The following is a 72,089-nucleotide window of genomic DNA, read 5'->3' on the forward strand; positions in this document are numbered from 1 at the left end:
CTATCTTAGACCAATACATAACTGATAGTTCTATTTGAGACCACCAAATACAATGTGAAGGGTGAATTATTAGACGGACCAAGATTGGAGGTGCGAATATGAAGTGATTTAGATTTGTAAGTGATTTCTCACATTCTTCTGTCCACTGAAAACTTGTTGACTTCTTGATAGTAGTGAATAAGTGAATTGACTTATTGCCGCACACGATAGGAATCGGGACAAGGCGACCAGCCTCCCAGTTAATTGTTCAACCTATTTTACCAAGGTCGGGTTTCTCATGTTGATGCTCACCTGACATTTATGTGGATTCTCCTCTATTCCCAGATGTGTCAGCATGAAACCCAGGAACTTGCCAGCTTGCACTATGGAAGTGCATTTATCCGGGTTGAGCCTCGTGTCAAATTTCCTTATTGATTTGAATGTTTCCTCTATGTCTCTCACATGAGATTTTTCCTCTGGGGTCTTAATCACCATGTCATAAACATATACTTCCAAATTTCTCCTTATCTGTGATGTAAACATCATATCCATCAACCTCTGATAAGTAGCCCTAACTATTTTAAGGCCGAATGGCATAACTTCATAATTATAATTGCTTTTGTTGCTCATGAATGTTGTTTTGGGGGCATCCACGGGTTCATTCGTATTTGGTTGTAACTTGAATATGCATCCATGAAATTGAGTAAACGGAAACTGGTTGCCCCATCGATGATCCTGTCGATGTGTGGCAATGAATAAGGGTCCTTCGGGCAAGCTTTGTAGAGATCAATGAAATCTACGCACATGCGCCACTTTCCATATTTCATTTTTACCATGAAGATATTAGACATCCAAGTAGGATATTATATTTCTTAGATGAACCTGACCTTCAAAAGTTTTCCCGCCTCTTCTGTGACATCCTTTCATTTTTCTTCTCAGTCTTTCCATTTCCTCTGCGCTACAGCTTTTGATGAAGGATCAATAGAAAGTTGATAGAATATGATACTAGGGTCAATTTCAAGCATATCTGAGGATTTCCAAGTGAAGAGGTCGACATTGTCTCTTAATACTTTCATGATGTCTGTCTCCTCTTCATGAGTTAGTCCTGAACCTATCTGCGTGAATTGAAAATTTTCAGCATCGATCTACACCTTTTTTAATTCTCCAATGGGGGTTAAGTTATCATTCGCCAGATCCTCCTAAGGATTGAGGTCTACCAGATTCACCTTCAAAGGAATTTCAGTCATGGGATGATCTAGTTGAACCTTTTTGTTCAACTTTAGGCTATCCTTATAACATTTCCTGGCTAAGCCCTGGTCGCCCTTAATTACACCCCACACGCCCGTCGTCTAGAGGGTACTTCATGGTGAGATAAAGAATGGACAATGCAGCTTCCAAAGTGTTGAATGTCGACCTTCCGATGATGATGTTATATGGTAAAGATGCATTTACTATCAGGTATCTTACTTTGATACCTTTCGCATTGTCTCCGCTTCTTAAAACTGTCATGATAGGAAACTGCCCTAAAACCTGGACATGTTCCCCCAAAGAAACCAACCAGTGTACTTTTAAAAGGTAACAACTCAAATGTATCCATGTTCATGCCCTTGAAAGCCTCCCAATATAATATATCAGCAAAAATTCCCAGATCGATTATCACCTGCTTGACGCTTCAATCATGGATTTGCACGTTTATGAATTGCGTCTTGAAAATTTGATAACAACGAGTTTTTTTTTCTCTTATGGAAACAATTTCTGGGAGACGTGCATTACTAACCAGGCATACCTATTTATGGTCGAGCTCGTTTCATCTCCACCAGCAAAAACCCCTGAGATGTGATTGAGTGTGTGACTTGCTACTCTGGTTTTGCACTTTTCCTCAATACTCTTCCCCTTCTTAGTGGATAGATTCTCCGAGTTCGGTTCTCTATGGGAAGGCTCTCTCTTACCTACTACTCATTTTTTCTCTTTCATGTATGATAGTAACCAACTTCTTTGGATGATGATCTCAATTTCTTTTTTTAGCTTATGACAATCTTCTGTATGATGGCCTCTCAATCGATAATAAGCACACCAAGCATTCTTGTCTCTTCCCATTATGGAGTTGGCCCTCTTGGGTCTATTGGGTTCAGGTATTAACTTGATATGGTACACTTTGTGTATGAGATCTACGCATTTTAATTTGAGTGGGGTGAAGTTCTTGATGAAGTTGTCGTATGACCTCCGAGAAGGCTTCATTGTCGATTTTTCCTTGACTCATGCATGTGGTGGTCCTTTCTGGGCCCATGTCCATCATGCCTAGGTTGTAACTTCTCCTTAGCATCTCGAGATCTCTTTTCCATGTTTCTTTCTTCATCCTTAATGTAACACTCTACTCTATTCATTACCTCATCCATGTTGGTGGCCGACTTTTAAGCCAAAGACTCGATGAAAATTTCCAGCCTTTAAGTCGTTATGGGAGGCTCCTACAAACATATTTTGATTTGGATGAGAGACCTTTATTTTCTCTTTATTGAATCATGCCATATATTCTCTGAGAGATTCAGAGGGCCCATGACGGATGTTGAACAGGCTGGTGGTGGATACTTTTCTATGCTTGCTGATGGAAAAATGTTGCACCATTTTTCTGGTCATATCCTAGTACCCATTGATGGATATCCTAGAAAACTCATTTACTAGCGTAAGGATATATATTTGAATGTTCCTGCCATGAGCTTTCACGTTAAGGAGTCGGAAGCACCGACTATTGCCATTATATGCTCCTGTGGATTGCTTTTGCCATCAAAGGACGACAAAGGTGGGGGTTTAAAAACCTGGTCCCCCAAAATTTCTTCAGAAAGAGGTTAAGGATCCAAGAGTTCCTCTTTTTCCTCCTTTTCCCTAGTACTCTACTAAAATGTGTGAACACTTTCCTGCAGAGATTCATTATGTTTGCGTAGATTCCCCATAATCGTCAACAATTAAGCCATGTCTAGAGGATTGCAGGGTTCACTCATACTAAGAGATGGTCTAGACATTGACTTGGTGAGGTACAAGTAATGGTTTTTGTGCGGCTTGGGAAAATTTTACCGAGGCCCCATGGTCGATGCCAAATGTTCAATATAAACACTTTTTATGGATAGAATCTCCTTGATGCGAGCCAGGTGAGACAAAAAAATGTATTGTAATTTAGGTGATACTTGTTGCTTGTCCTTTTCCTTCTGAGTGAAGCCTCTTTTTTATACTCATCTCACTCTCTAGGATCATTAAGAAGTGTCTCCTCTAATTATATGTTAAATGATAGCTATAACATTCATCACTTTTATTATTGTCAGGTAACGTCTACTTGATTGCCTTATGTAACTCTCATGAAACCTCAGAACTACGCCCTAGCCGTTACACCGATCCATACATGTCGTCCAATATTATTCCTATAATAACGCTAAAGCTGGTTTTTAACCTATTTTATCAATAACAACTCAGCATTTCAAATACTCTGCATATTCCCCCTCCTAAATCGGTCGTTGTGACTTACAAACTGACTTTGAGAATTTCGAAGATGAAGTTTCTCATCCAAGTTTCTATGCTTTGGATTATGCTACTAAGACATTTAAATATGGATAAGGAATGAACTAACATAACCTACATCAAAGGGTGCATAAATTAATCTTTAACTCATGTGTTAATATATATATATATATATATATATATATATATATATATATATATATATATATATATATATATATATATATATATATATATATATATATATTAACACATGAGTTAAAGATTAAATTTTGCGCCCTTTGATTTAGGTTATGTTAGTTCATTGCTTATCCATATTTAAATGTACTAGTAGCATAATCCAAAGCATAGAAACTTGGATGAGAAACTTCATATGGAACAGTGACTTGGATAAGAAGAAAGTGGCTACAGTGGCATGGATAAATGCTGCAAGAGCTCCAAAGAAGGAAATCTTGGATTAAGATCCTTATTTATGTTAAATGAAGCATATAACATTTACCTTTGTTGGTCTATGTATCAAGATAAGAAAATTTGGGATGTGCTTCTTGCTTCTAGAGTTCTTAGAAGGAATAGAGTCATTACCAATCATATTCATTCCTCTTTATGGAGAAACTAAAAATCCTTCTTCCATATTGTGAAAGACAATACCCATTGCATGCTTGGAAATGATAATCTTATGAATTTATGGTTAGAGAACTAATCTGATGTTCCTTTTATTCAAAATCTTAACAATTCTAAGATTTATCACAAAATGCTTTCACATTTTGTTAGTGATTTCTTGGTCAACAAGGCTTGGTTTATTCCTTCTAATATTTAAGTTGCTTCCTGAATATTCTCTCTTATGTATAAAAGTGTTTCATTCCTATGGAGGGCATTAGGACAATCTTGTTTTGGAAGGATCTGATGATGGTCTCCTTAGTCTGAAGTATGCTTATGACTACTTTGATAATCCTAAGACCTGTGACTTATGGTCTAAGTTTCCTTAGAACTACAACATCCCTTCTTAAAAATCCCTTATGGCTTGGAGATTTAGGATGATAGTTTAGCCAGAAGAGGGTTTTTAATGCCTTCTATGTGTTCACTTTGCAATTGTCAATCTAAAAATACAAATCATATATTTTTAATGTCGATTTGCCTAGAACATCTAGAGATGGTTCTATGATTCCTTCAATCTCTACATATCCATATGCAGCTTCTTGGATTGCAAGAATATTTTAAACCTGGATCAATCTCCCCATGCACAAATTGTCATCAATTCTTGCATGATAAATGTATTTTTTGTTGTTGGATTGCAAGAAACAAGTTGAGATTTGAAGGCAAGATAACACATGTGAAATCTTGAGAAAATTCTACATCATTAAGAAATTCAGTATTACCATTCTGCATCTTGAATGTTTAGAGATCCCGTGGTAACCTTCTCTTTCAGGTTGGATGAAATGCAACATCGATGAAATTACTATAGGAGTTCAGTCTTTATGTTTTTATGGCGGGATTTATAGAAATTAGGCAGAATGTCATGTTGGAAGCTTTGCATCTTTGTTGGGAAAAGGAAATTCTTTGGTTGCTAAATCAAATGCAGGTGATGGAAATCGAACTTGCTTTCGAGAAATTGGAAGTGGTTGGCTTTGGATTGAGTCAGACTCTAATCTTGTTGTAAAAGCTATCTCCAATTCTATTTTTGTTCCTTGGAGTATTAGAACAAGATGGTTTAATTGGTTCACTATCTCTCCTTCTCATGGTTTTATTGTCTCTCACAACTTTAGGGAAGACACTGCTTGTGCGGATACTCCAATTAACATTGGTTTTCATTCTAGATCTTTTTCTTGGTTAAAATTTGTACAAAAGGATGTTGCAAAATATTTATTGTTATACAAGCTTGGTACCCCAAAGCTTAGCTTGTGTTTTAAAGGGGTTTTGGTTTCCTCCCCCCTTGTGTTCTTGTTATTTTGCCTTCTTTTTATGGACTTTTGGTTTATAAAAATAGTAAAAAAATATGGTGTCGACCATTACACCTCTTTTTTCTTTATTTAGTAGCTTAATCATCAGAACTTAACTTATTAAAGGTGAATAAATAAGACGTCGAAGGTTTCAAATTTATATTGTTGCACTCAGATGTCCCATGACAATTACCAATTAAGCAAGTTTAACGGGACTCTTGTATACAAATAATTATTATGATATTTTTATAATTAAAATTTTTATCTTGTTAAAAAACAATAATTTAAAATAACTTGTTGAAAAAACTAAAAATTAAAAAATTATTATTTAAGTCTTTTAAATACAACTTAGTTGCTAGATATGAGAATATATGCGGAAGCGGTGTGTGTTTTTTCGATAGATTTTTGGATAGGTTATTTGACACAAACCATATATATTTTCTAAACTTTATGTAATTTATAATAAATAATAAATATTAAATATTAAATAATATTATCATTGAATATATATATATATATATATATATATATATATATATATATATATATATATATATATATATATATATATATATATATATATATATTATAAATCTTTATGAATTCATTAAACATAATAAAGAGTATACACCACAAATGGAAGGCAAGGTGGAATACATAAAAAAAATTATTGTAAAGTTTTACTTTAAAACATCTATAATGTAAACATATTTAAATAATTAAATCTTGTATTTAATAAAAGTCATATATTGGATATCATAATAAAAAAAATGATTCTGACTCTCATTCCAACCATATGTGTCTCAAATATTTCTTTATAAATAGCATAACTGGAGTAACAAGAAATACATAACAAACAAATTACAAAATTTTCTTCTTGCTCATTTCTTTTTGTTGTTTTGATCATCACTGATCATGAGTAGAAAGAAGGTGAAACTTCAATACATAATCAATCAATCTAGTAGGAAGGCATCCTACAACAAAAGGAAAACATGTTAGAGATTAACAATTTCTTATTTTCAATAAAGCTTGTGTTAGTCTTTCTTAGTTATATATAATTTATATCCTCTAACTATATTTGTTTTTTAATAGGTTTATTGAAAAAGGTTAAGGAAATCAGCATCCTTTGTGGGATAGAAGCATGTGTCATAATCTATGGTGAAAACAGTGTTGAACCAGAGGTTTGCCCACCTAGTCCTGGAACACTAAATGTGGTACTCAAGTTCCGCAGTGTTCCTGAATTCGAACGATACAAAAAGACTATGGATTTGGAAGGTTTCTTGAGGCAAAGCATAGAGAAATCCCAGGAGCAGTTGAGAAAACAAATTTTGGAGAACAAGAAGAAAAGATTTATCAATTTAATTGATATAGCCCTTTTCAATAAACATAACAATACTGATCTTGTGAACATAAATGAAGTCAATGATCTTGTGAACATGAGTGAACTCAATGATCTGACGGAATTTATTGATAGCAATATCAAGGAAGTTGAAAAAAAGTTGAATTCAGTGAATGTTGAAGCCGATGAGTATGTTGGTAATGGAATTGAAGCTATGACTGGAATAGAGCAGCAATATAATATTGGAAATGCACAAGGTGTGATGAATGGAGGAAATATGCAAGCTGATGTCCATGGTTTGGATACGAACATGGGTTTTGGGATCCAAAGTGATTATCAATATCTTTCATGGGACTACTCCATCATACCATATCATGATTATAATATGGACAGAGATGATGTTTGATCTAGCTAGTTCATATCTTTCTTGTTTTGTGTGTCTTTCAGTGTCTTTGTATGGTGTTTTTTTTCAATTAATGTCTCTTTTATTTGTGTTTGTTTGTTTGAGTCAATGTGTGATCGTGTCTTATGTTAGCTTTCACAGTGATCATGATTAAAACATGATCATCAATAGAATAATAGTGGTTTAATTTGTGTTTTTTTTTATGATTTAGTTTTTGTCTTTATTTAAATAAATAAAATTAAAGGGAAATTATGGAATATTGATTACTTGAATTTTACTCTCGTCTCCCATTTTATTATGTGTATTTTTCATTAGCAATATGGATATTTATTTAGTTAATAAATTAAGGAGTTCTTAGATTTTATGAAATTTTAGAACCTAATATCCGTTTCTTGTTTAGATTTAATTCAAATTTTAAACTTTAATATTCTTTTAAACATCTCCCAATACAAATTCACAACTTAATATCACAGGCAACAACCACTATCAGAGTTGTCCGCAAGATTAACTAAAAGAAAAAACGGTAGTCTCCAAGCTCAAATATATAATTTTAAAATATTTTTAATGTATAGGATAAGAGACAGAATCATGGGCACAAGCACATGCAAGGACATGCATGCGCCAACACCCTGGACGCCCCCATTTCATGCTTCAAAAGCATGCGCCAGTGGTGCTGGCGCCTCCTCTTGTTTGCAAATGGATACGCCATTTCATCTAACGCATCCGTTTGCAAATGTGGTTATTTTGTATTTTTTTTTGAAATATTGGTTATTTTGGAATTTTTTATTTAAATAGTGGTTATTTAAAAAAAATCATATTATATATCATTTTAATCCTTTCTTTGGTGGAATAACAAGATATGAAAATTTAATCATGGTATTTGTCTCATCGAGTCTCTAGTTGAATTTTTTTTCTTGATATTCAAATGAGTTAGAAATCAATAGAATTTGATAAGAAAATAGTTTATTAATTTATCTCTATAAAATATATTTTAAATATAAAATATTAAAATTGTATATTACATAAATAAAAAGAAATTAAAACATTAATACATTTTAGATGGAAATTAGAATATTTTAAAAAAGAGTTTTTTTTTTTATAAAAAAATTCAAAATATATAATATTTTTTAGATTTACAGGTTTTTCCATTTTCATTTAATAAATATTTTATCTTTATTATCTTTTCTGACTATATTATTTAGTAACGTTTTCTTAGTTATAATTTCTATTTAGTTGTGATAAGTATTTTTTTTTTTATAAAAGTTATCCATACTTATTTTATTAAACTTAAAGTTATTAAAGTTATTCAATTTTTTTATTAAATTTAAAAAATATTCAAAAAATATATATGTAACTTATCACACTTGTAATTTAACAATTTATAATATAAAGTATATTTTTTATTGAATGTATATTTTATATTGCCACTCGCTAATTGTGTAAAGGTCGTTTGAGGGGTGACATTGCGAACCTTCTTCAAAACCTCTTGTATCAGCAGTTTCTTCAGGTTCTCAGACTTTAGAAGACTTACCAGATTGACCAACATATTTCAAGGTAAGAGACTTGGATTTCTTTGCACGTTCGTCTACTATGAGCTTAATCTCATGACTGTGAAGATTGCTTATCGAACTTGCAAGACTTATTTTGTTCAAGTCCTTTGCTTCTTGGATGGTTGTCTCCTTTGGTCTATATTTGGCAGGATGACTCCTAAGAATCTTCTTGAAATGATCAGAAGTTGTATAGCTCTTGTTCAGAACTTGAAGTCTAGATAGCAAAACTTGAAACCTTGAGAATATGTTTTCAATATCTTCATAATGGTTTTTGCAGTAGACTTGTTGATTATTTTGAGATACTCAGAATGAGGTAGAGTATCATATACAACAAACGTTTTTTTCTCTTAGGATCTTTTGTGTACCATTATTTAGTGTTTAGAGCATAAACCTTACTCTGATGCCAACTAAAGGTGAGAAAAACACGAGAAAGGGGGGCTTAAATTGTGTAACTTTTTATTTCTTTGCTAAAAATCTCTTATCAGATTCTGAATTCAAAGTCTAAAATCTAATACAAAGTTAAGTGTTTGCCGCCGATAAAAATAAGTTCAAAGTTAGAGAGTGAAATAAAGAGAGACACAAGCAAATTTATCCTGGTTCCTCCCACAAAGCGAGAATAGTCCAGTCCCCTTGCACTTCTAAGTGATTTCACTATAATCAGAACTGATTACAAATGCTCAAGCACACAAGAAAGAAACTTCAAATGCTCAAACACGCAAGTAAGAGACTTCCAATGCTTAAGCACACAAGCAAGATTCTTCTTACAATCTAAATTATAAGTTTTTTTAAATATTACACTTGATATATGTCGTGCCGTGAAAAATACCTGAGTGCATCGCACGTTCAAAGATACAATAGAGTCGCCACTGAACTTTATTTATTCCAAAAGGAAAGGGAAAATATTGATAAAACCTAGGGGAAGAAAAAAATAGGTAAGGAAGTTGGTTATGCAAGGGGAAAGTATTAACACCCCTCATATTCATTGTACTCAACGAGAACCATTTTGATTGTTGTTTGCTCGAATGGATGTTATTGTCTAAAGGTTACTTGCAAAAGAGAAAAAAGTTTAATAATTAGTGTGCTCTGAAAGGATTCAAACCATTGTGCCTACGTATCCTCATAGTGTAATACGGAAATTAGAGCTCCGTAGTTTGTGGTAGAAAATATGGGTTTGTTGGTTGATTTTAGGGAACAATTATAATCATATCCTAGAAGTGTGTAGACGCTAGCTAACTTGATCCTAGTTCGAATGCTTCAAACTTTTAGTCTGACTGCTAAGGAACGTATTATAGAAGTTCTTTTTGGTGAATAAAAGAGTTGTTTTGCAAAGCGTTTAAATGTCAAAAGGAAAAGAAAAAGTTTATTGAATAAGAAAAGAAAGAGTATGGATAGCAAAGACCTGTGAAGTGAAATAAAGGTGAAAGTATTGTTTAAACCAAATGATGTGTTGTTGGATCCATATGGTAGGTGTGTCTGAACCAAAAGGTGTGGCAGTAACCAATGAAAGGTGTGGCAGTAACCAATGAACGGTGTGACCAACAAAAGAAAAGAGTATGGCGGTAACCAATAAATGATGTGGCCAAAGAGGAGAAAGGAGAGGTGCGGTAACCAATAAGTGGTGTGGCCCTAGAGAAAAAAAAGTGGCAGTAACCAATAAGTGGTGTGGCCCTAGAGAAAAAGATTGTGGCAGTAACCAATAGATGGTGTGACCAAAGAAAGAAAAAGTATGACGATAACCAATAGAAGGTGTGGTTAACATATTGTGGTTCAAAGCCGGGTGTCTTTATCATGCGATGGTTAACCCTAAGAATGTATATATGCCAAAGAAAGTTGTGTTTGGTCCAAAGAGAGAAGTGTTGTTGATTGTCAAAGTGTTAAGGGTGTTAAGGTTTGAATGTTGCCTATGGAGGAAAAATTAATTAGATTGTGTATGATTGATTTTAAGTGGGAGACAAGTATCAGACCACAAGCTAAGTACGACCCATAATCTGAGTACTCAGGAGCTGAAAGGACAAGTGTGTCCTAACCTCTCTTTTTCATCCCAAAGGTTTTGTTTATGAAATTTGTGAGGCGAGTTTAATCGTTGGTACTTAGAGGGAGATAAGTATCTAACCACATGCTAAGTACGACCGGCAATCATAATACCCAAGAGCTGAGAGGACAATTCATCATAACCTCTCTTTTTCGCCCTAAGAGGACCAAATTAAACTCGTTTATTGTTAAGTGTTTTTGAATGGACGACAAGCATTGAGCCATAAGCTAAATACGGTCGAAAATCCAAATATTTAAAAAATGGTGTATACAAATAAGTACACCCGATCCTTGAATGCTTGAGAAATGGCCGAAAACACAAGAAAGTATCTAACCAATGCTTGTACAAGCAAGTACTTCACATTAGAATTAATTCAAAGTACTAAACTATGATTAACTTTTTTTCAAGGCATTTCATTAACAAAATAAAATCTATTTTATGTGTTAAAACTAACTAACAAAAATAGAAAACAAAATAACTAAAGATCAACAAAATATAAAATGAAAAAGAGAAAATAGCATGGACGCAGTATGTAAACAGAGGTTCAGAACACAAAAGGGGCGCAGGGCCCAATATCAGGAGGCCTATGGTAAAAATATTGTTGCACGCCCAGGAGGGGGTGCAAGGGCCATTGTAGGGTAAAATTGGTGATTTGTGTGCGCTTGAGGCCCACCGAACCCAAGTGAGACCACATGAGAGGGAGAAGGGTCAGATACCTCAATTCACACTCTCATTCCAAACTCCAAACGCGCAACCTCTCTTTCTAACCAGTTACGCCGGAGAACAACCTCCACCGCCCCGGAAATCGTCTCCGACGGCGACGGAGCTCCAATCAGCCTCAACCAAACGTCATGGTCCCCTATCTCTTATTCTACTATCTATTTCTCTCAAAACCTAACCAAAATCCCTAACCGAGCTGAAAATACCATGAACCCTAACCTCATAAATCAGAAATTAAACGCAAGGAGGGAGGAATCAAATCCTAATTCCTCAGGGCTTTGATTCATCGACCATCAATCTACATTGTGGTAGCTGAATCTAGGCGAGAATGGAGTTAGAATCCTACCTACGAGGACGAGATTCTCCCGGGTGAAGGTTGAAATCGAAGTAGCTGAAGACGAAGAAATTGCACTCAGGTAACCTTCGATCTCAGTATTCCTTTCACCTTTAATTCTTTCTTCTTCTTCTTCTTCAACTCTTTAGCCTATATGAATTGTGATGATTTGTTGTGATTGATGTTGCTTGGTGTTGTATTGTGTTGTTCTTGTTGAACTGATGCGTGAGTGTGAGCAAAGAGAGTTGAGAGTTCGTCATGAGAGTGATGTGAGGTTGATGAGAGGTTGTGATTATTTTGTTCAATGATTGAATTTGAACTGATTTGAACAGTAATGTTAGTGAGTTAGAAAAGAGCTAGGTTCTGTTAACTTGCTGTTAGGTTCTGTTAGGACTAATTCAGTTAGTGAAGATGTTCAGTTAGTATAATTTTGAAGAGGTTAGTTAACCCTATGTTAAAACAGTTAGTATCAGCTATGTGTTCTATTAAGTTGAGTTAATCTGAGTTTTGAATTCAGTTATCGCAGTTAGAGTTAGTCTTCTATTATGTGTTAGCTTGTACTTGTGAAGAATGAGTTGTAGTTATTTATGTCGCAATTGTTAGGGTAATATGTGAAGTAGGGACTGTTAGGACAATTGTTAGGGTAATATGTGAAGTAGGGACTGTTATGTGTTATCTTGTACTTGTGAAGAATGAGTTGTAGTTATAGTGAAGTTTTAGTTAGTTGAATTGACGCATGACTGTTAGGTGATAGAATTAGTTATGAAAATGGATTGAGTTCTATGTAGCTGTTAATGGAATTAGCTTAAAGCAAGTGAACTTGGATCGTGTTTTGTTATCATTCTGTTATGTGACGTGTTTGAATTCAGTTATTTGCATTGTTGAAACTGTCAGGTTCATTGCAGCTTGGATTTGGATTAAGAAGCATGGAAATGGAAACATTTTGCACCTTTCAAATTTATGTTTCATGTATGGGATGAATGTAGGTCGTGTTGATTATGTAAGTAATGTAGTGTATAGCATGTACCCTTGGTTCAATTTTTTTTATTTTCAATTTTCAATAGTGGTATGTGAGGTATGTATGAGTGATGCAGAGATGATGGGATGTGTGGTGTAAGGATTTGATGATGATGTAATGTAATTGTAACCCAGTTTCAATTGAAATGAAATGGTTTTATTTCCCCTTCAATTTTTATGCCATGGCAATGTAAACTACAAGAAAAAATCAATTTCGCGACACTTGGTTTACGGCAGTTCTAAAAAATCTGCCTCCAAAGTATATTAGTAATGGTTCCTACCTACGGCTGTATAATGCAAGTGTCGCGAATCATTATGATGATTTTTAAAAATTAACACAATAATTAATGGTCCTTTAACAACAACATAAAAACAATGGTCTGCGGCGGTGGATTTTAGAACTGCCTCCGTTTTTCTTCTCAACTACAGCTCAAACTCCAACTAGCGCCCCGTTTTTTCACTAGTCACCCATTTAATTTTTATTCACCCGCTTTCTCCATCCCTTCACATTTCTGCACTACACATTCTCCCTAGAAACCCTATCTTTTCCCCCAAATCATAATCCCTCAATCTCAATATTTGAAATCGATTTCTGAAAGTAATATCTCTTCCCCAAATTGCATTGTGTCAAGTCTTTCAATTCCCTATTCCTCTATTGGACAAACAATGGCAAACAATCAGCTTCGATTTGACATTACAAGATGATAGATCCCCTGTTACTTTTGATTTTCATTAGGTTTGTCAATTTTCTTCAATTTTCTTTTTGATTCTCAATGTTTTTTTTATTCATTTGCCCTAAAAACTTAGTTTTGGTGATGCATAATTTAGTAGTTTATTTGTTCAATCGGTTGTCAAGTAGCTGGAATCGATAACTCTGCTTGTCAAGTAGCTGAAATCGATAACTTTGTTTGTCAAGTAGCTTATGTTAAGTTATGGATGTCGAGACCTTGTAGTCAACTTTTTTCTTCAATCTTTCATGCTTAATCATAATTTATATATCTTTGAAGGCTATTTGTATGGTGCAAGGTTTTAAATAACGGTCACAGTCGCGTAAATGCTTTTACAATTTTGATCCGTATAGGTGTTACGATACTGATTGTGGTTGTTGCGGTATGAATTAAACACAATTTATTATTTAACAATAAAAGGATGGACAATTATATAGGTATTGACAGCTTTCAATACTGTTTTGTCGCGACCGTATTTGCGGTCCCGAACCTTTTTTTAAAACCTTGGTATGGTGTATGGTATGCGTGTTAGGTATATGATATATATATATGGCAAGTTGCATAGGAGGACACGTAAGAAGAGAGAGATGAGGAATAATGATACTCCCACTCAAAACTAATTCTGTTAGCAGCACATGAGAGAGCACATGGGAGAGGTGCCAGGTGGTAGGAAGAGAGAGAATCCATATCTGAGGGATTATATGCAGAGGGAATGTTCCTTTGTCAGTATGCATGATTTGAGTCTCAATTTCCTAAGAGAGATAAGGCCTCTCGAAGAGCTTGACCATTTTCTTCATCTTTTCTTTCCATTTTCATGCTAATTTACTGTACTATGCTAGATCCTATATGAACTCTAGCCTTATTCCATCAATAATATTCACCCCTTTACTTATTTGTGTCACTATTTCATTATTATTGTTGCTATACTACTGATTTGATCCTATTAATTTGACATCTAGAGCCTTGCTTTCGTTTTTCCTGTGGATGGTCGTTACGAGAAGCGTTATGGAAAATCATGTTGAACTGATAGAACAGTGGAATGGTAACATTGAAGCGTCCATGGAACAGATTTGTCAACTTCTTTTAGATCAACAATCACGACCTAAATTCACCGTTGATCAAATACGTCAACTCATTCAAGAACACGTAGAGATCAGAGACACAACAACGGCGAGGGAAGTGCTATCAACTCAGAATCAGGGGAATCGTGACCACGACACCGTTATCATAACGATAACCAGAGAGGCAGAATTTTTGGAGGAAGGAGACGATTGGAGATTTTGATATTCAAGGGAGAGGATGTGTATGGGTGGTTGGAGCTGGTGGAACATTATTTTCGACTCTACGAAATTCATACACAAGATAAGGTGGACACGGTGGTGTTAGCGATGGAGGATAGGGCATTAAACTGGTTTCAATGGTGGGAAGAATAAACACTGTTGAGGAACTGGGAGGAGTTCAAAATAGTTGTGATTAGAAGGTTTCAACCTGGGTTGCTACATAACCCATTAGGACCATTGTTGAGCTTGAAACATAAGACAACAATCATGGAATATATAGACAAGTTTGAACTCTTGGTAGCTCCGTTACGCAGGGAAGAAAGAGGTATGCTGGGGTCTATTTTCCTGAATGGTTTAAGGAAGAAATTCAAGCGGAGTTGAAACTCTATGACAATCACGATCTGGCAGATGTGATGGATCGTGCGTTGTTAAATGAAGAAAAAAATGAAGTAATGGAGAGAAGGAGTACTTGGTGGAAGGATAAGGGAGGGACTTATAAATTCAAAGACCCTGGAGAAATGTGTAGTGCTAAAACAGAAAGTGGAAAAAAAGGAGCTGAACCCACTGACATATACAGGGGAAGAAGATTAGACCCTGCAGAATTGGAAGAAAGAAGTAAAAAAGGGTTATGTTTCAAGTGTGGAGACAAGTGGAATAGGGACCATACTTGTAAGCTCAAACACATGAGTTTGAGGCTATGTGAAAGTAGTAGTGAGGAAGAAGAAGGAGTGAAGGAGTCATTGGAGGAAACAAAAAAGGAGAGTGAAGTGATAGCTGAACTGAAGACTTTGCAATTGTCCCTGCAGAGTAGGGAAGGATTTACTTCTAACAAATTCTTCAAGGTGTGGGTCACTGCGAATGAAAGAAAGGTGTTAACATTGATTTATTCAGGGGCTACCAGCAATTTCATTGGTTCCAAGTTAGTAACAGAATTGAATTTGAAGGTGGTAGAGACACCAATCTATGTGATTGAAGTTAGAAATGGTGAAAGGGTAAGGATTCAAGGGGTGTGTGAGGGGTTACAGTTTCAGGTGCAAGGGGTGGAATTTAGTCAACATTTTTTTCTAATGGAGTTAGGAGGGTTTGATATGGTACTAGGAATGGATTGGTTGGCCAACTTAGGTAATATTGAGGAAATTTTTGGAGAGTTATGCCTGAAATGGAAGCAGGGAGGATAGAAATACAGTATATAAGGTGACCCTGCTTTGTGTACCCGACAAGCTTCATGGAAATCTATGCTTAAAGCCTTGATAAATGAAGGGGTGGGGTTTTATATGCACTCCATGGAGGCCAAACAGGCTAGGAATAACACCAAGATACCAAAATAGGAGAGAATCTTAGAACTATTTGAAGAAGTATTTAATCTCCCATCAGGGTTACCCCCTCCCCAGGAACATGACCATGCTATCCTACTCAAACATGATGCTGCTATTCCAAATCTCAGACCATATAGGTACCCTTTTTATTAGAAAAATGAGATTGAAAAGATAGTAAAAGATATGTTGCAGGCTGGAATCATAACGCATATCACTAGCCCTTTCTCAAGTCCAGTTTTATTGGTGAAAAAGAAAGATGGAGGATGAAGATTTTACATTAATTATAGGGCTCTGAATAAGGTCATAATACCTAAAAAAATTCCTATACCAGTTATTGAGGAGCTACTAGATGAATTGAGGGGTGTAGTGATATTCTCTATGTTAGATTTAAAATCTGGCTATCATCAAATCAGGATGAAGGAAGATGATGTAGCCAAGACAAAATTTAGGACTCATTAAGGCCACTGTGAGTATTTGGTTATGCCTTTTGGGCTAACAAATGCTCCTTCCATATTTCAAGCACTCATGAATGAAGTGTTGAGGCATTTTCTGAGGAAATTTTGCCTAGTCTTTTTTGATGATATACTGATCTATAGTAAGGGTAGGGAGGAACACCAACAACATTTGACTAAGATTTTACAAGTGCTGAAAAGCAACAGACTATTTGCTAACAAGAAAAAGTGTTCATTTGTACAGGAGGAGATTGAGTATCTTGGACACACCGTTTCTGGAAAGGGTGTATCAGCTGACCCTAAGAAAATAGAAGACATGTTAAAATGACCCAAGCCTAAAGAGTTGAAAGGATTGAGATGTTTTTTTGGGATTAACTGGGTACTATAGGAAATTTGTAAAAAAATTATGGAAGGGTTGCTTGGCCTTTAGCCCAGTTACTAAAGAAGGTTAGTTTTTCTTGGAGTAATGAGGCTTAAGAGGCTTTTGAGAAGCTTAAGGAGGCCATGACCACCATACCAGTGCTAGCTATGCCGAATTTTGGAAGGGAGTTCATCCTAGAAACAGATGCCTCAGGAAAAGGAATATGGGTTGTTTTAATGCAAGAAGGGAGGCCTATTTCATACATGAGTCAGACCTTGTCTGACATGGCTCATAAAAGTATGTATATGAGAGAGAGCTCATGGCAATTGTGATTGCTATTCAAAAGTGGAGACCCTATTTGCTAGGGAGACATTTCAAAGTTCACACTGACCAGAAGAGCCTGGAGTTTATTACTGAGCAAAAAATAATGGGGGAGGAACAACGGAAATGGATTTCAAAATTGTTGGGATTTGACTTCGAGGTTAAACGCAAACCAGGGAAGGGAAACAATGCAGTTGATTCCTTATCAAGACAGATGCAATATGCTCATATCATAACGGTTCAGTGTGAAGCTTGGGAAGGATTGGAAGAAGAAGTCCAAGGTGAGGGAAAATTAAAGGCTATAGTGTAGGGCTTGTTAGAAGATTCTAGTAGCCAAATTGGTTTTCAGCTCAAAGGTGGTAGGTTGTATCATGAAGGCAGAATAGTGGTTCCTAAGAAATCACCCAGAATTACTTGGTTCTTACATGAGTTCCATGATACCGCTGTGGGAGGGTACTCAGGATACCTAAGGACTTACAAAAAAATTGCTAGTGTGGTGTATTGGGAGGGTATGAGAAAGAGGATACATGAGTATGTACAGGCTTGTGAAGTGTGTCAAAGGAATACATAGCAAACCTTGAGTCCTGGAGGATTGTTACAGCCTTTGCCTATACCAACACAGACATGGAGTGACCTTTCCATGGACTTCATAGAAGGGTTGCCTAAGGTGCATGAAGTGGATACTGTGATGGTAGTGGTGGATAGATTGACAAAATATGCTCATTTTCTTCCTGTGAGCCATCCTTATACTACTAAGAACATTGCTGATTTATTCATAAAAGAAATGGTTAGGCTGCACGGTTTCCCTAGCTCAATAGTCTCTGATAGAGATAAGGTTTTTTAAAGTAATTTCTGGTTTGAGTTGTTTAAATAGGAAGGTACGAGATTGAAATACAACAATGCTTACCATCCTCAGTCCGATGGGAAAACTGAGGTGGTCAATAGGTGTTTAGAGACTTATTTGAGATGTGTGACTGGGCTGAAACCAAAACAGTGGCCGAAATGGTTGACTTGGACAGAGTATTGGTACAATACCAATTACCATGCATCCTTGAAAGCCACTCCTTTTGAAGCCTTATATTGAAGAACCCCACCAGTGTTAGTAAAAGGGGATACTCCATTTTCAGCAGTGGATGAAGTCCACAAACTAACTACTGAGAGGAATGTTATGCTCAAAGACTTGCAAGAGCAGTTGCTGAATGCTCAAGATTTGATGAGAAATAAAGCCAACAAGCATAGGATAGAGGTTGAACATGAGGTATGAGATATGGTGTTTCTAAAGATTCAACCTTATAAGCTAAAGAAGTTGGCCAAAAGACTTAACCAAAAGTTAAGTCCCAGGTTTTATGGGCCTTATGAAGTGATTTAGAAGATAGGGGCAGTGACCTATAAATTGAAATTTCCTGATGACACGAGGGTGCATCCAGTGTTTCATGTGTCATTGTTGAAAAAGGTTGTCAAACCTAATGAAGAACCTCAACCCCTACCAGCTTGTATGAATGCGGATTTGCACTTAGAACCCACTCCTGAGAGGGTTGTGAAAACAAGGAGAACTGAACAAGGGGTATTGGAGGTGTTGATTAAGTGGAAGAATTTACGTGAATTTGAAAATTCTTGGGAATTAGTTAAAAAGACGAGACAAGAGTTTCCTGAATTTCTCCTTGAGGTCAAAGAGAGTTTTGAAGGGGGAGGAATTGATAGATATGGCAATGTAGAGAGTTTTGAAGGGGGAGGAATTGATAGATATGGCAATGTGTATAGGAGGACACGTAAGAAGAGAAAGATGAGGAATAATGCTACTCCCACTCAAAACTAATTTTGTTAGTAGCACATGGGAAAGGTGCCAGGTGGCAGGAAGAGAGAGATCCAGATATGAGGGATTATATGTAGAGGGAATGTTCCTTTGTCAGTATGCATGATTTGAGTCTCAATTTCTTAGGAGAGATAAGGCCTCTCAAAGAACTTGACCCTTTTCTTCATCTTTTCTTTCCATTTTCATGCTAATTTACTATACTCTACTAGATTTAATATGAGCTCTAGCCTTATTCCATCAATAATATTCATCCCTTTACTTATTTGTGTCACTGTTTCATTCTTATTGTTGCTAGACTACTGATTTGATCCTATCGGTATATTAATTAAAGTAGCTTTTTGGTAAATTATATAAGTTGCACTGATAAAATATTGTATCCATTGCTGCTTAAATGAAAATAATCTCCCTAGTATAACTTTTCTCGATGGAATTTCATGGCCAATGCATGTAAAAAGCTTGTTTTGAATTGGCTCCCCTTTTTAATAACAAAGAGAAATATTATGTGTTCTAATGTGCTACTATCCTCATGACCCGGCTCATGAAATCAATGTATAATAAACAAATAAGGAAAATCTTGAAGGTACATTGATCAGTTTAATGTGTAAATTAAAGATGGAGTTATTTTCACCACTTTGGATATTTTGACACAGGCATGATAGTTTCATACTTTCATATTCTATTGATTAACCGAAAGCACCTACCTTGTGTTGGATAATAAATTGATAATCCTGGATAATCTTCGAAGAATCGTGTTCGTTCACTTTCCGAACAAAGTATTTCGACCCTATTTATGCCTGGGTTCACGAAATCTTTGTGGGGATAATTCTTGAAGAAAGAATGTTTCTGGCAAAAGAAAGATTCTGGAACGTAGAATGGTTTTTATGTGTAACCCTAAACCGAGGCCAGATTTCCCCCTTTTATAGGAGAACTAAAACTGAAAACGAAAAGTCATACCTTTTCAAGAAAAACGGTAATAACGGCTGGGAAGGTTCAAACGTTCAATAACAGTGGGACCCCAGCCAGGGGCTCTGCCCCTTGGACCCCGGCAGGGCGCTGCCCCGCACCCCGCCAAGGGCTTCGCCCCTTGGAACCCCAGCGGGGCGCTGCCCCGCACCCCGCCAGGGGCTACGCCCCTTGGAACCCCGTTTTCAATTACTTGCAGTCAATTACACGTTGGCTCTACGAGCGTGCACTCCGCACTACTCCTAACTCGTTTCCAAGCTTTAACGCATAATTGCATCGGCCTATAGTAAATCTCATTACTACTAAAATCATGGGTGATACTAAAATCACCAACACCTTGAACTCCAATGGCATTTACAACATGTTCTATGTTTCTTGGCCTTACCTATTAATGTTTTTTATGATCATTTCAAGATTTATGTGTCAAAGATCCAGATGTTTCTGTAATTAGTGTGACTTGGAGTTGTGACAGAGTTGTGCTCAGTAAGTTTAGTGTTTTTTTAATCCATGAAGTCAACTTAACAATTAGCCAGCTTAACAAATTAGCTTATTCAAGGCACATAAGATCACACGGCAGATCACAAATTAACAAATTAGCTTATTCAAGGCACATAAGAGGAGGTTCTATGTATTCGGTTGACTATGCACTTTTGGTTCTTCTAGTATAACTTATCTTGTTAATACAATTCACTTTGAAGTGTGTTAAATGCACTCCAGGTAGTTGTGGTATTGGATGCAATTCACTTTCAAGGATGTGCTGGCAAAGTGGAAAAAAATATCACCAAAATCGAAGTTGCATACTCAAAATTCATCAAAATGAATAAAGAATTCATTGATAAAATAGTACATGTATATTTGAAATTGAGAAATGAAATATGAATTACATCATTTATAAATTTTGTTCATGTTCATAGGTTTAGGTAAAATAGTACTTGTGGATTTAAAAATTCTTGTAGATATTCTTGCAGTTTTACATGCGGATTTCAAGTAAAAACAAAATTTCAAGTAAATTTAATGAGGATTAAAACTGTCGCAATTATTTTGTAGAGGCATTTTCAAAACATTCACAACCAATAAAGGTGGTTAGGGCTCGTAAAACATGTTGGCGGCACACGTTTTTGCGACATAACCAAAATTGTCGCGACTTGCAATTTTTGGTGGTTTGAACCGCTGTAATCTATCAAAATTAACCGTCACAATTTGCCAATTTTCTTGTCAATTGATGACAATGTATGCTTAATCATTTTCCTTTTTTTGTGTGTTTGTTTCCAATTTCTTATGTTGTGATGAACATATGCATTGTGATGATGATGGTGGATGTAATGTATGATTTTTTTAATGGGCACATTTTATTTCATTTTGAAATTGACTTAGTTATGATGAAGATGATGAGATAATATAATGAAATGAGGATGAAATCCATAACTCTGTGTAGAACCAAGCCTGCTTTCACTTTGAACTCCCACTCCTCCTTTATCCCTTACTCAAAATTGGAGATGTTATGAATGCTTATGAAATGTATAATGTGGGTATGCATGGGATACATAGGATTCTAATTTATTTGCTCACTCTTGATTCCAGTTATTTTGCTTTTATGGCCATGATAAGGCAATATGATGATGATATGATGTGCATTGGAATGGACCTTTGAACCACTTGATTGAGGAGATGCCCCTTGACCAGATGAAACACAATATTTTAGGATTATCATAAGCCACATAAAAATAAAGAAGGGTAGGAAAATTTTTGAGGTATGAAAATATACAATAGGAGGTGTATTACAAATACAAACTAAAAAGAATCTTAATACTTACGAATTTCTAATATATACAGATGATAAGAAATTATAAGTTAAAGTTGCATTTTTTTATTTCACAGAGTAACAATTCTTTTTATTGTCAAGTATTAATTCGCTTTCTTCAAGTCTTCAGCTCCTTATATAAAGAGACAAAAAAGATTCATTGAAGAGAAGGATAACACAAGTGAGTTTTGGAAAGCTTGATCATAGACGTTGGAATGTTAGTTTATATGGTTAATTCCATTGAAAAAATATATTTGAAATCATTTTGCTTCAAGAGGAATTATCCATTACATCCCAATTGTCTGTGTAGAATTTTTGTTTGGATCTTCATGTGATCAGAAGAAGACAAATTGCTCTCTAAGTCTAATAGTGACCTATTAGAGTCTTCTCGATTATTGCATTGAATGGCCTCAAAGTCTAATAGTGATCCATCAGAGTCTTCTTGATCCTTGTGTTGACTGACTTGAGAGTCTGATAGTGAGCTATTAGAGTCTTATTGATCCATGCGATGACTGACTTTAAAGTCTGAGAACTTCAGAGGAAGTTGACCTCCTCTAGAGTCTGAGCCTTAAGAGGTTGACTTTCTTAAGAGTCTAGTCTTTAGAAGTTGACCTATCTGAGTCTTTAGAATCTGTTTCTCAGGTTCTAATCCTTCCGATTTTGGATATTTTAGCTTCTCTTTAAATGTTCATATTCAGTACCGATACTAAGTTTATATCATAAATTTTAGTCTATGATGTTCCACACTAGAACATAGATTAGTATACTCAATTGTTCTTTAAATACTTTATTATTATCAATGTAACACCCTAATCTATGACTTGACATTTAATAAAATAATTCAAATAAAAATCCACAATTAGAGTGTCATGCATGCCTCACCATAGCATAAAAACATCAATCACGAAGTGGTTATGTGAAAATAAGCAGCGAAAATAAAAAGTCCAAAATTCTCAATATCATAACTCCAACATAAGTAAAGCATAACACAAATAAGGAATGACATCCCATCTCAGTGCTACATATCAAAACAAATCTTGTAAGACCCAATGATAAAAGCTAATGAGGCATCGACATCATCCTCTAACTCAAGTATCTACTCATGTACCTCATTTTCTGTACTCCCGAAGAGCACGGGTCACAACAACAAACAAGGGGTGATAATACATCTAACAAATGTTAACGGCGAAATCCCTCAAAATAGGATAGTAATAACAAATTATAAGGTATCACAATCACACTAAAAAATAAAATCAAGTAGATAATAATGAAAATGCAATATCAATGTCACCAACTCCTTCTCAAAATGTATGTGGTACCAAAATCATTGGGACCAGAGGTATGTTACTAATATTGCCATGCCTTTGGTTCCTCTATGAGGCGTATCCCTCTCTGGACGTTAGATCACCATAGTTCCTCTTTGAACCAGACCATCATTGGACCGAAGTCCTACCTATCTCCTAAATAAATGAATGCATGATTATAAACAACACAAACATGCAATAAAATTAATATCAAAAATAAAAAAAATAAAAAAATCACAAGTCTCAAAACATCCTAAAAAAGGTTCCACTCTGTCGCACCTCGAAAAAATGAGAACACGACTTAACGAAGCGTAAACGCACACTCGCAGGATGGACTAAATAGAGTCGCCACCGAACTTTATTTATTCCTAAAAAGGAAATGAGAAATATCGATAAAAACCAAGAAAGAATGATGATATTGGTCTTCGCTGAAGGAAAATTGTGATCCAAAATGCAGCGGAAATTAAAATTCTCCTTTACTGATCCTTACGAATGGGCATGATCAGTGATAGAAATTGTTACCTCTTTTGGCGATTGAAACCTTTGACGCAAATCTAAGGAATGATCACGAGCGTTGAATGGTGACAACACCTCTACTCAGTCCATACGAACGGATTCCTTCAGTCTCAGTGCTAGCTGCTACGAATGGAGGCTTTGAGAGAGAGAGAGAGAGAGAGAGAGAGAGAGAGAGAGAGAGAGAGAGAGAGAGAGAGAGAGATTGGGTCGATATCCAACAATGCCTACTTGAGTCTTCTTGGAAGAAGTCCTAGTCGAAAACAGCTTTGGTGTGAGAAAGTATCTCCATATTTCGATGGATTCAGCTTGATGAGCAGTGTTACGGGCAGGAAATTATCTCTTGAACCACACAGGCCCATGACGCCTACCCAGAAAATGGGTCATATGTTCAGTAAAGTTGTATCTTTTTGAAAACATCATATAATACTCTATGAAGCTTTCTTGTGTCGAAAGTCCTTTTTCAGCAGGCGTAAGTAGGGTTAGTCGTCTCCCTTCAATAGGCCAGTCCATATGTCCTTCAACATGGTGATAAGTTTGGTTAGCTTTCAAAAAGGGATCAAATGTGGCATTCATCCAGAGTTGAAGAAGCCAGAAGGGGCCTTCCAACAGAAGTGTTCCCATGGGATTTTTGGTCGGCCTAAATGTTTTCATGGCATGGGATGCTAAGCTTAAACACTCATAGAGTGAAGCCAAAATTAATTGGTCAAGGCAAACATTTCCTTCTAGCATGAAGTTGATTGGCAAGAGTGACAAAGGACTTTTCCACTTGTAGAGAGCTTGAATAAAAAATAAAATGTGATAGCCATAAAGACAAGAAGGCCACATTCTCTTCGCAAGAAACTTCAAGGGTGGCTTCGTCGAAGTGATCAATAATGAAATTGGTGAAGCTATCCCGTTTTGAATTGAACCCAATAATATTGTTTGTGTTGTAAAAAAGGTCAAACATCTCACCTGTTGGTTCAAGACTAGTGATGGAAGTTATGTCGAATAGTGTTGGTGTGAGCATGCCACAACACAATTTGAAGGTGCTCGTTGAACCCTCCCAAAAGTGGAGTGCAGCTAGCAACATGTTTTGGTTATATGTGGGGCCTACTCTAGATTACTGAATCAGATCGAATAGACCTTGATCCTTTCAAAATTTTCCTTTTTGCGACTCTACCTTATCCAACCAATTAATGTAATTCGCCTACTTGGTATAAGGCGCAAAACAAAAAATGTGATCGTAACAAGAGAAAAATTCACTAACCTTAGCCATATTGGTGTTTATATCAGGAAACGGAACAGAGAAAGCATGAGTAATCTCACCAATGGTAAAAGGAATCAATACCTGTGACTTCCAAATAACTGCTTTTTCCTCTTGAAGAGCAGGCTCGGGAACATAAAGTTGGTTCCCAGTGAGAGTGGGTGTGATGATGGATGCAACCATAAGGACTTTTGGTTATGAGGATGATTTACGAGTCATTTTGTGTGAAAGGAAGTTGAGTTTTTGCAAGAAGAAGAGTTGAAAGCTTTGTGGAAGAATGAAGAAAGTTGAAGTAAAAATATTAGAAGAATTAGAAAATATTTATAGTTTCAGAGAGAAGAAATAATTCAATTTTAATTTTTTTTTGTAAAAGAAATCAAAATAAACTTTTTGACAAGTGTACCACTAAAACGTGATGGAGTGGGAAGTTGAATCTCTAGCACGACCCACGTTCTCCTAGAAACTCGGAGCCATGATAACTTGTCTGAACCTACACGTCTCGAAGAGACGTTATAGGGAGTAGCCATGATGATGATGACGTCATGGCACGACTTCAAACAATGTCGAAACTTCAAAAATGCCACCCGTCTCTTTTAAAAAAAACCGAAAGTGGCAATTTTTAGGGGAAATTTATTAGCCAAGAAATTGCAAAAGGGATTCTACTAGGAAGCCAGTTGGAATTTCTCCAAACATAGGGAGAGGTCAAGTTGTTTTTCGACAAAAATACTTGCCACGAGAACAATAATATTCGGAGTCAAAGAGTCTGGCTGATGACTTAGAAAAATTCAAAGAAGTTCAGTGTTGCGTCAAATTTGACAGGTCAAAGAGGCTTGACTAGGAGCAAATTCAAATTTTAAATTGGAGTAATTGCTTCTTGGTCTTACCCAAATTAGCAAGGACACATGGAAATCAAATCAAGCGTCACTTAGCATGCAGAAATGACGTGTCGGATGGAGGAACATTCGAACGTTGGAAAATCGTTAGTTCATAGCATTTTAATTAGAGGTTCTAGTGATAGGACCAGGGATGGCAAAAAACACCATAAACTTTGATTACACTCAAAGTACCCGCACACAAGAGAGAAATGAGTTTTGTTTTCTTTAACTTTCAAAAGCTAATTCCGACCGTGTCGATATCAGTTTGCGAGTTCATTTTTACAACATATTTATTTTATTAAAGAACATTCATCATTCATTACAAATAATTCAAAAATATCGAATATACACTTTCTTTTTTCAAAAAGTTAGCACAAACTAATCTTTTGATTTACTAATTTGGTCATTCAAGTAATTAACTCAAAACTAAATGATTTTTAAAAAAAACTATGAACACCTTTCATAACCCAACATAAATAACACCAAAAAAAATTTTGTTTTCATTCTTTTGATGAGCAGGTACATTATTATCTGAAGCATTACATAAGAAATAAAGAGTAACTGTTTGAAACAAATAAGCATTGACAAATAATAAAAATTAAACATAAGTGACTCAACCTAGAAAAAAAATCAAGGATAAATTTTCAAGAGAAGTACAAACTTGAAAGATCAAATCCATACTATCCTTATTATCTGCTCCATTGGTCTCCACACTTGGATACAAATATTACCCATACTATCCTTCATATCTGCTCCATTGGTAATTCAGCTCAATTTCCAACCTCTTTTTTCCCTTGGATTTCCATTGAATCAATCCTCTTCTCTATTTCCTTCAAATTCTTATCAATATAAGATGTTACATCATTCAAGTTCACATTTCCTATATTATATTCACCGGTATGAATAAATTGGTCGATAAGAATTGCTATTTCCTTCTTTTGATTATCTTCCATTTGCTTCTTCAACAACTCTTGAGCTTTCTCAATGGTTTGCATCAAGTAGGTCTCTAAATTAAGCATCTTTTTGCTCCGTTCAAGTTCAGACAAACTCATGTACCTGGATAACACACTTCTTACTTGTGTGGTGGATGGCCAAACCTCTGGTTCAGGATAGTTTTCGTCAAAGATTATTGCACAAGCATCTATGCCACAAAGGGTGCTGAGTTCATTAATTTTCTTCATCATGCCTAATGAAAAAAAAACATTATAATGATATACATATTTGCGAGGGAAACACACTTCTAAACACCAATTTATGATTATAAAATTGATTATAAGAGTTTTATTTAATATAATTATATTAAAAGTAATAAAACAAAACAAAACAAAATTCCAAACAATGCAATTATAATTTTTATTATACAACTATGGAAGTTATGAGAGTCACATATGATTTACTCTTTTTTTTAGTCCAATTTTTAATGGATAAAATTTTAGGATAGATGAATAAATAAGATATCACAAACTCGATATCGCACTCCTGCATTTGAATGTCATGCATAACTATCCATAGTAGTTTATAAAAATAATCAATATAAAAAAATAAAAAAAGGCAAAAAGGTAGGTTGATGGTCAACCCGAACCCACGTCGACTTAATAACAAAGCTATATTTGTGTTAGGATGCGTCTTCGGACAAATCTTCTTAAATTTTTAGTGCGTCAATTTAAGTTAGTCACAATTTAATAAGGAGAGACTCTCTTTAATTATGATTTAAATTGACAAATATTTTATAAGGTCATTTAAGTATAGTTTAACTCTAAAAAATTTGAATTCATATGTGATATTCCGTCTTACACGCTTTTAAAGACGATCATATTCTCGGATTTGATTGGATCCCCAACCACATTGACTCAATAGTAAGGCTATATTTGAGTTAGGACGCGTCTTCGGATTAGATTAGATTTTGCGCACTCCAAAAAAAAATTGATATAATAAATTCCCCAGAAAAAATTTACATGAAGTATATTCCTAAACCATGAAAAATAAATAAAGAAGTAAATAAGTACTAATGATATGAAGCGATAATATATATTTTAATTGAACTAAAGAAAGACTGATCCCTAACCCTTTGTCCTTTTTCTGAATGTTGCCCTTCTTCTAGACTGGTTGGTTATGTATGCAAGTTTCACCTTCCTTCTGACCATGATAGTGATGATAAGACAACAAGGAAATTTTGAAAATGATTCTTTTATTACAATTTGGCGATGATGTTTGTTGTACCTTTCTTTATTTCTTGAGTTATTATGTTTATATAGAGCAGTGAATACTAATTCATTAAAATATTTAATACATTTCTTTTACTTAAAAATATAATACTCATAGTATTATTTAACAATTTAGAGTCTAGAGATCTTTAAATTTAGTTTATTCAATAAAATGATTATTTTTATCGCTATTAAATAACATATACGCATTGTGTTTCTAATTATAAGACTCTTTTGCATATTATTTTATTTCTTAATATAATAATTTTTACAAACTTCCATATACATTAGATTTTTTTTATAAAATACTATATTAGTTTTACAGTTGGCAATTTTACTTTTTCGTGATCTTACAATAATATTAATTTTTGGAATGATTAGGGCAAGAAACATACTTTAAAAATTTATTACCACAACTACATTTTTAAATATAAGTAAATTTTGTTAGTACATCTCATAATAAAATGGGTAGGAACAATTCCTTCCTAACAATGCAGTTGGACTTAATCTATTAATGAACTTCAGTTAATTTCAAATAATTTAGTAGAATCTATGTTGTTACTTGTTAGTATTTTTAGTGACAATGTCTCATGCATAATTTCAAATTCAACTTCATATAATCTTATCTCTTTCTCTTTATAAGTGTTTATTTGTTCGTATTTCAGCCACTAATTCAATAGCAAAATAATAGTTAAAATTCAAAAAATTCAAAAATTCAAAAAAAAAATATTAACTAAAGTTTTTGCATTCAAGGATTAAAACATCTTTCCTTAAAAGTTAAAGACAAAAAATACTATTGCCAACTCATATATATATATATATATATATATATATATATATATATATATATATATATATATATATATATATATATATATATATATATATATATATATATATATATATATATATATTTATTTATTTTTAATTCCAAGAATAAATTTAAAAGTCTTATTCCCAATCATAACCCTTTCTTTTCATTAATTTAATAGTTTTGATTGATCATTTAATATAATTATTTTTAGAATATTTTTTTATATAAATAATCAATTAAAACCGTTAGACTAATAAACACCGAAATTCAATATTCAAAATAAATATTTAAACCTATTATTGGAATAAAAATATTCTCTCTCTCTCTCTCTCTCTCTCTCTCTCTCTCTCTCTCTCTCTCTCTCTCTCTCTCTCTCTCTCTCTCTCTCTCTCTCTCTCTCTCTCTCTCTCTCTCTCTCTCTCTCTCTCTCTCTCTCTCTCTCTCTCTCTATATATATATATATATAGATATATTATATATATATATATATATATATATATATATATATATATATATATATATATATGTATATATATATATATATATATATATATATATATATATATATATATATATATATATATATATATATATATATATATATATATATATATTAGTCAATGTTTGTTTTGAATTATCATTTTATAAAAGAAATTTAAAATTTAGGATTCCATGATATAATATTTGGAAAATGAACTTTGAAATTTTTATTCTAATTATTAATATAGTATCAGGAAAAGACGAAACTAACATGCATATTTAGCATTTTTTTTTAGAATTTGGTTTTTATATTTTTATTAAAAATAAAATGAATAAAAAGAGAAAACAAAAAGGACGCAAAGGCATAAAATTTAACTCATCAAAAAGATAGTGGAACATGTTCAACTTATCCTAAAGAAATTTTTAGGAAGTTAATTCCTTCAAGTGTCATAATCAACACAATAAAAATAAATAATGTGTAATATATTCTTTCATTTACTTAAAATATGTCAAAGAACAATATTCACTTTATAAAATGCATGAATGATCAACATTGCGTTATTTTCACGCCAAGGATTTCACCAATTTCTTTTGTTTACATATTCGATATCAAGCACGATTCCATATAATTTAGCTTGAAAGAAGGTGGAAACACCAATCTTAACTGATAAAGCCATAGGCACCGCAAAAAAGATAGAACATGGTCAAATCAGGCGCCCCCCACCCCGAATCTAACGAGTAAAAATCGATTTAGCTAGGGGAGGGGAAGGGTGTGGGGAAACCGAGCTTTAAATCACAGAGGTGGGAAAGACAAGTATCTGCCTAGCACCTAACCCACCCAGCCCCAACTCATTAAATTTATTTTATTATCCTTATTTTTAATAATTTTTTTACTCATTTACTCTTCTTAATCTTAAAATAGCAAGTTTATTAGAATTTTTTTTTGAAAAAATAGATTAAATGAAAATGTCCACGTATTTAGTTTATTTATTGATTTTTGTTGCTTTGGAAAAATTATACATTGAAAAAAATATATAGTTTATACGGGTGGGTGCGGGACAGGACATGGAAACTCGCTCCCCATTTGGGGCGAGGGATGGGCGGTCAATTGTTACTCTGACTAATTTTGAGGGTGCAGGTGGGGCTAGTACAAGGAGATATGGGTAAGGCTAGTAATGCTTAAATCCACCACCACTATGCCCTGTTGCAATGCCTAAAAATCTCTCAAGAATGATCTAAATTATCCTTAAATATGTCGTCATAAGTTGATATTCCAAGATTCCGTCTTGAAGTTCAATCTGTATTGCACTTAATCGAATTATGAAAAGAAAAACATCAATTAACTTGTAAGATTCTTGGTGTGGGAGGAGACTGACATTTTATGTCAAAACATTTTATAATTGTAAACTCGTGAGTTAAATAATGCATCTGCTCCTTGAAAGACGTAGATGCCATATATGTCAATTTTTTAACATGAAGAATGTCTCAAGTCAATTTAACCATTTTGAAACGTAATATAATATCTTGTAAGGTTTTTAAATAATTATAATGATGAGAGTCATGATTATATTATGAATTTGAGAGTTCCAACTTCTACCATCAAGTTTAAATAAGCTTTCATAACTAGTTCTATCAATGTTCATGCTCAACATTCACTTCTTCCTTTGTCGGAAAACTAAGGTGTACCTTCATTTAAGAATTAAGTTATTTCTGAATCATGATTGCGGAGAGAGCATCTCCAAGACATATAAATTCCCCTTTAAATCAGGTTATCTTTTGTTGCAATAACATTATGCATTAGCTTCCAAGTCACTAATGACTTAGTTAGAGGTATGAAGGATGTCAAATAAATTGTCTCCAAAAAGTTCAATGTGATTCATCATAATAGAGTTGTATGTATCTTTACAAGAGAGATAATCATTTAAAAATCCAATTCAAATGAGTTTATCAAATAAGTATTATCAAATGACAAGTTGATCTTCAAAATATCTTCAAAATTTTGATGAAGAAAAATTGAATAGCCATAAGGAATATTCCAATTAACTTATTGACTAATTGAATTGACATTATCAATTTTCATAAGTTGAATATCCAATTTCAATATTAGGTGTAAATATTTAATTTGATATCCCAACCAAATGTCAGTTCATAAATTAATGTCCTTTTCATTACCATAATATCGTCTACTATGTTCCTCCAGAATATAAAATGGATGATTAATGTCAGGTCATATTGAAGAAGAAATATAATGTATGATTTATTTTTTGTGTCTGAAGTATCTACTAATAAGCATAAAATAACTTTGCTTATTTGTAGTAAAAAAAATTCCTACCAAGAGATAAACAACCAACCTTATTTTTTTTCTTAACTTCCTGTCTTGTCTCATATGTTAACCTTTGACTTCATTTTTTTACATTAAGTTAAAAAGGGTCCATAGTGGTCCTTTAACTCTTTAAATGCATCACGTTAGTCATTTTCATCTAATAAGAGACAGAAAAATTCAAAATATAATTGTTAAAGCAGTCGCTAATTAGACAAAAAATACTAACATGATACACTTTGAAGAGTTAAGAGATTAATATGGATCTTTTTAAAATTAAGGGAACAAAATGAACCCCGAGGTTAACATACGGGACCAAAAAGTATATTAAACATTTATTTTTAATATCTCACTTACCAAGACCTTCTTTAGACAAAGGTGAGTAAATAACCTTCCAAGATGTAGTACTACAATTTCTATTGTCTATGCTCATATACCACATAAAATTTCTATTGATTGGTCATTCATAAATCCTAAGAGCATACAAAAGTATGTCTTGTATGACTAAATGGACCAATTAAACTCTACTCATCATGAAAAGAAGGTGAATCTTCCAAGTAGCTAGCTTAGGCAATACTCTACTACTATGTTCTAAAGATGATGAGTTTTAGGATTTCATTTGAATATAGGAAATAAAAATAGATAAATGGTGTATGTACTTTAGTGAATCCAAGAATATATACAATATGCCTCAACTTAGATCTAAAACTAGCTCTACCATAAAGCCTACATTTAGTTTGACTAATGTGTGAGCATAATTTTGACAATATTCTTGAAGAAGATGATTAATGAGTTGAGCATTTTCTTGAGTAGAATAAAATCATAAGGACATATTCAAATAAGTGTGGATAATAATGGTTGCCTTACCAACTAAAATATTTGTCAGGTTACTAATCCACCAACATAGATAACTGCCTACTAAGTTCCTCTTCAACAATGTAGAAGAGAAAAGGAGACAACGGATCTTCTGGCCCCACTCCTCTAGTGAAAGAAAAATATCTTGCAACTTTCCCATTTATCATGATTGACAATTTGTCTAGTGGAAAATGGTAAGAATCACATCATAATACTTTTTATCAAAACCAATTTGAACAAGAACTTTAATAAGATAATGTCAATCTAAAGTATCAAAGGAATTTCTAACATCTATCTTGGAAGTCATATTACCTCCAAAGGATTTTTTTCCAAAAAACTAATGGCTTTTGAAATAACCTTAATGCACTCATAAATATGTATTCCTCTAATTAAGCCTCTTTGGTATTCTGAAATAATTTTAGAAGGTAAGATGGCCAACCCGTCAACAATGATCTTAGTGATGACTTTGAATATAAAGTTTACAAGTGTAAGATATCTATACTGCTCCATAGAATCTGCTTCATGATGTTTAGGTATCAAAGGCACATTTATTGAATTTATTTAAAGAAGGATCCAACCTTGTTCAAAGAATTGACTCACTTATTTGAACATATATATCCCCATTATATCCCAAAACGATTGGAAAAAACATCCCCAAAGTCATTAGGGTCTAGAGCAGAATTATCACCCATATTGTGCAATACATTCTTAATTTCCTTAGAATAAGGTATTTTAGTTATATATTAATAGTTCTATCCACCAAATTACTATAATTGGAATTGTTTTCTGAATTGAACAAATTTTTGTAAAACTTAATAATATGATTATCTAATTCAATTCATTTCTCCTTAAAAAATATATTTCCATGCCTCCATGTAATGTTTTTGTTATTAGCTTACCTCATTTATATTACATTGTGAAAAAAAAATGTATTCCTATCACCATCCATAAACCACTTATTATTTACCTTGTTTCTCCACAATTAGCCATGGATACGCAATAATTTATCTAATATAAGTAGACTATTTTATTTCTCTAATTTAAGATCATAATTATAAAATTCGTCATTAATTATGTTTATGTTGTCAAAATTTTACATTCCAACTTTAAATTGTAGGTTTGTGTGTTCCTCAATAGAATTGCCAACTGTTGATTTGTCGTCATAAAGCTCTTTGTTTCATTTTGATAGAGTTTGTTGTCCTCTCTAATTAGTTTTTTATATTTTTTATTTTTTTATACCAATATAGAACTAAATGTTATTTCTCTTTTGTATTGTATTTTTCTATGAATCGTATATATTCAAGATTCTAAAGTGTGTGGCCTTTGCCTCTATTATTTTTCCTGAATACTGATTTTCATTTTAGATTTCATTTTATTTATTAATCTCACAAAATTTAGTATCTATTAGCATAAATAATATTCTATTTATTAGTTTTAATTATTTTAGTTAATTTTTAACCAACTGACTATTTTTTAGGATTTAGTTATTTTCCATTTGTATGTATAAATTCACCAACATTCTATTGTGGTTGGCAAGTTGAAAATAATAAGCATTTTTTCTTTTTTTTTCTTATTGGTTGTCTTCCTCCCTCATGTCAAGGGACATTGACATGATTTGATATGGTATTATAAGAATATAACCAATATGAGATTCCTCCTTTGGTGCTCAACATGTGTCATCCTGCATTTGTCCTTGAAAGACTTCGTTATCACATTTTCTTGCATAATATTTTCTCCTCGTTGGCTACCCCATATATCCTGCATAATCTCTCTCTCTCTCTCTCTCTCTCTCTCTCTCTCTCTCTCTCTCTCTCTCTCTCTCTCTCTCTCTCTCTCTCTCTCTCTCTCTCTCTCTCTCTCTCTCTCTCTCTCTCTCTCTCTCTCTCTCTCTCTCTCTCTCTGAGACAATAGTTTCCTTAGGTTTAGCTTTATCATTTCATAGTTATTCATAAAGTAAGGCTTCCATTTCATTTTCATTTTCATCCTTAATTCTTTTCTCTCTCTTCACTCCCACTCTCTCTTTATTCTCTCTAAACTCCTGTCTCTCATGCATACCTTTAAACATTCATCCACCTCACATTCATACATTCATCCCAATTTCAAAATCACACTAATCCCATAAAAGTATTCATTAAAGCAATCATACCTTCATACAGCTCATCTTCGTACCTTTATCAAATTTCTTGAACTCATCAAACCTAGAAACGACCTTCAACCCTTAAACCTTGAAAATCGCCCCAATCAAGAACAATATTCATACATTCATACCTATAAATTCACATTCATCAAGAATAATAATCAAACACCAAACCTAAAAACACGTCCACACCAAGATCAAGATTCCAACGATCTTAGTACATCAAAACCATAAACTCTTGCATATCAAGAACAAGAGTCATACACCAAATCCAAAAAAATCATCCAAACCAAGATCAACATTCAAACTTTAAATCCTAGACACCTCCAAACCCAGATCTTGATCATATTATTAGCCCTATATCTTCTTCGAATATTTATTATACTTCTAACTTTCTCCAACAAAATCACCATTTCCCATATCCAGAAACATTTTAAACCAAACTATGTCCCTCTTCTTTACTGTCCATACTCCTTACCTAGAAAACAACCATAAACATTCTTCACATTCAAACCCTATTTCTTTCCCAACATGAAAAATCAAGATAAAACACCCTGTCATTGAACTACGAATATCACCGAACCTTCATCTTCTACTGATAAAAATGCAACCATCACAACATCCATCAAAGCTCACTTCAAAGCACCAGTTCTTGAAATTATCAACTTGACAATTACTTCATGAATCAATTTAATGATTGATAGATGAAGTTTGGAATTAGTTAGAATCAGATTGAAAATGAAAAAGTGTCACTGCTTCAGTGTTAACCAGTTAACACATTATCGTAACCGGTTACAACTGAAGCTAAAAAACTATTTTTTTAAAATATATTGGATGTAACCAGTTACAAAAGTTTGTTTACCGATTACAACTCATATGTTTTCCAAAAATATTGATTTTTTTGTTCTTGTAACCGATAAATACATTAGTGTAATCGATTACATCTGTTTGAAAATCTAAAAACTAGTTTAAAACCAAATGTTATCAAATGAATTAATTTCAAAACATGTTTGAATTTTTAGAGATGAAAAATGCAAGATATTTCTAAGTATTATGGTAATATACAAAGCTCAATTGTAACTTGTATCTTTTTTTTAAGATCAATCCATCAAAGTCCAATATCATTTTGAAGATTGTTTAATTTCCAAATCTTATCACCATAGATTCCTTTGAAATTATAGGTTTTTCCTTCGTTGATAATGAAATTGATCTTGATACTTTATCTTCATCAAAACATAATACAATGTTGAAAGTTTGTCTTCACATTTTTCACAAATCTCATCTCTATTTTTGTATTAACTATGTCCCTCAATTATAGATCCTGTTTAATTTTGATTCTTGTGCCATACAAGAGACCCTTACCCGCAGAATGATTGGTGGATCTAGAGTCCACCAAAGGCTCTATTACCTGACCTTTTACAAACACAATGACCCATATTCCTTCTAGTTCAAGGATTCAAAAAGCAATGGTAATATTTAAAGTTTACGCCTAAGGCACCCATCTAATATTGTTTCCTTTTACATCAATAAAGTTTTTACTTTGCATAATTTTTCTCAAACTATTTTTCCTTGTAATTCTTTTCTAGCTAAACAAAAAGGTCATCTTTTTAAAATAGTCAATCTCATGCTTCTAATTGTTTTGATTTTATTTGCATGGATATATGGGGTCTCTAATCCATCTTTTTTCTTCTAAGGTATAAGTATTTTCTAACTATTATAGATGACTCCAATAGATATTGATGGATTCATTTTATCCGCTTAAAATCTGAAACTTCTAAAAACATGTTAAATCTTTTATCTCTCTCATTCAAACTCAATTTTATAAAATTGTTAAAACCATAAAGGTTGATAATGGCCCTGGATTTTTTCTCAAAGACTATTAGACTAAACAAGATATTCTTCATCAAACTTTTTATGTTGACACCCCTCAACAAAATGACATTGTTGAGCGAAAATATTAACATATTTTAAATTTAGCTAGGTCTTTACTTTTTCGCACTCATCTCCCTAAAATATTTTGGGCTCATGCCCTCACGCATTTGGTTTACTTGATTAATATGCTTCCATCTTTCTTTTTTTCATCATAAATTTCATTATTCTATCGTGCATAATACCATGCCAAACTATTCTTTTTTAAATGTTTTTGGTTGTTTAGTTTATGTTGCCACCCTTAAACATGGTAGAGCTAAATTTTATACTAGAAGTAGGAAATGTATTTTTCTTGATCAGAACCAGGGTGTTAAAAGTCCTATCCACTTTGACCTTTATAATTGAAAAACTCTTCATATCCAGAGACACTTTTTGTATGAAAACATATTTGTATATCCTACATATTTGTATATCCTTCAAACCCGAATTGTCCCAACCACCCACCATCTCCAATCTATCACCAAATTCCTCATGATTACCCTATTAAAGAATGTCTAAATACTCCACCTCTTCAAACTTCACCTGTCCCTAAAAACCTTAACCATATGTCCCAACATCCTCCCCCATCTCAATCACACTACTTCTGACAATCTTCACACTCACACTACCCTCTTCCTCCCCAAATAAGAAAATCCAGCAGATTAACCAAGCCTCATACCTACTTACAAGATTATAATTGTGAACTCATAAAAGGTAGCAATCCCTCTACTAACTACACCTCTACAAGTAAAGTCCTTTACCCTATCCAACATGTTTTTTTGTTCTAACTTATCCACTAATCACAAATGTTTTAACTTAAAATTATCTTCTATTATTAAACCTACTAGTTACACCAAGGATGTTTTCGATCCCAATTGGAAACATGCCATGCCATCTAACACGAGCTTCAATCTTTAAATGCTAACAACACTTGGGATCTAGTCCCTCTCCCTCCTAAAAAAATAACCATTGGTTGCAAATGTATTTTTAAAGGTAATTTCATGGCTCGTGGGACTATTAAAAGGTGTAAATCTCGCCTTGTAGCTAAAGATTTTAACCAAATTGAAGGAATTTACTACCTTTAAACTTTCAGTTTAGTGGTTAAAATGACAAACATTCAACTTCTTCTATCTATAGTTGCCACCAACAATTGGTATCTCCACCAATTAGACATAAATACAACCTTTTTATACGGTGACTTAGATGAAGAGGTATACATGAAAATCCCACTTTGATTAAAAGCTTCAAAAATAACTTCAAAAATAACTTAGTTTGTAAATTAAATCGTTATATTTATGGCTTAAAGCAAGGTAGTAGAAAATGTAATCACAAGTTAATCTCCACCATCATTGAAATTAATTATGATTATGCCACTTCTTTCCTTCCTGATCCTACGTTATTTCGTAGCTTAATATGAAGCTTTTGTATTTAACACATAAACATCCTGAAATTAGTTATATTGTTTGCATGTTGAGTCAGTTTTGCTCCAAACCAATTATTGTTCATCTATAAGTTGCATTGCGGATTTTGCGTTGCATCAAAACCAAACATGCCAAAGGGCTTATTTTCAAGACTTCTTCATTGACTATTCTAACAGGCTTCACTGGTTTAGTTTGAGGGTTGTGCGATGAAACTAGAAGATCAACTACTAGATACTGTTTTTACCTTGGAAAAGCAAGAAACAACATGTTTTTAGATCTTCTTCAAAAGTGGAGTACCGTGCATATGCAAATGCGACTTGTGAAGCTCAATGGTTGTTGCACCTTCTTCTTGACATTGGTATTCAACACAACCAACCACTCAACTTGTTTTGTGGCAACCAGTCAACAATACATATCCTCAACAATCTGGTCATTCACGAACGTACAAAACACATTTGAAATAGATTGCCACACTGTCTATGACAAAGCCCAAACCAAATTTATTCACTTAATGCTCATTTAATCCTCTAAGTAAGTTGTTTATATCTTTACCAAAAATTCTCCATCACAAACCTTTAGCTATGTAGGCGCCAAACTTAGAATGAATAACATACATTCCAATTTGAGAGAGGTATTAGCACAAATAATGATGCTATTAATTAGTTTTAATTTTGTTTCAGTTAGTTTTTAACCAACGGACTATTTTATTATTTTATGAGATTTAGGGTCCGTTTGAAACAGTTTTAAAAAACAGTTTTATGATTTTTAAAAATTGAAATATAAAATACTTGTTTGATATATTTATTTCTCAAAACTATTTCTAAAAATACTTTTAAAATTCAGTGTTTTAAAATCTAAAAAACTGAAACTATCAAAATATGTTTTGATTTTCAATTTTCAGTTTTATTTTTCAATTTTCAATTGAGGTAAGATGGAAAAAAATACGGTTTCATTAATCGGCTTATAGTAATTATTTGCAATATTTTTTAATTGTAATATTTCACTTTCAATCTATTGTTAATCCTCATATATTGTTAATGAAAATTAAAATTCTCACTCAATTATTCTCTCTCTAATTAATCCTCATTAAGTGAATAATATATTTTTATACATTAAGTGAATTGTGTATATATATTCAAACCAACACTCAAATATGATTTTTATACATTAATTGAATTATGTATTTCATCATTAATTATTAAAAATATTTTAATGAACTTAAATGTATATTAGCTGAATTTTAATATTTTCAAAAAATATATCACAATTATTTTTATTTAGTAAAATAGATTTTTAAAATATAGATTATCAAACCAACTATATTGTCCTATTTTAAAAAAATAGTTTTTACAAATTATACTATCAAACATATTTTTTCACTTTTTAATTTTTAAAACAGTTTTCAAAAATTGAATAACCAAATAAATTCTTTTTATTTTATTTTCTAAAAACAAATTTATAAAATAGATTTATAAAATAGATTTTAAAAACTAAAATTGAGAAGAGATCCAAACATACCCTTAGTTATTTTCCACTTGTGTGTATAAATTCATCTATTATGGTTGCCAAGTTGAAAATTATAAGTTTTTTTTTCTTATTGGGTTGTCTTCCTCCCTCATGCCAAGTGACATGAGTTGAGACAATATGCTCGTAAAAGTTAAGCCATATGTACACTAAACTTATTACCTCAAATAAAAACTATTTATGAAGATATAATCAATTATACTTTATACGAATCAAATACCTCAAAAGCATTCAAAAATAAGTTCAATACCTTTAAAATTTCTTTTGATATTTAAAAAGTTAAACCAAATGTACACTAAACTTATTTGATCTAAACTACAAAATCAAAAATATTTTACGTGGACTATAAAATCATACATTGTCATGTTAATGCAATGAACATTGCCAGCAGGGCATCTATTTCTGTGTGGTATTTTTGAGTAAATTTATGCATAAATGTTATTTATTATCTATCGATTATCTAGTCAGAAGTAATTTAAAGTAATTAATTAACTCCAAAATAATTTGTCCCCAAAGAACTAAATCAAATTAATTAGAGTGAATTGAAATTTCATTGAAATGAAATTCCTAATAATGACCTGAATCAACAAGCTACTTTGAAGTGGTTTTAGAAAAACTGCAAGTAGTTTTTGGTTTCATATTTAGAGTATTTCGACTATAGTTTATTGTTTATTTTTTTTATTGAGAAAAATACTATTGTTGGGTCTAAGTGTGAGTGGTTAAAATCTCATATTGCCTATGAATGAGGAATGTTGGATTTATAAGAGAGATGATTCACTCACATATCACCTTAAGATTTTGGGTTGAGATGTGGTTTCTCCCTCTCTTATGGTCCTGGAGCATTAGTCTCATTGGTGCTCTCGAATCTATCAGACTCCCCAACAGTGGTATCAAAGTCATTGTTCGACTTTCTGAGGGAGCGGGACTTGGATCTGATTTTGGATCCTATTATAGAATGTGGGAGACTCACACTTGTAGGGGAAAATGTTGGGTTTAAGTGTGAGTGGTTAAAGTCTCACATCGCATATGAGTGAATGGAATGTTGGATTTAATGTTGGGTCCAAGTGTGAGTGGTTAAAGTCCCACACTTTCTATGAATGAGAATGTTGGATTTACAAGAGAGATGACTCATTTACCTAACTGTTTTGGGAGTCCGAGAGACTCGGGAGCACCAATGAGACTAATGCTCTAGAACCACAAGAGAGGGAGACGCCACATCTCCACCTAAAATATTAAGGTGATAGGTGAATGAATCCTCTCTCTTATAAATCCAACATTCCTCATTCATAGACAATGTGGAACTTTAACCATTCACACTTGGACCAAACATTCTCCCCCATAAGTGTGAGTCTCCCACATCCTATAACAGGATCCAACAACGGATTCAGCCCCCTCTCCCCCACCAAGTTGAATCAGACTCTGATATCACTGTTAGGGCATCCGGGATAGACGGGAGCATCAATGAGACTAATGCTTCAGGATCACAAGAGAGGGAGACGCCATATATTTGTATAAAACCTTAAGGTTTTGGGTTAAGATGTGATGTCTTCCTCTCTTATGATCCTGGAGGATTAGTCTCATTGGTGATCTCAACTCTCTCAGACACCTCAATATTGGTACTAGAGCCTGGTTCGACTTGGTGGGGAAGAGGGAGTTGGATACGGTGTTTGATCCTTTTATAGGATGTTAGAAACTCACACTTGTGGGGGATAATGTTGGGTCCAAGTGTGATTGATTAAAGACTCATATTTCCTATGAATGGGAAATGTTTAATTTATAAGAGAAAGGATTCATTCACCTATCACCTTAAGGTTTTATGTGGAGATGTGGCGTCTCCCTCTCTTATGGTCCTGGAGCATTAGGCTCATTAGTGCTCTCAACTCTCCTGGACTCCCTAACAACTATCTCATATATTTAATATAATTGAAATTTGTACAACAATTAGGTTTATTGACCTACACACGTTATTAGCTCCAATGGCTTGTCTAACTATCTGAAAAGGCTTTTTTATTTCTCTCACGGTTTAGAGCATTTCTTAATACCCTTAAGACTTCTTATCCACCACGTGAAATTATTTAATTTCCCCTACTTTGTGAAGATGCATATTCGGACGTACCAAATTCTGAATGAACGTTGTAATATTCCGCAGATGCATCTCCGTAAAAATTAAAACATTAAAAACATCCCCCTCATAAGCCATTTACATTTGAATTGTACCGGAGATGCATCTCTATGAATATTCTGGAGATACATCTCCGGTACGTCTTATATGTTATTTATCTATGTTCAAATAATGATTTAAAATATATTGTATAATCGAAAATAAATAAATAGACGTACATAATTCTAGATGGACCAAGAATGCCAAACAAAAATAAAATATGAATAAATGTCAAAAATGTCGTACAATCGAGATCAATAATTTAGTAAGTCCGTCAAAATAAAGTACATACCATAGTACTACAACTATATAACTACTTTTTGTGTCCGACAACCTCTCATATACCTCCTTTGCTAGCTCTACCTCCTCGGCCATCAATCCTTTATGTCCTCCGGCGCTGTCTCCGATATAACAATGCTTTATGTGCCTCCACCATAATGGCATCTAGGACCTACCTCGCATCAGACTCATCAGGGAAGATACCTCTGTCAATTCCTACATGCACAATCTCCATTATGAAACGACACCTAGGAAAGACATCCTTAACATGATCTAGTTATGCACGTTCCTCCTTATGTATCTCTTGATAAGCTGGTCCTGAAGGATCTCATGGAGCAGCATGCACCATGTATGGATGTGACACCCTGAAGAATCATCTAATGTACTCGTCGATGTAGCTCTAGTCATTCTCAACTATGGTTGCCTGTGCTTTCTATGGTACCAGATGACTCTCATAACCATCAAACATGTTCTCTATTTGTTTATGTGTCAAGGAAGGGCGTGCAAAGACAACAGGGTGTTTGGGAATGGTCTGAGTGTAACCGAACTGCTGCATGACGCGTTCGAGCAGATGAGGAGCAGTGAGACGCGATCTGCATGCCAATCATCCAGAGTATAACAATATCTCGTCAAATGTCTGCGTCTGACTGTGATCAACATAGTTTTGGAAGTGGATGTCCTTAGCAACCAAATGGTCAAGATGGACTCTAAAAGGCCCGATCGCCCGATTCCCTCTAAGTGGGATAAAAGCAGTAGCACGCGGAATATCCTTAGTGTACTCAGGCACACTCGCCCAGCCAGAGATATGCGGGAAGTGCTGGAGGATCCAAGCCTAAAATGAAATATTAGGAACACACGAATCTTCAGTAATGGTTTTTCAAAGATGAAATGAAAATGACAAAAAAAAATCAAAGACCAATAATTATTATTGTCAAAAGTGTCACGTTGCCTCTAACCTACTTCGTGTTTCATATATATCCCTCTCTCAACTTAGAATATAGGTAGACCAAGCAAGTCGCCCCCTAGTTATACTCATGGATCTGCTCAAAATCCACAAAGTACTGGAGGTAGACAACATTTGTATAAGTGGCACTCTTGTTCATAAAAATTAAAGTACCAACCAAATAAAATGGATATGCAATCTGTGGAATGCCACTTGTTCATCATCAACATCATCCTGTTGTGCTCTCAGGATCTCAGTATCATATATCTTCTTCAGGTACTCAAAACTAGCGCAAGCATCCCTGGTCCTATCCAACTCGTTCTTCGCCTCCCCCAGGTCATCCCCTAGATGGTCTACCGATATCTCGATTGCCTCATCTTTGGTTATCCTTCCATGATTTAGGAATCTCCCCTTGATCAGAAGATGTAGCAATCACGAGACATCATCGAATGTTATATACATCTCACCATGTGGTAGATGAAATGACGAGGTCTCCGAGTGCCATCCCTCCACGAATGCATTAAGCTTATCGTGGTTGACCGTACTGTAATAGGTCATGCACAAGTCCTTCAGGCTAGATAAGGAAAAAACTGACTGAAACCAATGCTCATCCGAATGAGGCAATGCAACAATCTTCCTTCTATGGTTAACAAACTTTTGCGGATCACACTTCTGAAATTTGTCAGAAATAATCAATGTCAGAAATTAATTAATGTCAGAAATAATCAATGTCAGAAATAATCAATGTCAGAAATTAAAATTAACTTAAAAATAAATAAAGAATCCAACTAATGCTACCTCTCAGTCTCAAATATGGCTGGCAGTATGGTCTGGATACAGAGGCAGTAAGGACAAATTAATTGGATCACCTTCAAAATCCTATGGCTAATCATCCATAATAGCCTCACCCTATAGAGTTGGCACTGGATCAGCATGCGCAACAGTAGGAGGTTGGAGTGGATTAATACTAGGTGGTGGGAATGGATCAGCAACAGGTGGTAGGAGTGGATCAAATGCAGGTGGCACTGGTGTAACCTGACGCCTATAGGATGATAGGGGGAGTGATGTGCCAGATGGTGAATCTCATCTCCTATGGGAAGAAGAATATGGAGTGGCATGAGGAAAAACACGAGCCCTAGAAGTAGATGGCTCTATCTGACCAGAGGGATCAGAAGCACCTAAAACCTGCTAACTCTTATCCTGCCAAATGGATGAGTACTGAGAAACCTTGCCATGCCTCCATCTATCATGTCTATAATCCATTATGCATGTAAGTTATAGTAAGACAGACCATTAGTGCATGCAAACAACACAAGTAAGAAAAAAAACTTTGAGAAATTTCTGGAGATACATCTCTAGTTTATGGGAAACCTTTGAAAAATTACGGAGATGCATCTCCGGTTCAGGGGAAACTAAAACGCTAAAAAATTCTAGAGATGCATCTCCGGAATTTTCTGCAACTCAGAGTTCACGAGAATGGCGTAATGTACCCCAATGAAATGCAAAAAAAAATTATCATTAATTTCAGCCAACAAATAACTAATACACTATGGTTAAACTATCTTAAATGCGATTTCTACTCATTTCTAACCCTAATAATTGATTTCTACTCATTTACACCGAAACTCCAACATTTATCTTAAAACTCGAAAAACCTACAAGAAATTGATGTTTTTGATGAAGTTGGATGATGTTATAGATGAAGATTGATGTTCCCTTTAGCCTTGTTGAATGGAATTTGATTTTGTGTGGAGAAGAAACATGAGATAATTTTTTTGAGTTGAAAGTTTAAAACACTGTGAAATGAGGAAGGAGAAGAGTTTGGTGCGACTTAACCTCCAAATTGTTCCGGAGATGCATCTGCAGAATATTTTAACATTAACTTGCCTTTAGGTGCGTCCAGAGATACATATTCGGACGTGATGCGTAATAAGCATATCAGGTATGTAAGGAAACCCCCACAGTTTATGTATTGAATAGAACTTGAGCTTAGGCCTATAAGGTTTACACGAATCTCTTCCATATGCCACTCAGGTGACTTCATTATGCCTTTTAGAATTAATTCAACTTGTAGGCATGATTTGTAACATTTGAGTTTAAATGTGATATTTACAATGAAATTTACTTTTCAATTCAATTTTATAAGAATCTATCCAAACATAAATCCATGGTGATCATTTGTAAAAAAAACCTTTGCACCATGGTAGATGCCATTTGTTGTAAAATTGAATGATTCAATCACACCAAGTTATCATTGATTTGTGAGATAAATAAAAATGAAAAACAAAATAAATGCCCACAAACAGCAAAATAATCTATAACTAGTGTAAGAAAGTTCATAGCGAGCAAGAGGAAGAAAAAATACGAGAGCAAAAGTAACTTGCTTACCTAGTTCAATCGAACTGGTCTACTTTGGGAGAGATAACATCTTTGTAATTGAAGATACTTCAAATATTTGTTAAAAGAGATTAATAAAAGAGTTACAAGAAAATAACCACCCAAATCTCTAAGAACTGTTGGAAATTCGCCAATTTCCTCTCAAGAATTTCACCAAAACTTGATAAATTCTAAACCAAATATTAATGAACAAGAATTAATCTTTTTGATTAATTACTCCTCTTGTTCTTCACTCTTCACCCGAGTGAATCAATCATACATTACTTGCAAGGTTTCACTGCATAATTGATAATGGAAGAAGAAAGAAAAGATAAAATTGAAGAAAGAAGAAATTAGGGTTTAGGAAAAATAGGGGAGGAAGAAAGGATTTTCTGTAGAGCTTCTCTCTGCTTCCAAACTGGAATTTTATTCTTTGCAACTACAAGTTCTTACAATGATAAGGTTTACTCCCTATTTATAGATTTGGATGTGCTTTCTCCTTAAGCAAAGCCTAAAATACTTAATTTTTCTAACACTACAAAATTAGAACAAAGTCGAAATTCGTGTCAAGGTACACTACTTCGACATTTTGACATTTACACAATTCGATAATTCCTTGCTTCTGTTGAGCAACCTGCTACAACACAATGAATTACAATTCAATACACCACCTAATTAATTGTGTCTAAGCTATTTATATTTATCATAGACCTTAACTTCTTGAAAATATCAAACTTCATTCCTTTCGTCATAATATCTTTAATCTAATTCTTAGTTCTGCAGTGTTCCAGGTTCAGCTTCTCCTCTGCTACTTGCTCTCGAAGATAATGGAACCTTATTTCAATGTGATTGCTTCACCATATGCTATCGGATTCCTTGCCAAATTGATAACAGACATATTGTCAATCTTCATGGTAATTTCTCCATGATTCTTCCCTATAATCTCTTCGACCAAATTCACCATCGATGTTGCTTGACATGCATAGAGAGAAGCAACTATGTATTTTGCTTCCCATGACGATAGTGCCACTATTGGTTCCTTTCTTGAACTCTAAGCAACTGACACACCACCTAGCATAAACACATATCCAGTTATGGATTTTATATCCTCAACATCACTACAACAACTCGAGTCGGTGTATCCCAGTAACTTATATTATTTTCCTTCATCGGCTGCAGGAAAAAAATTCCATAGTTGAGAGTTCCTTGCAGATACCCTAGTATCCTCTTTGTTGTTTCTAAGTGTGATACCTTTGGCTTCTGCTTGAATCTAATCACTATACCTACATTGTATGATATACCAGGCTTTGTGTGACAAAGGTATCGAAGTGATCCAATGAGTCTTCTGTACTGCATTGGATCAACATCATCTTCATTTGTGTCTTTTGATAGTTTCAATCTATGCTCAGTTGGAGTCAAAGTTGGGTTGCAATCTTGAATCCCAAATCTCTTGAGTATTTCGTCCGCATATCTTCTTTGGTGCATCATTAATCCTCTACTACTCTTGTAGAATTCTATACCGAAGAAGTATGAGATATTTCCCAAGTCTAAAATTTCAAACTCCTCACTTGGGTCATCTTTGAAGTCTTCGGTCTCCTTCTTATAACTTCTTGTTATTAACAGGTCATCGACATAGAGACATAGTATAAGCAAATCCGTATTTCTTATTCTTACATATACTCCATGCTTAGTTGTACACTTCACAAATTCCTTCTCCATAAGGAAACTTGGTATCTTCTTATTCCAAGCTCTGAGAGCTTGCTTAAGTTCATAGATGAGTTTATGCAGCCTGTATATCTTACTTTCTTCGCCATGTTTCACAAACCCAGCTGGTTGTGCAACATAAACTTCTTCATCTAAGGGGCTATTCAGGAATGCACGTTTCACATCCATCTAACATATGTGTCAGTTTCTCATGTTTGCTAGACCAACAAGCAACATGATTCTTTTGGTCCTAGCAACATGTGCAAAAAATTTGTTGAAGTCAATTCCTTCCTTCTGAAGAAATCCTTTCGCCACAAGTCTTTCCTTGTGTTGAGTTAATTCACCTTTGGGATTAAACTTCACCTTGTATACCCACTTCACATTGATTTCCTTCTTGCCTTGAGGCAAATCGAGAAGTGACCAAGTGTTGTTGACTTCGATGGACTTTAGTTCCTCCATTGCTTTCACACACTTCTAATCCTTCAATGCTTCGGCTGCATTGGCTGGGTTGGCATCTACATAGAAAGCAAAGTGTAACAACTCCCCTTTATCATCGACCATATCATCTAATGTAATCACATATCCTTGCAACCTTGTAGGCATATATCTTGTCATTTGAGGTCTGCTTGTACTTGTTTGAACTCTGACTTCTTCTTGTTGAACATCTCTTTTGACTTCACTTGTTGGTTCTTCACATATGATTCTCACTGAATCTTTCTTGACATTTTTAGTCTAATCCCATTCCTTAAGCTCATCTAGATCACATCCATGTTGATAACTACTTTCTTGTTCACTAGGTCTAGCAACTTGTAACCTCCATTCGAATGATTTCCTATTAGGATCATCTGACTCGACTTATCATCAAGTTTTTGTCTCAACTGATTGGGAAAATGTCTATGCTCTATAGATCCAAATACTATTAGATGAATCAAGTTAGGCTTGACACCACACCAATATTCTTCTGGCATGATTCCATCTAGCTTCTTCTTCGGATATCTGTTTAAAATACATGTTGTAGTCGACACAGCTTCTCCCCATAATTCTATGGGTAAATGCTTTCCTTTCAACATACTTCTTACCATACTCATGATGGTTTTGTTCTTCCTTTCTGCAATTCCATTCTTCTCTAGAGTGTAGGGTGGCACAACCTCATGCATAATATCTTCTTTCTCACATAATGTGTCGAAGTATTCCAATACGTATTCTCCATCACCATCAGTCCTTAGAATCTTGAGCTTTCGATCACTTTTTCTTTCGACCATAGATTTAAACTTGGTAGATACCTCGATAGCTTCACTTTCCTTATTGATCAGGTAAGTCTATAATTTTTAATTGAAATCATCTATGAATGTGACAAAGTATTTCTTACCTCAAATTGAATCCACATGGAAATGACTACACACATCAGAGTATATGACTTCAAGAATTGCCTTCGACTTGCTTCCTGCATCCTTGCTAAAGTTGTTCTTGTGTTGCTTCTCCTGCACATATTCCTCACACACTTCGTTTGGAATGTCGATTTATGGTAACCTTGAAACCATGTTTCTTCTCTTAAGATATATGTTGTCTTTGAAATTGATATGGCCAAGTTTATAGTGCCATATCCATTCATTCATGCTAGCTGCAATTGCAAGTCACTTGTGCTCCATCATATTTAGTTTAATCTTGAAGGTTCTATTTTGAGACATTCGAGCCTTCAAGATTAACCTTCCACCTGAGTCGAGAACTCTCATAATCTTGTCTTCAATCAACATTTTGTAATTATTTTCGACCAAATTCCATATGCTAAGCAAATTACTTTTCGTTCCTGGTATGTACAGTACATTGTAAATTGTTGATCTTTTGCCAACTTTCCTCATAAACAAAACATCACGAATACCTTCAGCTCCTATAGTATTATCATTTGCAAATTTTACCATATTATTTATTGAGGTTTTATATTTACAAACCAGTCTTTCCTACCAGTCATGTGTGATGAGCATCTTGAGTCTAAGTACCATTGGTCCTAGAATCTTTCTTCACCTCTTATTGTGACCATTAACAATATCTCTTCTTCTTCATGCTTTATGAATTTTGCCTCATTTTGTTGACTGTTTTATTTTTCTGGACAATCACTAGAGTAGTGGCCATACTTCTGACAATTGAAACATTGAATGTAACTTTTGTCAAGTTTTTGACAACCACCTATTCCTCTACCTACAACACCACCTCTTTGGTTTCTTTGGTATGAGGACTTTCTATGATTTTACCAACTTCCTTCTTGCTGATTTCGACCATTCGAATTGTTGTAGCCACCTCTACCTTTGTTGTCGAGCCACTTCCCTTTACCTTTATTTTCTCTTGTTAGTTGTTCCTGCAAAGACACATCACTCTTCGATTTTCCTGTAGCTCTTCCAGCCACTCTTTATTCATGAGATTTAAGCGTCCCTTGAAGCTCTTCCTTTGTCAATGTTGAAAAATCTTTTGAATCTTATATGGGTACTACCACATGGTCGAACTTTGGAGCCAATGACCTTAAGATCTTTGCAATAACTGATCTTGATGTCAACACTTCTCCACATACCTTGATTTTATTCTCCAATTTTATAACCCTAGTGAAAAAATCAGTAATGCTTTCTTTGTCTTCCATCTGAAGTAATTTATATGTTCTTTTGTAAGTTTATAACCTCACCTCTTTCACCTTTTATGCGCCTCCAATTGATTTGTCTTGTTGAGGTTTTACACCTTTTACACAGTTCGAAACTTCTTGCTTTTGTCGAGCAACCTGATTTGATACAAGGAATTACAATTCAACAAGACAAACTCTATTTTCTATCAAAGTATTTCTCAATTTCTACGACTATCAACATATGAATGATAAAAAGACAACGTGTTTAAAAGTGTTTTACAATCTCCTTAAATAACTTCTAAAATGTCTCTCTAAAATAAGATATAACACAACCCTAAGAATTTTTACCATTTCCTCTCTAAGTTTTCCAATAGGACAACCACCTCTTTCGTGTGTGTATGTGTGTGTATGTGTGTGTGTGTGTGTGTGTATATATATATATATATATATATATATATATATATATATATATATATATATATATATATATATATATATATATATATATATTCTGCTTGAGTATTAGAAATGATTAGAGATTGGAGGTTGCGAGATGCAATATTGGACTTTAGCTTCCGATACAGTGAGAGAGGGTCTGACCTGAAAGGTTAACACTCCAACATTCAAGTTAGTGTGTGAGTAAGACGAGTAAATGAAGTTTAAATTTGAATTGTACCTTGAAAACAATCTTCTTTCTCCTTATATAATAGAGAAGATATAACTACTCGTTGATCTTCAAGTGTACGATACGCGGAGCCGTTGATTGGATCTCAGCATCGAATATCATGAGGACTAACCAAAGATAACACTCTTTCTCTATGATGACTTGACAATTTTTTCATTCTTTAAACAATGGTTGTTAGGCCTTCTGACCGGTCTAGAAAAATTTCCCTTCAAGCTAATGCCTCTACTTTGTAGTGTTAGGTTTTTCAGCATTTTTCCTTTTTCGCTGGTCATCACCCAACTTGAGTGGAAAACTAAGAGGTGTTGTTGATTTCATCGGGAAATCGGGTGTTAAATGAGCCTCATGCTTCATATGTCTTTTACGTTGGCTCTATCATAATGATCTTTGGGAACTTAAGTACTTGATTGTTTTCTTGAAGTGATTTGGACATTTATAGTTCTTATGATCCTTCTTTTGGTAAGTCATCATGTCGTCTTTTTAGACTCATTTCTACAAATTCTTGTGATGTTACCTTCGCTTTTTTTTCATTTATATTTCCAAACACTACAAGAAATTTGACATTTACCAACGGCAAATATTTGTGGGTAAAGGTCCAAAAACCGCCGATAAAGGTAAAAAAAAACCAATAATAGATGAATGAAAGTGGTAAAGGTCCAAAAATCATCGGTAAAGGTCCAAAAATTTGTGGGTAAAGGTCCAAAAAACCTATAACCTATATTTCCACTTTATTCGTCTCATTCATCATATGCATTCCATCACTATGCACATATCATCCAAAAAGCCAAAAATAGTAAATTGAATGAAAATTGAAAATTCACAAAAAGATAAAAATCTAATTATAATCTATTCAGAATCACATCATTCCATTCATTAAATTATTACACATGCGTCGTCAATACAAAGTCAAATACAAGTCAAGATTTTGGCACTAAAAGAATTTGATCGCACTTGTTTCGCCTTACTGCCTTTTAATATCCATACACCCATACATCATCCAATTCTAACAAAAATTGACATGTACCTTAACAAATCAGATATTGCAATTCATATATTTTCTTTTCAAATTCAAACTCAATTCAATTTCAACCAAATTACATTCAAATTCCACTTAAACATTTTACATTTTCACATAATCCTTATACTAACCTTTAACCTAGTTTTTAGCCTATAAATTGATGCAATTTCATCAGCAAATGACAATAACAATCATACACCGAAAATAGCCAGAACCCTACTTCAAATTCATCTTCCAATTCAAGTTTCTTCACCTTGAAGAAACTTTGGAAAAAACTTGCACTAAAGCCTTCCACATTGATCAACCTACATCCCAGTTCATTGAGTCTTTCCTAACATCATTATACACTCCTGATTCCTACCATAAACAATCACATTTCACTAGAAGTAGTCCAAGTTCAATGAGATTCAAATTCAAGAAAAAGGTGTTCAAATTGGTGAAATTGAATTAGAAAGAGGTGGAGGAGATCAATAGGGTTCAAAATCTACTAAGAAAAGTGGAAGAATCACCTGGCCAAAGCTTGAACGGAGCCTCGCTAGATTATGCACTTGTTGTTGAAAACTTCATCGGTGTTCTTGAGATTTTTCGTCTAGGTAGCCTATAATCTCAATTATTTTAATATTTTCTTTGCACAATCGTGTGTATGCGCTTAATGCGGACCAAATCCCTCATTTAATTTTAAGAAAACACAACAGATTGATAGAATATGGAAAACTATGGTTCATTAATGCATGAATGTTCATGAAAACTCATGAACATGAACCCATGATTCATGAATATGACCGATTTCAAACAACAAATAACCTGTATTGATTCTTCATGTGACTCTAAGATTGTTTCCACACTTTACTAAAACCTTAAATAAAAGCTAGATCGAATCTAGACATTTTAGGCATTTGAACTTTTAGATCCTCTAAAATCAATATTACATCATGCTTGTTGCTTGATCATTTACACATATTTAGATTTGTGGCCTATGACTGTATTATTTTCTTGCTGAATTTCATGTTTTGGATTTGAATTGAGAAAGTGTTTGAATATTCTTACTAGGGTTGGTTCACGCAAGGAAGGAGAAGAACTTCCGCCAGACACAATGTTTCTCTAAGCTTTGTCCATTGGACTCTAATCTCTCTTCATACCACTCACTCGCTTTCTTAACCCCCCATGCATTAGAGTTGACAAACTGGGCCTTAAGCCGAGTACCTTTCCCTCTCCCTGATTTCTATCCGCACACCCCCAAATGATGTGTGATGGTGAAGGTGTTTTGGCCTCTTGGGCCCTGAGAGCGTGTGCACCCTCTGGGTGCTGCAGCACCCCCCCTTCTTTATTTCTCCTTTTTTTAGGCCTTAAGCTCATTTAGCTCTTTTTGCTTGCCTTTACTATTTGCACCCCTGTAGTTACTCTTGATTATCTATTTTTTTAAAATTTAAAATATGTTCTTTGATTTAGCTCAATAAGTTGATTAATTGATACATAAATATTAAAATCATTAATCTCCTTTATTTCGATTTAGTAACCAAACCATTTTCACAATTAAATCAAACCCTTTTAACACTTAAACCAACTCTCGAACCTGAATTTGTTGTGACGATCATTTTTTTTATTTTATTTTAGAATTTTATCAATATTTTCCCTTTAAAACAGAAACTTCGGTGGCGTCTCTATTGTATTTCGAGTGTCCATACGCACGAGTATTTTCGCGCCACAACATTCCACCACGTATTTCTCTTGTATATGACAAAATTAGACGTTGGTATATGTCTCATTTTTTTTACAAATTTTTCTTTCCTATTATTAATATTTTTTAATAATCAAATTTTGACAGTGCTTTTTATATGCACCACACAAAATTTAAAACAACATCAAAGGAAGTTTCAATTAAATTTTTAAAATAGCAAGTCTTACAAACATATCAAAATAACAAAGTAATATCAATTATATGATAACAACCATTAAAATAGATGCTACGATATAAAAAAAAACACAAAAATATATCTAAGATAAAAACATTTTCTAATCTTCATCTCTTCCATCTTCATCAATGCATGGACTTCGAAAATTTGTTTGATTTGGAGCACTAGAAGCATATATAGCCTATTGAAAATAAAATAAAATAAGTTACAAACTCAAGTTAATAAATGTTTTTATAATATTCATAATACGAACTCAAAGAGTAAAATGTACTATACCTCTCTTGCATCTTGTAAAATAACATTTAAATCTTCTTGAGATAATCGATTTTATATCACTGACATCATATATTCCATAAACAAATTTGTCCTATCTTGACTTTCTCACATTTTCCTAAGTTCATCCCCCAACGCTTGATTTATAGACAAAGAAGTTTTTGATTTTTTAGGTTTGGGAATATTACCTATACAACCCACGCATCCCCTCTTTTAAGGTCCTTTTACTTGGGAATAAATTTCATCCTTCCAATGCATATGTCTTTGTGTCTTTTGGGCCGATTGAGAAGTTTCAGCCTTATTATTATTTTTTTAGTTCTTTCTGAAATATTGTAATAAATGGGATAAGACAAAATAAAACATCTAAAGAATTAAATAAGAACACAAATAATTGTCAAACAATAGAGAGACTATCAACCAAATAAGTGTTTGTCCTATAAACATGGTATAATGGTGCTAAAGTGATAAGAATCAAAGAAAAATTTACATCAATTGAGTTTGTATATCCTTTACATCAATTAAATAAATATGAGAGAGGGCATTATTAGAAAAAAACAGAAACTTATATTCTCTAAACATATGTCTCTTTTCAGCAAATATTTCAAAATTTTAGCTTTAATTACTTGTAACTTAATACATTAGCTTCTAGATCAATGGGAGTGTTTTTCACCATTAATGGGGTCATGTGCATCATAGAGACCCAATATGTATAAAACAGTTATTTGTTTGTGATAGCGGAATTACAGGGAAACACACAATAAATTCAAGGATGAAGGAAAATAACAAAGTTCTAGTAAGGAGTAATTTTGCATGCTTCTCTTAAAGTTCGATATTAGGACTCAATCCAAAAAAATAAGGATTGTCCAAAGACAATGAACCTAGAGTTGTCCAACTAGGTTCAACACTCTACAAAAAAAAGCTTAAGCTATTAAAGAGCTTATGTCATGCGTTTTAGACAATGGTGTTATTCAATGAACTTGATAGGTTATAACTAGAAATTGTTCGGAAATTTGATTAATTCTAAACACAAGAATATGGATAAATTAAATATATTTTTAGAATAAATAGATTTTCTATATCTTTTCTACACCTAATCAACGGCTCTTCTAAAACACAAGACTATCACAAAAAAAAATGTTACTTTTTTAGCCTGCAATTGACCACGATATTTGTAATAGATTAACATGTGATATAAAATTGTGAAGACTTTGTAATCTAGACAAAGAGCATACGTGGACCTCATTTTCTATGTCTTTAGGAGTTGCACAAGTAGTATGTATGACCTTGCCATAAAAATTTAGGAGCTCTCAGAGATGGTTTAGGGTACATCTCACATCTCTTAACACTTGGCCATCAAGCATAATCGATCATCCAACAACAAAATGAAGGTTAGATTTTTCTGCCATAAAAGAGGAAGACCATGATGACAATTTGTCATTACATGATTTTTAGGAGTATTTGCAATAAATTCTATGAAATCTCAAGTTAAATATGAGTTAAATATAAAGAAGTGTGAAGAAAATAAAGTAGTCGAAGAAACAGAGCGAAATCTGAGAATTAGGAAGAAATTTTGAAGAAACGAGCATTTTTCAACACAATTAACATTTTGACATATGTCCAGTAAATTGATCATATATGGAGTGTCGTAACCTGTTTTGACGTGGGGGGTTTTTGCAAAATGAAGCTAAGAGAAATATATTCATTTTGAAATAATCATGCGCGTGATGGAAAATATCATGTGCGCGATGCAACGTGTTCAAAACTGTGTGCGCAATGGAACAGTGATGCGCACGATGGTACCTTTTTGGACCTTTTTCTGACGCATTTCTGATCCATTCTGACTGCTTTAAAAGGGGATTTTATGCATTTTTTCAAGGAGAGAGCAAGTGTTACAAAATCTGGCATTAGGAGTACGACTTTACAGCATCAAAGGGTGATTTTGAGAGTATTGGAGGTCATTCAAGATCAATCCTTTAAGGGAACTCATATGTTATTCTTCTTTATTCAATTGGTATTGTAATTGTGACTATGAGTAGCTAAGGTTCTCTAGGTTAGGTTGTGTAATGATGAACCTTATTCAATCTTGTTGGCATTATACGTTGGTTTGACTTTGTATGAATCTTTTGAATTATAATCCTATTTAGTTGTTTCTTAATCTTAATGATTTTTATTTGAGATACTTTGTTAATCTGATATTAGACACATACGTATTACTGACCCTTAGCCTATGTGTGGACCTAAGAAAATTGTTCTACTTACGCTGGTTGAATAAGGATATGAGACCCCAAATAGTGGTTGTTGGTGTAAGCCCTAGAGGCCAATACTTTTGGTACTTGTATCGAATTATTTATTAATAATAAAAGGCATTTTTCTTTATTATGTTTGTTTAATAAAGTTCCTGGAATAGATAATCCGTTTAATGTATCAAGTATGACTTAATCATGAGATCACATTAAACATAAGGACACTATTCTTAAAGTATCCGTAGTCAAGCTTTATTGTGAAGTGGGATAACATTAAAGCATGAAGACTATTATGTTTGTAGACTGATGATCACGTCTCATGGATCATGGATAAAGAGTTATCAAGTCTTAAACATAGGTATGAATATTAAGAGTAATATTCATACTGGATTGACCCGCTATGAGAATAATATAGAGAATGTTATGCAAAGTGTCATAAGTTATTTTCATGGTGATAATGGTGTATACCACTCTTCGACCTGAAACCACTATGGGCCCTAGATGTAGAGTTGAGTGCTTTATTGCTGATCCAACATTGTCCGTAACTGGATAACCATAAAGACAGTTGATGGGTACTCCACGAAGCATGCTAAGGGACATGAGTGACCTAGATGGAATTTGCCCATCCTGCGTAACAGGATAAATGTCTATGGGCTCAATATTGAACTGGACAAGGATGACACGGTCTATGCCTTGTGTTCAATATAGACATAAGGGCAAAAGGGTACTTATACACATAATTATTATTACAGAAGGATTTGTCAGATCACATGACATTTTCGTGACTTGGGTAGCAGTGATGTGTTGCTAGATACCGATCACTGTTTATTATGTTAAATGCGTGATTTAACATAATTGCCAACGTCGCGAAAACCTACAGGGTCACACACAAAGGACGGATTGATGAGAGATAGAGTAACTAAGAAACATTGTAAGGTACAGTGTACTTAAGTAGAATACGAAATATGGTAAGGTACCAAATACTTAAGTGATTTTGGCATATTATGAGATATGGGCCAAAATACACTTAAGTGGGCTTTTTAGCTTGAAGCCCACACATGTGGTTCTATAAATAGAACCCTTGGGTAGAAGCATTGTAACTCTAATTGGAATTTCGTTTCTCTCTCTCTCACTCAAAGCCTTCATTCGTGGCAGCTAGCACTGAGATTGAAGGAATCCGTTCGTGTGGACTGAGTAGAGACGTTGTCATCGTTCAACGTTCGTGATCGCCACAAGAGGTAACGATTCTATCACTGATCATGCCCATTCGTAAGGATCACTAAATGGAGAAATTTTTAAATTTCGGTGCGCCTTGGATGGCAATTCTCCTTCAGTGGTATCAGAGCCACTTACGAAACCATGAATCTGATAACTGTTTATTTTTCTGTATTAATACGATTAAAACAGAATGAATCAAAGATTAAATTGAGATCGATCAAATTATATATATGATATAGGTAATCCTGATGCAAAATACATTATATATGATATAGTGTTCTTGTTTCGTTCATTCAAACACTCAATGGTTGTTTTCCTTTGAGCGATCAATGGTCGTTTACTTCTTGATCCGACATTAGTATGGTGAAGCAATGACGTGTTGATCAATCATACTGAATCAACAATCGAGATGTGTTTGACGGTCTGAAATTGGTGCATCAGGGTTAGTGACGGCACAAGGGTTGTGTTGTCAGAGAGTTATGCGATTGGGGTTGTGACTGCACAAGAGTTGTGCTTTCTAACAAATTTTTGTACAATGTTAACCGGTTAACGCATATGGTTAACCGGTTAACGCAAGACGAAATACTGTTTTCTAAAAGATTTTCAAACAGTGTTATCCGGTTAACGTATATGGTTAACCGGTTAACGCGAAACAGAATACAGCTTTCTAACAGTTTTTCAACGGTGTTAACCGGTTAACGTATTTGGTTAACCGGTTAACACAAAACAGAATACAAATTATGAACAAATTTTCAAACAGTGTTAACCGGTTAACGCATATGGTTAACCGGTTAACGCAAGGCAAAATTCACCCGTTCGGTTAACTCTGCGTAATGTGATCGGTCGTCGAGATTTAATTTGGTTTTAATTAATTAAAAGAATTAATAATAATAATAATAATAATGTGTTTATTATTGTCTTATGATGATCGGTTATGGCCTTAGTTTTCCTTTATTTAGTTTTGGGTTTTAAATATGTAATGTAATGTTATGAAGAAAGCAAAGAAGTCAGTGCCAAAGGAGGACAACCTTGAAGATCTTGCTTGGAGAAGCTTAGATCGTTATTAGGTTAGCTTAGGTTATCTCATTTGCTTGGGAGAACAATTACGCTAGGGGCCATAACTGTTTCATTATATATGTATGTTGATGCATGTGTATGTATGTTGATGCATGTGAGAGACGATTTATATGATAAATAAGCCGGTGAGATCAGAATAATTGCAAATTCCCTCAAATTAAATATTAAGTTTATGCTTTCCAAGTTTTAACACTCATCAAGACTAGTATCGGATAATGTAGGTTTCGCCTACGCGAGGTGCATGTTCTATATTAGTAAGGTGGGATGGGATAATTGTAATATCCAATTGTTAAAACAATGGGTCAAACTTGACTAAACAAATTATAATAAGATTATATATGTTTAGAAGCAAGAGTTGGGAATTATCCATGTGATGGATTGGAATAAGGAGTTATTCACCCAACTAAAATATTTTGTATTAGATACAATTGGAAGGAGTTCCTAACTAAATAACCTAGTTTTGTGTAATCCGCCTACGCGGACTTAGAACGAAGTGAAATATGGATCTCGACCCACTAGAAAATCTTCCAACGGGATTTTCCGAATCAAATGATGAGGGTCATTTGTTTTGAGTAAAATAGTGGGAGCATATTTAATTAAAGGCCTAATTAAATATGTCAATGATACTTATATTTTCATTAATTCTTATGTAGATTACCATGACAACAAACACCTCTAATAACATCTTGCAATCAATCCTTGACAAAGAAAAATTGTCTAGGACAAATTTTCTGGATTGGCACCGAAACCTAAGGATTGTCCTCAAACATGATAAAAAGCTGTATGTCTTGGAGAAACCTGTTCCTGAAGAGGAACCTCCTAGTTCTGCACCTAAGGCAGAAAGAGATGCTTATAAGAAGCATGTCGATGATGCCAATGAAACTGCTTGTCTCATGCTAGCTACCATGAACTCAGAATTGCAAAAGCAACATGAGAATATGGCAGCGTTCGATATGATCGAACACCTGAAGATGCTCTATCAAGAGCAAGCGAGGAATGAGAGGTTTGAAGTTTCAAAAGCCCTTTTTCAAGGTAAGTTAGCTGAGGGAGCCCCTGTAGGTCCCCATGTGCTCAAGATGATTGGGTATGTGGAAAACCTTGAGAGATTGGGTTTTCCCCTCAGAAAGGAACTTGCGACTGATTTGATCTTGCAATCGTTGCCAGATAGATTCAGTCAATTTGTCCTAAATTTCAATATGAATGATATGGACAAATCTCTTCCTGAACTGCTCGCCATGTTAAGAACTGCTGAGCAGAATCTGAAGTCAAAAGGGAAGTCCATTCTGATGATCGGAAATGGAAAGAGACAGAACAAAAGGCCCACTGAGCAGGGTGATAAAGGGAAAGGCAAGGAAGTTGTCAAACCGAAACCCACCGTTGCTGCTTTAAATCCTAGTGGAGGCATAGCAAAAGAAGGCACCTGCTTCCATTGCGGTAAGACCGGACACTGGAAGAGAAACTGCCCAAAGTACCTGGAAGATAAGAAGAATGGAGTAGAGACTTCAACTTCAGGTATTTTTGTTATTGAAATTAATTTATCTACTTCAGCATCATGGGTATTAGATACTGGATGCGGTTCTCACATTTGTACAAATGTGCAGGGACTAAAAAGGAGTAGAGATTTGGAAAAAGGTGAAGTCGACCTACGAGTTGGCAATGGAGCAAAGGTTGCTGCCTTAGCCGTAGGAACTTATGTATTGACTTTACCTAGTGGTTTAATAATTCAGTTAGAGAACTGTTATTATGTACCTGCAATTAGCAGGAATATTATTTTCGTTTCTTGTTTGGACACGTTTGGTTTTTCATTTATAATAAAGAACAATTGTTACTCAATTTATTTGAATGATATATTCTATGCTTCTGCACAAATGAACAATGGACTATATGTCCTTGATCTTGAAATGCCTATTTATAACATTAATACTAAAAGGATGAAACCTATTGAGTTAAATCCAACTTACCTTTGGCATTGTCGATTAGGCCACATAAATGAGAAACACATTTCCAAACTCCATAAAGATGGACTGTTGGACTCTTTTGATTATGAATCATATGAGACATGCAGATCTTGTTTAATTGGAAAGATGACAAAGTCTCCATTCACAGGAAAAGGTGAAAGAGCTAATGATCTTTTGGCCCTCATACATACTGATGTATGTGGACCACTGAACATACCAGCCAAAGGAGGTTTTCGGTACTTCATCACATTTACTGATGATTTCAGTAGATATGGTTATGTGTATTTAATGAAACACAAATCAGAGTCCTTTGAAAAGTTCAAGGAATTCAAGAATGAAGTACAAAACCAACTAGGTAAGAATATTAAAACTCTTCGATCAGATCGAGGTGGTGAGTATTTAAGCCTAGAGTTTGATGACCATCTGAAAGAGTGTGGGATCCTATCCCAACTTACTCCTCCTGGAACACCCCAATGGAATGGTGTATCTGAGAGAAGAAATCGAACCCTGTTAGACATGGTCCGATCCATGATGAGTCACGCCGATCTTCCAAACTCCTTTTGGGGACATGCACTATTGACAGCAGCTTACACACTTAACCGTGTTCCATCCAAAAAGGTTGAGAAGACACCATATGAGATATGGAGTGGTAAGAAACCACACATGTCTTACATGAAGATTTGGGGTTGCGAAGTTTATGTGAAACGACAAATTTCAACTAAGCTTGAGCCCAAATCTGATAAATGCTTATTTGTGGGGTATCCTAAAGAAACAAGAGGGTATTACTTCTACAATCCTTCAGAGGGCAAAGTGTTTGTCGCTCGAACTAGAGTTTTCCTAGAAAAGGATTTTATTTCCAAAGGAATCAGTGGGAGGAAAGTAGAGCTTGAAGAAATTCAAGAATCACAAAGCATCGATACACCTATGGAGGAATTAGAGCAGGAAACACAAGTAGTTGTGGAAGAGCAACCTGCTCAAGTAAAACAAGACCAGCGTAGGTCAAGCAGGATACGTCACCTACCTGAGAGATATGGATATCTCATAACAGATCAAGGTGATGTATTACTCATGGATCAAGATGAGCCTGTGACCTACCAAGAGGCCATAACTGGTCCCGAGTCTGAGAAGTGGCTAGAAGCCATGAAATCTGAAATGGATTCCATGTACACAAACCAAGTTTGGACCTTGGTAGAGCCTCCTGTAGGAGTCAACCCTATAGGATGCAAGTGGGTCTTCAAAAAGAAGACTGACATGGATGGTAAGGTACATACCTATAAGGCAAGATTGGTTGCAAAAGGATATAAACAAATTCATGGGGCTGACTATGATGAAACCTTTTCACCAGTTGCAATGCTTAAATCTGTTCGGATTTTACTTGCTATCGCTGCATATCATGATTATGAAATATGGCAGATGGATGTCAAAACTGCTTTCCTTAATGGGAATCTTCTTGAAGATGTGTACATGACACAACCTGAAGGATTTGACATACCAGAAGAAGCCCAAAAGATATGTAAGTTACAAAGGTCAAACTATGGATTGAAGCAAGCTTCTAGAAGCTGGAATCTTCGTTTTGATGAAACAGTAAAACAATATGGATTCATCAAGAACAAAGATGAGCCTCGTGTCTACAAGAAGGTTAGTGGGAGCATGATCGTTTTCATGGTATTATATGTAGATGACATATTACTCATTGGAAACGATATCCCTACCCTGCAACAAGTAAAGTCTTGGTTAGGGAAATGATTTTCTATGAAGGACCTAGGTGAAGCAGCCTATATATTAGGAATCAGAATCTATAGAGATAGATCACAAAAACTGCTTGGCCTAAGTCAGAGTACGTACATAGACAAAGTGCTGAGACGCTTTAATATGCATGATTCCAAGAAAGGATTCATACCTATGCAACATGGCCTGTGTCTATCAAAAACACAATCCCCTTCAACTGAGGAAGAAAGGGATCGCATGAATAAGATTCCATATGCATCTGCAATAGGATTTATCATGTATGCCATGTTATGTACTCGACCAGATGTGTCTCGTATGCTTTAAGTGCAACGAGTAGGTACCAATCTGATCCTGGTGATGCCCATTGGGTAGCTGTCAAGAATATCCTTAAGTACTTGAGAAGGACTAAGGACTCATTCTTGATATATGGAGGTCAGGAAGAGTTGGCTGTATTTGGATACACCGATTCTAGCTTCCAGACAGATAAGGATGACTTTAGATCACAATTTGGTTACGTGTTTTGTTTAAACGGTGGCGCTGTGAGCTGGAAAAGTTCAAAGCAAGATACAGTTGCTGATTCTACAACCGAGGTCGAGTATATTGCTGCCTCAAGTGCAGCAAAGGAAGCTGTTTGGATCAAAAAGTTCATTAGTGAACTTGACATAGTTCCTAGCATTGTGGATCCCATTGGTCTCTATTGTGATAACAATGGTGCTATCGCATAAGCTAAGGAGCCTAGATCTTACCAACGATCCAAACACATACTTAGGCGTTATCACCTCATTCGAGAGATAATAGATAGAGGAGATGTGAAAATATGTAGAGTACCTACACTCGACAATATTGCTGACCCACTGATAAAGCCTTTTGCGCAGCAGAAGCATGATGGCCATACTAGATCTATGGGCATTAGGGATATGCCTGATTGACTCTAGTTCTAGTGGGAGATTGTTGGTGTAAGCCCTAGAGGCCAATACTTTTGGTACTTGTATCGAATTATTTATTAATAATAAAAAGAATTTTTCTTTATTATGTTTGTTTAATAAAGTCCCTGGAATAGATAGTCCGTTTAATGTATCAAGTATGATTTAATCATGAGATCACATTAAACAGAAGGACATTATTCTTAAAGTATCCGTAGTCAAGATTTATTGTGAAGTGGGATAACATTAAAGCATGAAGACTATTATGTTTGTAGACTGATGATCACGTCTCATGGATCATGGATAAAGAGTTATCAAGTCTTAAACATAGGTATGAATATTAAGAGAAATATTTATAATGGATTGACCCGCTATGAGAATACTATATAGAATGTTATGCAAAGTGTCATAAGTTATTCTCATGGTGATAATGGTGTATACCACTCTTCGACCTAAAACCACTATGGACCCTAGATGTAGAGTCGAGTGCTTTATTGCTGATCCAACATTATCCGTAACTGGATAACCATAAAGACAGTTGATGGGTACTCCACGAAGCATGCTAAGGGACATGAGTGACCTAGATGGAATTTGCCCATCCTGCGTAACAGGATAAATGTCTATGGGCTCAATATTGAACTGGACAAGGATGACACGGTCTATGCTTTGTGTTCAATATAGACATAAGGGCAAAAGGGTAATTATACACATAATTATTATCACATAAGGATTTGTCAGATCACATGACATTTTCGTGACTTGGGTAGCAGTGATGTGTTGCTAGATACCGCTCACTGTTTATTATGTTAAATGCGTGATTTAACATAATTGCCAACGTCGCGAAAACCTACAGGGTCACACACAAAGGACGGATTGATGAGAGATAGAGTAACTAAGAAACATCATAAGGTACGGTGTACTTAAGTAGAATACAAAATATGGTAAGGTACCAAATACTTAAGTGATTTTGGCATATTATGAGATATGGGCCAAAATACACTTAAGTGGGCTTTTTAGCTTGAAGCCCACACATGTGGTTCTATAAATAGAACCCTTGGGTAGAAGCATTGTAACTCTAATTGGAATTTCGTTTCTCTCTCTCTCTCACTCAAAGCCTTCATTCGTGGAAGTTAGGATTGAGATTGAAGGAATCCGTTCGTGTGGACTGAGTAGAGACGTTGTCATCGTTCAACGTTTGTGATCGCCACAAGAGGTAACGATTCTATCACTGATCATGCCCATTCGTAAGGATCACTAAATGGAGAAATTTTTAAATTCCGCTGCGCCTTGGATGGCAATTCTCCTTCAGTGGCCTAGAGAATTAACGTTATGTACATCGTGTAACCCTACTTACGTTGGCAGACTAGGGACATAAAGCTCTGAGTAGTGGTTAGTGAGTTATCTCATGAGAGATCGACTATGACGATTTTGTTAGTTCGCCGTGAGATTATAAGGATTAGACCATTCATACAAGACATTATACATCAACAAGAGAGGATAAGGATATTCTAATACACAACTTAATTGTCTTAATACTTTTGTTTTAGACTCGCAATTTATTTTCCGTTCTAAATCCTGAAACCCCTCCCCCCCCCTTCCCATTTACTATTTTTCCTTTATATTTCACAATTGTTGGTTTGTTAGAACACAATCCTTGTGGATTTAATCTTTTATTACTGCGACGCTATCGATACACTTACCGAGGAATCATCAAGTTTTTGGCACTAATGATATTTCTACAAAGCAACGTTTGTGCAAAGTTTAATTTCGTTTTGTTTAGGTTATATTTTTTGTTTGTTTTCAATTGTAAATATTTTTTGTAATTAGTTATATTTGTTTCTGCTTAAATTTTATTTCTTATTCTTTCTCTTTTTAATTTTCTTTATCTAGTGCAGTGTTACTAAGGTTTTTTTTGTGTGTGCGGGATTAAGATAGTCATGCAAGATGATGTATATTCTACGTTTGCAAAATTTAAAGCTCTTACAAAGGAACTTGCAACAAAACTTCTCATTTTGGACACTACTATAAATTATTCAGAATCAAAACCTTACATCAACACTGATCATTCATGGGAAGAGAATTCATCATCTCAACTTGAAGAAACTTTGACTCAGTTTATAAAGATGACTCAACTTAGTTATGAGAAAATCAGCAGGCATCAAGAAATCATCCTAAGTGACATGGAAACATCCTTCGAGAAGTTAGAGATACAACTTGGTCAAATATCCAGCCAATTAACACTAAAATTGAGATGTAGTGGAGATTTCTATGAAAATGTGTTAGATAGTCCTAGAGATACAGAAATTGAAAGAGAAGTCAAACAAGAATGTGAGGTGGTCGATGAAGGAGGAATTGACAAAGAAAAAGAAGAAGAAAAGTGCACAATACCGGATAAAGAGATATAAGAAAGAATATAAGAAGTGGAGGTGAAAATTATATATGAAGATTATATAGTTTGGATGAAGCTCCAAATTCAATAAGTCGTTTAGACGTAGATGTCCAACTATAAGATCTTCAACAAAAGAATAGTCATACACCTAGCAACAAGGCTGATAAAAGAGGAGAAATAAATGAAGTATTGGATGAGATTTATGCCTTGCTCAATACTATCAAGCTGAAGAGAATATGGAAAAAAAACCTTCAGTTCCTGAAAGTGATGGAATTCCTACCAACAAAAAGTAAGAAGAAGGACGATGTGTTATTCGTGTCATATATATCGCCTTAACACAAAAATAAAAAAGGTCAAACTTAAGACCTTAAAAAGCCCTTAATGGGAGGAAACCCATAAGAGAAGTTTTTATTTCATTTGCAAAATTTATATTTCAGTTTATTTCAATTAATTGTTTTTGTTTTGTAGCATGTAACATTTTGGAGTAATGGTGTAATATCTCATATTCCCTTAAATGCCCAGTTGTTTATCAGATGCTATCAATTGGGACCAATTAAGTTCCCAAGTGGTCTATTAGTTGTCAGTTGTTGTCAGTTGAGGTCAATAGAGTAATAAATGGACTCAGAAGAGGTCAATTTTTCTTATAAGAGACTGAATTTTATTAATTAATAATCGAAAGAGCATTTTGGTAACATTCATATTGAGTCCATTGGTCTAGTAGTAGAAAAGATATCATTTGAGATATTTTATTATAAACTTTTAATATTAATTACACATTATATATATATATATATATATATATATATATATATATATATATATATATATATATATATATATATAATATATATATATATATATATATGTGTGTGTGTGTGTGTGTGTGTGTGTGTGTGTGTGTGTGTGTGTGTGTGTGTGTGTGTGGTGGGGGGGTGTAGAGAAGAAAAGTGGGTAAGAAGAAAAGAAGATATATAAGAAAGAAGAAAAGAAAGGAAATGAAATAAAGATAGAAAACCAGAAAAAATAAGGAAAAGAGGAGAAGGGAGAAAGGAAAAAGAAAAGAGAAAGAGGAAGGGGATGCCATGGATGTTCACCATCTTCATCATCATCATTTTCTCATTTTATTCTCACCATCTTCTTTAATCAAGAGGTGAGTTCTAGATAGGAAATAAACTCGTATTGTATATATATACAATACGAGTTTATGTCGACCTATAGTAGTTTTCCTTCAACATATGTCGACACATAGCCACTTACACATTGCTTCCATAGGTTGACCTGTTGACCTAATTCTTTGACAAATGAAAATGTGCCACCAATAAGGTTTGAACTCAAGACCTCCTTGTTATGGTGTATGATTTACCACTAGGCCAAGGCTTTTGTTGTTGAATACTTGTGAAATGAATAAGTGTTACCCTAAATATTGATTAGGTTAGATTTCTAGGTAATTTGAATTTCTTAACTTCATTTGATGCACGGTCAGATACGTTAGAAAGCTATTTCAATGATCTATTAGATGGTGAAGTAGAAACATAATTTTCTGCCAATGATTGATAGAATTGTGATGATAAACTATTATGTATGCTATGAACTATTATGGATTGTTGATTTAATACCATGGTTCTTATTTCCACCATAATTCAAGAACAGTGAATCTGATTGCTATGAGACTTGAAGCTTTGGAAAGATAATCCAATGGGATATTGCATGGTGATAAGAGACCATGAATTAACCAAGGGTGATTGGTAGGGGTTTGTAATGGTTTCATACCTTATGTGAACTACTTACATTTGATTTATGTTTGACTTGTTTGTCCCTTATGTAGGTGATGAATTATATCATGATGCATGCTTATGGATTGTTGCATAGTTTGTGTAATAACATGATTAAAAGTCTATGAAGGTGAGTGAGGAAACCTAGGATTATGACTAGGTAAATGAACTAGAAAGATAACTTAGGTTATGAAAATGAATTAGATGGCGATGCTTGGACGCAAAGTGCCTCGGTGTGTGCCGTGGATGAGTAGTCGCTAGAATTATAATTTTGTCACGAACTAAAATGCTTTGTATGGAACATGATTTATTGTTATTAGAATTGGTGTTTATGAATAACCTAGTTATTAATCGATAATCAAGTTGCGTTGATGAACTAGTCATGTATTCGGAAACAACCTCGTTGTAGTTTCGTCCCAAAGTTCGAGACTTATGAAAAGTAAGAATTGGGATTTTTTTCACTATTGCTTCACATGTTCAACCAAATGGGTTAGAGTCCCATAATGCAACCAAATGGGCTAGAGTCCCATATTCTCAACCAAATGGGTTAGAGTCATATAGTGCAACCAAAGGGGTTAGAGTCACATAGAAGACATGGGAGCAACGATTCTTAGCTTGGGCAAGTATCCCATAGAAGAATTTGAAATCCACAAGAAAGTTGAAGCATGATACAGGGATCTATGACCCGTGTCAATAATCTAGACATATGGTTGGCTGGGGAAAGATGCCTTGGTAGGTTTCTGAATAATGATTGCTTTGAGTCGGTAAACTCAAGTATACATGTTTCCATATAGGGATCTTATGCTTTATTGTAAAACATGTATCTTTGATGTATTTAGTTTAAACATGTATATATAATGATGTCATTAGGCTCTTACATTGTGTCAGTACCAAAAGCTTGTATGATATTATTTTAGATATATATTATACGGATTGTTATAGTTGGTATCAAAGCAGGTTGATTCTCGACCTAGCCTTGAAACATCATAAGTAAATTTATTCCTGCCTCATATGTGTGTTTAGCCAACATGATTCTTAATATCACTATATGTATTATTATGCCTGACTAACCTAATTCTATGGACGTGGTAGATAGGATCATGATTCAACGACCACGAGGACTCTGAAGTGTTGGTGGAACTTGTGCTTTGAAGGTAGGCTCAAGCCAAGAGTTAGAAAGTAAGGAGAACCGGTTAGCTCAGTTGATGTTTCCGTAGGAATTATGATTCAGGTAAATGTGGAATTGAAGAGTAGTGTATAATTCAAGCAATCATGTTGTACTGATGGAGTTGGGAAGTTGAGAATTTCTATTGGATGAATTTGTCAGAGTTTTGAGAAATATGTCAATCTGCTAGTAGAAAAAAATTGACTCACTAGTATGGAATAAGTGTTGTAAGTAACTATATACAATGAATGAGGAAGGATGATTTTGTTGCTCATATGCTATTAGGTCTGGAAGTGAGGTAGTGTATCAATGTTTCAGATTCTAAGGTCACTAGAGTGTCTTGGAAGAATTGGAGTAATTCATGGAGTATATTTGGAATGATACTTTCATAAATGGTTGAAGGTTTGAGAGGTATCGAAGTTTTGTGAATTTTTGTTGAAGGGCTATTACAGTAGTAGAATATGAAAAAAAAATTAAGGACATGACTGCATAATTACAAGCAGGGTATGGTTTTACCAAGCGAAGAGTGTGAGATAGACCAAGGGTATCCAGTTTTGGAATTAAGATTTTGTTTTTAAAAAAACATCATAGATTCAGTGTCAGTATGAGAGTGTTGTGGAAATATCGAGTTGGCCATAGAACAGTTGAAAGAGATTTATGTTGGGTGATATAGTAAGTATTTCAGGTTCAAGGAATTTCAGAACTATTTTATAATTGGAGTAAGAGGATTATCAACGTAGTGCGAGGCGTTTGGAAGAATGTATAATAAGGTCATTAAGGTTTCATCGATGCCAAAGTAAGAGCATGCAATTGGTGATTTTTCACATCCAGAGGTTCTAGAGTATAATGTGAAGTAGAGAACATTATACCTTGGTAATAAGAAAGTATGTGATGGTAGTGTTTGGGTCATAAGTATGTATTTTGAATTTCCCTTGTTTTGGGGTGATAGTGGAGTATCACACTTTATCTTGAGCAAGCGAGTTTATGTCCTAAGAGTCCAAGTTTATGGCAAGAAACCAAGAGTGAGCCAAGCTTGGGTATGGAACTAAGAATAAATAATGAAATTGATTGTATTGGGTGATCTTGGAGGTAGTTGATAAGAATGACAAATTATGAGTTGTACATTTAAGTAGCTTCCATGTGGTGAAGTGTTTAATGGATGTTAAGCACGAAGATGAATCTAAGTCGGTAAGTGTGCGGGAATGTAATGGTTCATCTTGAATGTTACTATTTGGTTGGCAAGAGAGTAATTATTAGAAGTCCTATTGTTGTTGCCTTCGGATGTAGTGTAGGACTGCTTGATCAAGGATTATGACATTCTCACTTTGTTTGAATTAACTATAACAGACTTTAATTGGTAAACCATTATGGATGTGCGAGATTGAGTATAGGATTGCAAGTTAATCTATGTTAGAGGATTGTTTTGGAATTGGAATTTCTTGGGATATATTGTATAGTGGCCATATGTTGAGATGTAAGGGAAGTTAAACGCTTTAGGCGCTAACCTTGTGAATCCTACTCAGTGTGAGTAAGTCTTAGGCATATCACTTATATGATTAATGATAATCATAGAGAGTGAAGTTGCAAGAGACTTACCAAGTGGTGATCTCGAGGAGATCAGTTTGTTATCATGCTCAGTGACAATAAAGTATGTGTAGGTAGTTATGGTATGACATCAAGATAGTTCACTCTGATACATGGCATTGGAAGTAGACGCCCATGAGAGTGGTACTAGATGTATACAATACTACTATATCTTATTGGTAGGACTTGTGAATGATTATTCCGGGAAGGATTGAGAATTGAGGAACTTTGGAAGATTAAGTACGTAACTTAGACTACTTATGAGTATGAACCGAGTTAGAATAATTTTCTATGAGATGAAGTAAGGCAATCAAGATGAATGGTTTTGGTTAGGAAGTGTAATGTATTGCCAGATGTGTGACCAATTATGTAGCTTCGTGAATATCATTGGAAACTCAAATTTTTACTCTTGTTGGGTAAGGTCACTTTGGTAGCATTGTCTCGTTGACGGGTTGAAACTTTTTAGATGGTAGTATATTGTTGGTTGATTGGACCCCCGTATCAACATACTTCGTGAGTGTGTCAAAATCCTATGAAGGACTTGGAATGGATTGTAATATTAAGACCCATATTAAGACCCAATTTCTTTCAGACTAAGTCAGATTAATAGTACCAAGTGTAGAAGATTATGAATATTTCATTTTTTTGCATGGTCGTGGTAGTGTGGTTCATGTGTACCTAAATTTAGAAGTGTTGGTCATATTCTTCATCCTTGTGTAGGCAAGAAGGTTATTCTCCATGAGAATAATTGGTAAGGTACTATTATGATTGTAGAAAGTTAGTGCTCAAAGGAAATATGGATTTTCTAAGAAGTCGTATGAGCTAGTCAGTAATACCGATGCATCCCAGGTGTTTCATGTTGTTTAATTGGTAATTACACATTAAAGAGTTTTCGATGGAAGGAAATGGTGAAGTACCATCGAGGATCAGAAAGGTGACTACTCGTAAGGATAAAAGTAAGACAATCTCGTGCAAAATGTTTTATCTTGTTGGAGTAGTATGAGAAAAGTATAACATAAAACGTATATGTTTGTAGCATGTAGTATCAGGTCAAGTGATATTGATAGAGTTATCATCAGGAAGATTATCAAGTGGTAAGTTTAAGGAGTGCCTTAGAAGGGGGGTGAATGAGGCACTTAGACAATTTTCCGGATTTTTTACGGTTTATTGATTTACTTTCTTCAGATGCTTATATGATGAAAAGCGGTAAAGTGCGGAAATTAAAGAACACCACGATGTATAGTGGTTCCCCTCACAGATCGAGAGTACTCCACTCCCTTTCAACACGAAAGAGAATTCACTATAATGTTAGATTCCTAGACAAGACACCTTAAGACCTTTCTATCTAATTCTAACACACCAAGAACAATCCTCTTGGATTTACAATATTTAAAGTCCAATCGAGACTCAAATTCTCACAAAAGGACCTCTTGCATCCACACACCGGATAGCAAGGATAAAACCTTACAAACTTATTCTTAACAATCCTAAAAATAAGTTGTAATCAAGAGATACAATTCTGAATTTTTGTAGAAGATGAAATAGTTGAAAATTTGAAGTATATCAATTTATCTTATCCTTTGTAACACTTAATTCTCACAATAATTATACAAGTGTTATTTGTACGGAATGAAACTATGATGCTTAAAAAGAAGGTTTATCCAAGGTTTCACTCTTAAGAAAATTTGGAAGAACACTTAAAAAATGTTTGAAAGAATATGAGTAATTGATTTGAAATTTTTGCAAGTAGGTGAATTTGAAATCTGAAAAAATGATGTATATATGTTGTCTAAACACCTCCTTAAATGGATGCAATTACCCAAAGGATGCCATGGTTCATGGTAAAGAAAATAGAAAAGTTTCCATGAAGAGATGCACTAATTTTTGCCTCTGGTTCAGTGGTAATCGATTACCTTAATATGGGTAATCGGTTACTTGCCTCCAACGTGCAAAAATATTTGAATTTTTTACAGAGTAATCGATTACCTTAAAATGGATAATCGATTACTTCATCCAAGATTTGAAAAGTAGCTTAAAAAATGAAGTGTTATGATTTCTTTGATGCATAAAATAACTTCCAATGATTATGGAATGAATGAGACATGTTTTGAACACTTGTATAATCATCTAGAGGTCAAGTGTTATACCTATTCATTTGAAATACGAATCTTCATGAGTTTCATCGAGACTTGATCATTTAGTTGAAAACTTCCTTCATGAGCTTGAATCTTGGTCAATCCTTTTTGTTAATCAATCTTAGACTTGTAGAGAAGTTTGTCATCATCAAAACATTTGAGAAGTCATGTCTTCACACAAGTTGCCACATTTGTTGAAGGAATTATACGAGAAGAGTTGACAGTTGTGTGTATAGTTATGGAATAAGTACATTATCTAATGAAGTTTTATTAAGTATGGACTCTCCAATTAGAGTAAGGTATTATGGTTAAGAATTTTGGTTAACTTAAATCAGGGAAGAGTAAGTAGCAGACTCAGAGTAGATCAGTGACAAGCAATTCAGAACGGCATGTCGGGTGAGTTGAGTATGAAAAGGTTAAAAGTTAACCAAAGTCTGGAAATTAGATTATGATAATGTTTAAGAAGTTTTGAGGATTCACGAAAGA

At 34.3% G+C, this 72,089-nt stretch overlaps 2 protein-coding genes and 1 long non-coding RNA gene across 3 annotated transcripts; 2 read left to right on the forward strand and 1 right to left on the reverse strand.

Moving 5' to 3' along the window:
• The first annotated feature begins 6,270 nt into the window (after positions 1-6,270).
• On the forward strand, positions 6,271-7,362 carry LOC127078344 (agamous-like MADS-box protein AGL80). The gene is made up of 2 exons (XM_051018793.1): positions 6,271-6,417; positions 6,516-7,362. Exons 1-2 carry the CDS (start codon positions 6,339-6,341, stop codon positions 7,166-7,168), a joined length of 732 nt encoding a protein of 243 aa, XP_050874750.1. The 5' UTR covers positions 6,271-6,338; the 3' UTR covers positions 7,169-7,362.
• Positions 7,363-11,332: 3,970 nt separating this feature from the next.
• On the forward strand, positions 11,333-12,990 carry LOC127084397 (uncharacterized). The gene is made up of 2 exons (XR_007788698.1): positions 11,333-11,883; positions 12,696-12,990. It is a non-coding gene; the product is annotated as an uncharacterized LOC127084397 (long non-coding RNA).
• A 13,571-nt stretch (positions 12,991-26,561) lies between these two features.
• On the reverse strand, positions 26,562-47,376 carry LOC127080461 (agamous-like MADS-box protein AGL80). Its single transcript, XM_051020780.1, has 2 exons — positions 47,262-47,376; positions 26,562-26,977 (listed from the first exon to the last, which is right to left on the reverse strand). Exons 1-2 carry the CDS (start codon positions 47,374-47,376, stop codon positions 26,562-26,564), a joined length of 531 nt encoding a protein of 176 aa, XP_050876737.1.
• Positions 47,377-72,089: the final 24,713 nt, after the last annotated feature.

Source organism: Lathyrus oleraceus, chromosome 5 (genome assembly GCF_024323335.1).
Source record: "Lathyrus oleraceus cultivar Zhongwan6 chromosome 5, CAAS_Psat_ZW6_1.0, whole genome shotgun sequence".
Lineage (NCBI taxonomy): Eukaryota > Viridiplantae > Streptophyta > Magnoliopsida > Fabales > Fabaceae > Lathyrus > Lathyrus oleraceus.

Excerpts from the sequence above, each read along its gene's own strand:
- LOC127078344 (XM_051018793.1), top strand. The coding sequence starts at position 6,339 with ATGAGTAGAAAGAAGGTGAAACTTCAATACATAATCAATCAATCTAGT. Across the intron at positions 6,418-6,515 it reads CTACAACAAAAGGAAAACAT|GTTTATTGAAAAAGGTTAAG; the intron begins GTTAGAGATTAA and ends GTTTTTTAATAG.
- LOC127080461 (XM_051020780.1), bottom strand. The coding sequence starts at position 47,376 with ATGGAGGAACTAAAGTCCATCGAAGTCAACAACACTTGGTCACTTCTC. Across the intron at positions 26,978-47,261 it reads GGTGAAGTTTAATCCCAAAG|GCATGATGAAGAAAATTAAT; the intron begins GTGAATTAACTC and ends TTTTTTCATTAG.